This window comes from Mytilus galloprovincialis, chromosome 4, assembly GCF_965363235.1.
Source record: "Mytilus galloprovincialis chromosome 4, xbMytGall1.hap1.1, whole genome shotgun sequence".
Lineage (NCBI taxonomy): Eukaryota > Metazoa > Mollusca > Bivalvia > Mytilida > Mytilidae > Mytilus > Mytilus galloprovincialis.
In genome coordinates, this window is record NC_134841.1 from 75,115,660 (window position 1) to 75,187,748 (window position 72,089).

The 72,089-nt window shown below is 32.8% G+C and overlaps 1 protein-coding gene and 1 long non-coding RNA gene across 6 annotated transcripts; one reads left to right on the plus strand and one right to left on the minus strand.

Moving 5' to 3' along the window:
- Window positions 1-4,948: 4,948 nt before the first annotated feature.
- Window positions 4,949-57,382, plus strand: LOC143072958 (fibronectin type III domain-containing protein 3B-like). 5 transcript variants are annotated; one of them, XM_076248140.1, is made up of 6 exons: window positions 4,949-5,074; window positions 13,623-17,219; window positions 32,760-32,792; window positions 36,404-36,433; window positions 40,683-40,879; window positions 54,851-57,382. In XM_076248140.1, exons 2-6 carry the CDS (start codon window positions 13,766-13,768, stop codon window positions 56,162-56,164), a joined length of 5,028 nt encoding a protein of 1,675 aa, XP_076104255.1. In that variant the 5' UTR covers window positions 4,949-5,074; window positions 13,623-13,765; the 3' UTR covers window positions 56,165-57,382. The 5 variants fall into 5 exon arrangements, 2 of the variants coding, with proteins under 2 accessions (XP_076104255.1, XP_076104254.1); XM_076248139.1 differs by having other exon boundaries at window positions 4,952-5,074; window positions 13,128-17,219; XR_012977358.1 differs by lacking the exons at window positions 13,623-17,219; window positions 32,760-32,792; window positions 36,404-36,433; window positions 40,683-40,879; window positions 54,851-57,382 and adding exons at window positions 19,662-19,722; window positions 21,271-21,416; window positions 23,735-25,883 and having other exon boundaries at window positions 4,950-5,074.
- Window positions 10,395-13,033, minus strand: LOC143072960 (uncharacterized). Its single transcript, XR_012977361.1, has 3 exons — window positions 12,509-13,033; window positions 11,698-11,766; window positions 10,395-10,935 (listed from the first exon to the last, which is right to left on the minus strand). It is a non-coding gene; the product is annotated as an uncharacterized LOC143072960 (long non-coding RNA).
- Window positions 57,383-72,089: the final 14,707 nt, after the last annotated feature.

Below are 72,089 nucleotides of genomic sequence, written 5' to 3' on the forward strand. Positions count from 1 at the left end.
AGTCGCACGATATTTTAAGCATCATGGCGTTGTCGTGGGTCGTGGGACGAAAATTGAACATGCACCTTTTTTGCTCTACGATTTTTTGTCGTCACTTTCTTGTGGCTGTCGTGAGAGTGTCTTACCACAGTTGTGCGATAAACACATTGTCGTGGGAACCAACATAAACCATTTTAATAAAACAATCGTACGACTGTTGCACGACTGTTGTACGACAATCTCACGACTGTCGGAAAACACTCGTGATACAGTCGCACGATTGTCTCACGAAAACCAAATTTTGTACGATGCTCGCGCAACATTGATTGTCCGTCGAACAACAGTGGTACGTTCGTCGTGCAACATATTTTCGTTTTATTTAGAAGAATACACTTCGGCGGGAATGAATGTTTGGATACATACCGTCTGCCGTTTAAAGAGAAGGGCTATTCCACCAGAACGATTACGCCCTGCTGAAAAGGCGCCTTACCGGATTCTAACAAGAGCAAAATATGGTCCTGTTAGTGTTGATTCGAGCCGTCGAACAGTATAGGAATCAGCGAAACGCCCGACGTTGGTGGGTTAGGCCATGGATCGAACGGCGCCTGATATTTGTGCATTATAGTACACTGATTCTTTTTGGGGGTATCCTAGTTTAAATTCGCTGAACAATTATAATATAAACTAATACGAAAAACGTCGTTTACTTGGACCGAACGTATAATGGCACTGAACAATATTGAAAGCAAATGGCAAATGGCACGCAATAAATCGGGCCTTCTTTATATACTAGTAGTTCGGAGTCAAACGCGCGAGTGACCCACGACTGTTTTGCGACAGTCGTACGAGAGTCGTACGATAGTGGCACGACGGTAACGCGACATAAACACGCGCATCCCATGACATGATATCTTGAAAAATAGCCCCAAACGACTCACGATTGTCGTACGATTGTCGTACGACTGTCGCACGACTGTCGCACGACCGACTGGCGACAAACCCACGACAGTACTATTACAATTCTTTTTTTTCTGTCGTGTACCCATCGTGGAACTATCGTGGACATGTCGTAGCTGATGTGACCACTCGAAATATTTTTTTGGCATTTTGCACGACAATGCCCCGACAATTATTTTATAGATCTTCCACGACAAATAATTGTACGATCTGTTGTGACCGGGGCTTACCAACAAAAGATCACGAACAGTGTTATGAATTGATCTTACCAGCGAAAGATGAACAGTGTTATGAAGTAATGTGGAATATAATTTGCGATCTCTGCTGTCAAAAAAAAAGTTTGCTTTGTGGCCGACGTTATGCATATTGTCTTTGAACAAGCAATGCACAACGCAATTATGGATGCTTTTCAACATTGTAGAACAGATTGTTGTCGTTTCCATCTGGCTAAGAACTGGTGGAGGAAAATCCATCTGTTGGGTTTAGCACAGAGTGTACAGACAAATTAAGTGGCATTGGTAAATAGCTATCCCAATTGATTGGCAATTCATAACATTTGTACTGGTTAACGGAAGAGGTCTATGATGATAAATGAAAAATAACATTTACCTGTAAAATAATCGGCCCAAATGAAAAACAAATCGGCGTCTTACTTCAACAAGAAAACTATTCGCGCTTTAAAAATCCCGTGTTATTTACATATCAAAAGTCCATTTTTACATCGCGATGACCGTGAGGGCATTCCGATGTATTGCTATCGACTAGATTTCCATTACGTAACTTTCGTTATGGGTTTGTAACCGATTCATAAACATGGTAAATACGCGCACATTAACGAGTGCAAAATAACATTCCTTATGGTTTGTTATATAAAATACATCTCTTCAATTGATACTGATAAAAATATTTTTGTTTAGAGCATAAATTAATAATATGAAAATATTTTGTCATTAGATATACATGTACAAGTAAAAAATCATTGATATTATCTATGCACACGTACCGAAGATTTGTGTTAACGCATGCGGATCGAAGAATATCTCAAGAACATTTTTCGGGTTTCGCAGGAAAATATGAATGCCTACTCATATCCAATTTTTTAGAAAAATCAAATTTTTATAGAAGAGTTTCCACCATGCACCTGCACTGCACTTTTATTAGAATAGTAGAATAGAATGATATACACATTGATGAAATTTTTTTATACATGTAACTCTTACATTAGTATAATATATAACAACAAACCAGTGTATACTGATTTGTATCACTACACTATAATAGTTATAACGGTGAGGTTTAATTTCCTGTCATTTATTCATCATCAACGCACAAACTTGTCTCAGAAAAAAATATATCTCGGTACATTAACCTCAGTTTCAGGTATAGAGATGTGATTTTTTTCTGAGACAAGTGCTTTTGACTATTCATAAGAACTTGCGGTCATCCGATGCTCAGTACTTCAGTACTTTGATATTATTCACAGGCACAAAGTCCTTGAAATATATACAGATAAAAATTTATTACGTCTGGATTCTCCTGACTCAGACGGTAGTGAGGAATTAAGACTAGGAGGAATAAGGGAATCTGTAGAAATGCCTTTGCAATTATTTACGGTGCATCGACATGAAATCCCCTGACAAGTGTTATAACAATACGGAAAGAAAATCCATCTTACAATAAATTAAATGACTTTTTTTTCTGACAAATGAAACTCCATGTTTGTGTCTTGATGCAATTTTACGAACTAACTTAGATTAATTACTAAAGCGATCATTATTCGGTAAAATAAGTAAACAGATGAGAATTATATCAAGGAGGCTCGAGGGTACAAAAATTAATACACTATTAGTTCTTACTTTATGATATGTTACAAAAATCAACGACAAAAAAAGATTTGTTTTGGCCCCAGATGACATTTAAAATGTTTATATCATTGAAAAAAAAACCTCCAAACTATTCCCCTTTGTGATAAAAATGCCATTTTTTTTTTGTCATTAAAATTGAAATATCTTTTTTAACGCATCGGTGACCTATATTTTTTATCATTTTTTTTTCGAATCAGCTGTAGTTAATTAACTAAACAATTGTAAAATTTAAGAGATTTCTGTAGTCTAGTTCTTTTTTTTCTCGATATTACCGTGGCTCTATTTCTCCTGTTAGTTCAACAGAATAAAGGTACCTTAACAAAAAAGTATGTTCTTTCTAAGGCAGATTGTGAGCTTAAATGAACGGTGACCCCATTTTTTTAATTTTCTTTTTTTATTAAATATATGATGAAGTTCATTTATAGAAAGAACAAAAATAGCAAAATCATACATTTAGGAGAAAAAATGATGTATACGCTAGAGCCCCCCTTAACTCTGAAAATATTCGAAATTCAGTTTTATTTATGTTTTAAGCTATTGCTAGATTTATCATGATCACTTTCTATCTATAAGAAGTCAATAGGAAAAATATGTAGTTTAAATTGACAAATATGTTTTAAAAAAACATAATAACCATATAATTCATATTGATTATGAATCATCTCTTTTTTTAACCTGTTTTATCTTAAAAATAAATGCGTGCAAATGTAATCAAAAGCTGCGCGTAACGTAAAAACTATCAAAGGCGCGCAAATGTAATGCGCCGCTGTAGTACATTTTTTTTATACTTGTTGCTAACTCTGCTATCAAATTGGAACACCCATTTCATTTTGTTTTGCAAATAATGGATGACGCTGTTATGAAGATGATTCATATTTGCCTTGACAAATCACTATTCAGACTTCATCGTTTAAAGTCATATGTCACGAGTGATTGGTGAAACATTATGTTTATCCAATTCTTGAACCAATGCATGTATATATCATGAACTTAGTATTCTGTGCACAATTTTGTCCTTTTCTCCGCAAACATATCGTATAATCGTCAATTTTGTTTTCTCTGTCTGTTATAAGTTGAAAATATGGCAGCTCATTAATTATCGTGTTTTGAAGCCGTAGTTTACCGATTGTCACCTTATACTAAACAATCAACACAGACGCATGTATATTGAGCACGTGTATAACATGTACAATCAGATAATGGTTTATTTCAGTGACAGATCCATGTGTATTGCGATCACCGGAGTTTTACGAGAAGGGTTACGCTAAGGTCACTTAATTGCATACGGAAAATATGTCGGCGAATTGCTTCCCGGAAGCAAGCAATTAAAAAAAGTCAACTTCTGCTAAATGTTGACAAATTAAGGAATTTTCTCCAAAAAAAAAATATATATACATAAGTTTAATAATGAAAAGTATCCATTTTGTTATAAAATGACATTCGCATATTTTTTTTTTTTTAATTTGAGGTTTCATATGACTTTAAGAAATATACTCTTCACATGAATAAGATGTTTGTTTTGACCATCTGTATGTCAATTCGACTTTTTCGAGGTTTAAAAATAGCAATCTTTATGTTCGAACAATCGAGGAGAAGGGGCATGTGTCGCGAATGATGAGTATAGATATAGATTAGTCCGCATTTGTGTAATTCGATTTACATCTCCCAACTAAACATTTGTTCTCGCCTTTGCTTACTAGTTCAGCAACTTTTCTTTTATCATTTAATAAGTAATAATATACAAGTGTATCGTCCTTCCCTACGCCTATATCACCCTACTCTATAGCTCCGTAATTCTCGTATCCAGGCTTCAAAACGAGACCAGGCACTATCAGCGACGTCACAATGTGAAAGGAGAAGTTATCAGCGACGTCACAATGCGAGAGGAGACGTTATCAAGCTTGCTTTCGTCATGCGTAAAACTGTCTTAGGGAGGGGGGAAAGACCAGTAATAGAACGATAAACAGATAAGCCACTCGACAGAAGTGAAACCTTTTAGCTCGTTCGCTGCGCTCACTCGCCATAAAGGTTCACATTGTTGCTCGCGGCTGATATTTTACGATATCAATCTGTAGAAAACCCGATAATCTATATCCTTATTACAGTTTTAATTCATTTCTTTAACACTTTCTTCTTATATTATTTTGTAGATAGTGTAGAAGTATAATTACACGTGACTTACTTTGGGGATAACTCACACGATCAGATCACGACTTTTAATTTTGTTTCATCAAGAATAAAGACAGCTGTATTCTAGTATGAGAAAAGCGAAGGTAAATTTCCTATTCAACTTCAATACGTTACGTTAAATATTGATAATTGTGATGCGTCAAAATCACCCCGCCCGATACAAATGAATCTGGACGTTGACGCGTTCGAATCGAACTTATCGCCTACCTTTCTCCAGACAGTGAAGAATTTATAATTTGAAGAAAGTCCAATATTTATTCTTTGGATATTTTGCTCCAATATATTGTTTGCTGTACTACTCATTACTTACTGCAAGGTGCCTCATATTTTTTAAAACATACATTTTTAAAAATATCTTGTTTAAAATGAACAAACTAATTAAGATCGTAGGTTTATGTGTTATCTAGAAACAAAGAAATGCATGTATAAATGTGTCTTTGTTTTCATATTGTGTACGGTTCGTTATCATTACACTTTTATACATCGTACGATTCGTTGTGACAATATTGTATTTGCCAAATGAGTTTTGTATGTATTAAAGGATGCTTTCATATATATTTTAACCTATATACATGCATAAAGTAACATATACTATCATTTGTGTTGTTGAAATACTCTTGGAGGTACTTTGTACAAGTAAGAAGTTTCATTATCTATATGAAAGTGCGATTTGGTGGGAAAATACAAATCACTCGACAGATATACGCGTCCGACTGCCAATTTGATAGCATTTATTTTTTACATGTTTACCAAATCACATTCAACAATGACCAAATCCCCCATCGTATTGGACCGTTTAGGATAAAAAAAAAGTGATCTAATAAAAAAGAAAAAGAAAAAACCAAGAAATCTAATCTACACTACAGCAAGAAATAAAAAAAAATCATGGTAGAGAGCAATCATGACAAACAATGGATTATAGTCTCTTCGTCTGAATCTCACAGGCAGATTCATTTGGTGTCATGCAGTGCTACTTCTGTGATATCAACTTCCAATTCATTTTTTATTCGTTCTGATTATTATAAGCATCTAAAAATATTTACCCACCCATAGGAATTTCATTTAAAGTTTTGATTTTTTAAGATTTTACACTCTCATCTTCATGAAAAACCTTTAAAAAAAACTTCAATCTGAAAAACCAATGACTCTTAATAGCCTAACATGATAAAGGGCTTTGTTCCCTAGAAGATGAAAATCAAGAACTCCGACAATCTCATTGTTTCTTTGTTTAAACATATTTTATTGTCTAAATATACAATAGGATTGGATACAAGTTATAACAACTTAAGATCATCCTCTTCATATAAGTACAATATACAAAATTTCAAAATGACAGCAATTTTATATTTCAATACAATATGAAAAAGTATATACAACAATATATTAAGTTTAACAGTAACAGTTGGATACGAGTAAACTTTAAGATACAGTAGTATTAATCAAAGAATCTTTTTGTATGGCGTTTTTTAATATGTATATTTCTGAAAAGGATTTTGTTTTGTTCAACAATAATTTCGTCTGTTCCAAATAAAATATTGTTCTATGGAGATAGCAGCTAAGTTTTGAATGTTTTTAAAGACCTGATTTCTAAAATTTATGTAGAGTGGACATTCTAAGAAAAAAATAATCGAATCTTCTAATGGACACCCACATTCACAACTTATGTCATTTACTAAATTACTCTAATAACTCTACATAAATTAGCTTTTAAAGACCTACATCTATGTCGTATTTTTGTTTGTAGTATATTTTCCATCTTGTTTCCAATGAAATAATATTTAGGAAACAGGATGGAAAATATACTACACACATTGTTTCTTGATTTTTGGTAGCCGAACTCGTTTAGTCCGAGTGAACTATCATTTGAAGATAAAGAGTGGTTGTATTTGTGATGAAATACAAATTCAATGTTACCAAATTTAGCAACTATAAGCACTTCGAAACACAAAAAGAAAAAAAAACATTTGTAATTTTTACAGCAAATGACCGTAAGGGCATTCCGGTGTTATGTTGCCACAGACATTTCTATCCACGTGACTTGCGTTTTTGACTGATAACCGAACGTATTTCGTTAACAATTACGCAGATATTATCGAATGCCTTAAAACTATTCCTTATCGCATGTTATATATTAATTTCATCAATAAATATTCATGAAAATAGATTTTAAGAACATATAAATTAGATAAATCGGTAAACAATATTCAACAAGATTATCTTGCTCCTTTCTTTTAGGGGAACTTTGACAAAAAAATATGCATTTGAAAGTGCCTCAAATTGTGAAAAATTAGAGTTATTGAAGTTTTATTGGCTGTTACACATTTTTTGAAACTTTATTTCATTTGGAATGACATTGAAATTCCTAGTCTTCATTAGAAAAATTGCCGTAAATGTGCACTTGTTACAACATTTCAATGTTGGCTTTGAAAGACAGATATTTTATGGTCTACTATTTCGGCAAAGTTTACGGATAAAAAATTATAATAAAATACAGAAAAAGGGTCGCTGTTGCCATCTCAAATACATTTAAAAAAAAAAGACTTGTGACGGTTTTAGTCATCGAATTGTACACAGCTACTTTTGCATAGGTACTATTTCTGTACTAAAAATCTTTAGTACTGGAAAACTACTTTTAATATTCAGTACTATTTTGTTACATTAAAATAATTGTAATATTTAGGTACCTGTATTTTACAGTACTTAATTTGTACTTGAAATTTAGGTACTACATATTTTTGGTTACTACCGTTACATTTTCAGCATTTTGAATTTTTTTTATTTCAAATCTCTTAAAATTATGATTTTCAAACATGGAATATTGTATTATTTCTGTACCAAAATATTTAGTACAAATCAAGTACTGTAAAATATAAGTTCCTAAATATTACAATAATTTCAAAGTAAAGAAATAGTACTAAATATTAAAAGTAAATTTCCAGTACTACATATTTGTAGTACAGATATAGTACCTATGCAAAAGTAGCTGTGTATACAGTGGTTATTTGTAAAAGAAAAAAGTAAAATCACAAAAATACTGAACTTAGAGGAAGATCAATTTGGAAAGTCCATAATCACATGGCAAAATCAAATAACAAAACGCATCAAAAACGAATGGACAAAAACTGTCATATTCCTGACTTGGTACAGGCATTTTCAAATGTAGAAAATGGTGGATTAAACCTGGTTCTATAGCGCTAACCCTCTCACTTTAATGACAGTCTCATCAATTTCCGATATTTTTACATTGATGCGTTAAATAAACAGACACAATAAATATAATAGTCAAAATATGGGTACATCAGTCATCATCGTTTAACAATTTTAAAAGGAACAATTTAACAGAACACAAAAACATCTACTATCTACGAACACATTTATTGATTTGAGTGTCTGATGTCAGAAAATTTTATACGTCACATAAATTTGTCGTTCAATGTACGTACAAACAATTTTAAAATTTTCATGGGAATGTTAGCATACAGGGTTAAAAAATCAAAAGTATGTAAGAACAAATTTAAGAAATAGACCGAGATTTAAACTAGTCCAAAAGTTATATATAGAATTTATAAGAATCCAAAAATAGTTTATTCCACTACGCGATTGAATGATTTTGACGTTTGTGGTTCAACGTATATTGTAATTCATAATAGAAATATATCATAATGACATATAATAGAACAATATCATACTGACGGGATCTTTTAAAGTACAGAGTCACGTTATAAGAACAAAAGAAATACAAAAAGTCGCAAATACAAAACAAACCACAAAAAAATGAAAGCCAATACAAACATAGACGAGATGTATAAGTACCGAGCCACGTGAAACGGATATCACATGAAACCATTCAACAGTAAAAGTAATATTAATAATAGAACAAAGACAAATTAAAGAACTATAAAACACGTTGTTAAGATGATAAACAACATCAGTATGAAGAATCTATACATCAAGACCATCGTGTATTATTTGAGAAGTTGATACGGAATATTTATCAACAAGGTCTTGGTTCCTTCCGATGAACTTTTTTAGAACAACGAACATGATACATCTGGTGAAACGAAGGATACAGTAAGCGAAAACTTGTTTAGTCTGATATCGTGTTTATTCTGAGTTTTAGGGAACATTTGAAGGCACGTAGTAATTCAACGTGAAGTAATCTACTGTTGCTTTAAGTATTGCAAAAATGTATGTAAAAACAAAAATTCAACATTGTTTACCTCATAAAACGTAGAAAATGGCACCATGTCTGTGCGTTTTGCATCTAGCAGTTTTATCAAACGTTTTGTACCAACTCTGAAAATTCCAACAACTGTATAATTGATTAGATAAATTATTGTTATAATGTACATATACACATTGTTATATTCTCACATAAGTTCTAGAAAGGCATTCGAAATTGTTGTCATCCAAAATGTTGTCCTGGTTCTCGCTTCGAACGCGATAACGTCCGGATTCGTTTGTATCGGGGTTATACGGGGGTGAATAAACTCATCATAGATACCAGGACTAAATTTAGTATATACGTCAGACGCGCGTTTCGTCTACAAAAGACTAATCAGTGACGCTCGAATCCAAAAAAGTTAAAAAGGCCAAATATACTAATAGTTTAATTAAAATTAATATAATTCAAACGTTATTATTAAACAAATGATTATGAAGAGGTAATAGACTATTGTGCATGCCCTGAAGCTGCAATTTGGAAAAGTTAATCCCATAGTTGAGATGAAAAACCAGAAAGAAGTCTGTGTAAACTTTAAAAACTTGCGATAGGAATTATATAAGGAAAATACGTGTTTTTACAATAACCTTCATTAAGTAAGCTCTATATCATACGTATGGAATCCAAATATATATATATATACAGTTTGACAGCATCAACCCTAAAAGGGTCAAAACAGAACAGCCGAAAAATTGCAAGAGGGAGTTGCATTTTAGTTTAAGCATAGTAACATAATGGTACGAGCTGAAAATTTGCGGACCAATTGTAACATTCAAACTAAGAAAATTCTGCATTAAGCCATCCTTAAGAGTTAACATATAAGCTTCAGTTATGAAATAATCTTAAAAAAAGAACAAGTTTCCAGGACAATGTGGTTTAGCAGCGGGAATAAGTATGATTGGTTAATTGGTTAAACACATCCTTCGTCTACTATTAGTGTAAGGTTGATCACTATTTTTGTCAGTCAAGTACAACTCTCTCTTTCTCAGTTGGTACAATAAATTACTTACAAAGTGTCTTGCATTTTTCTAAAACACCTCGGAGTGTCAGGATTGCCCAAAGAAAGACCTCCCTACGGCCGGTCTTTTATTTTATCAATCCCGACACCCTCGGTTGTGTACGATAATAGGTTTGATTCGGAAGTACATGTACGTTAGACAAACTAGTTAAACTTGTTTGTTTTATCTGGGTATACATTTACAATTAATTCTCCATAGGCGGTAATGGTAACGTTTTCCTCCGTTGCTCAGTCCATATCGTTTACTTGAACATGTATGATGGCTCATATCGAAGCTGATACATTTATACATGTCTGGTTAAATTTTCGGGGTGGCAAGTGAGATTACTTTTTTCGCAAATTGATGGACCCCGGAAGATGGTGAAAAATGTCACTCTCCTCATGAAATAATCCCAAAATTCTGATCATAAAATTCAATAAAAAAATTGTCCTTTCTAATAATTTATTTCAGGTCAAATCTACATCTTTCTTTTCTCATCACACCAGCTCTATAAAACAGTTGTTATTGTTCATTTATGTCCATTTTTAAAATCACAGCATCCACAATTGTATGGCGGACTAATATTATTTTTAATTACGTCATCTCAAGGTCTATTAGGGATCCTGACCCATATTGAAATTCATACTTCTGATTTTTCCAAATATTTTTATGTGATCTTCATCGGTATAACATTCTGAATAAATCTGTGTATTTTTGTCCATTTCTGAAAAAAAATAAAGTTGTTTTAGCACTATAAGGCAATGACAGTTTCGTCGCTATATTCATTTATTTTGAATACAATGTGTTTGTATAATTATTTTCTTCCAGAATACCTTCACTAGTCAAAACAAGGACAAAACTTCTGATTATAACCTTTAATTACAATACACAGACCCTGTTAAAGCATTCTATAAAATTTTCTTGTGCCTTAAAGTGCATTTTGACAGAGAAATTATGCAAAAATGAAGATTTTATAAAAAAACCAACACCAAAATAATTATTCTTACTAGTGGAAATCTGGTATTTAAAACTGTGGAAAGCACTCTTAACTACTGGGAAAGTCATCCTTATCATATAATTAGAGTGCAATATAGTGCAAATTTTCAAAACTCGTCCTTTCACATAATTCTATTTGAGAAAAAATGTTTTTAACATGTATTTCAGTGAAAACCTTTTATTAGTGAGAAATCCACATGAGGTTTTAAAGGAAACATTGTGAAATCACATGTATTATGGCGTCATTAAATAACGACAGATCAAAATAGAGCTAAATATAGTTTGCAGTGTTACGTGAGAAACAGTTGCCGCAAGATTTAACTCGAAATATTGAGTCGAAACGATCTGTAACTAAGCCTTTTCATTTAATACCAAGACCATAGCAACAGTTTTCATATTTGCATATTTTTAACATACCGACTGTAATTTCAATTGCATAAATACCATAAATAAACAATTTAGAGCTTGCCTAATAAAGCAAAATGCTTACCAGTTATTCAGGACTTTTTAAAACCTCTAGTTTGCCATCTCAGGTTAAAAAGTAATGATATGTCTGGAACTGAAATAAGACAAAAAAATTACTCAGGCTGTGTTATCATTTGATTTAAATACATAAGTACTATTGAGAGAGAAAAATCTAATTCTTGAAAGTTTAATTACAAAGAAAGACAAATGCTTCTCCCTTGTGGCTTAGTCACCTTCATTTAAACCTTTTATTTTAGAAGCAATGGGTAGTAGCTAACTAGCTTAATAGTTGAATAGGTGCAGCAATATTGTTTTCAAAAAGGTTTGACCCTCCCCCCTTTTCACTGAGAAATGACAATATCTATTGTTTTGCTCAAGTGCATTAAAAATATTAGTTCATGATTTTCTTAAAACATCTACATGTTTTTTCTGTCTTTTTGCATGATATCTACTGACCAGGGGTCAAATCATTGGATAAAAGCACATGCGATGATGTATCTCACTTTACTCGTATGAAGTGTGTTATCTCCCTTGATTATCAGGTATTCCTGTAGACCGAAGTGATAATTACATAACAAAGACTATATTGTGTCATGTTTTTCTTACAATTTAATAATATTTAAAAGTTGTTTCTTGCCTTTTTCAATATAGAAACAAATTCCTTTCGGATCTCTCGGAAGTAAACAAAGTTAAGATTGTGCCTAAAAAAAGTGTTCAGCCCCGTGCCAGTAATGCATTTTAAAAGCAAAGTTTCATTGAGTTTTTGCTGATCTTTATCAATAATATTTATCTTAAACCATTTATGATAACTAGGTATAAATAAAAAAACTACTAACCATCATTTTCGGTGGTGTACAAGGTGAAATCATCCATAAATCAGCCTGAAAACTTCTGGAATTAAGCTTCTAAATTGGGTATACATTTACAATTAATTCTCCATAGGCGGTAATGGTAACGTTTTCCTCCGTTGCTCAGTCCATATCGTTTACTTGAACATGTATGATGGCTCATATCGAAGCTGATACATTTATACATGTCTGGTTAAATTTTCGGGGTGGCAAGTGAGATTACTTTTTTCGCAAATTGATGGACCCCGGAAGATGGTGAAAAATGTCACTCTCCTCATGAAATAATCCCAAAAATCTGATCATAAAATTCAATAAAAAAATTGTCCTTTCTAATAATTTATTTCAGGTCAAATCTACATCTTTCTTTTCTCATCACACCAGCTCTATAAAACAGTTGTTATTGTTCATTTATGTCCATTTTTAAAATCACAGCATCCACAATTGTATGGCGGACTAATATTTTTTTAATTACGTCATCTGAGTTCCTCATCTCAAGGTCTATTAGGGATCCCGACCCATCTACATTTGCACAGTATCAGAATATGCTAATGTAAAGAATATAAATAATGATGCGACACTTACATTTATATCTTTTTTTGTTATGTAGATATGTACCATAAACATGACTCTGTTGAATTAAAAGAAAATGCGGACACAACGTCATATTCGCCCGGAAAACCGTCTCCTATAAATATTTCGTCCAACTCTATGATAATTTTATGGCAGCCCCCTATATCTAAGCCAAATGGTTTGCAAAGCTATGAAGTGAAGTATAAGAAAATTAAGGGAAAATGGGAGTCAGTGTTTTCTGATAAAACTAGTTGTCAAGTTACATTAAACAACTTACAATCCGACACGGTATATCAATGTAAAGTCCGTGCAGTATGTGACACTCAGGAAAGTCCGTTTGGAGATATGAGTGATCATATTTCCACACTTGGACTATCAAATAAAACAGTGATCATTTTTCAACCAGGGAAACCCTCAGAGCTAAGTGTAACCCAAAATTCAATCGAACTCAAATGGGAAATACCTTCAATGCTTGACATAGATGTTGACTATTACGAGATACAATATAAAGATGGCAATAATTCTTTTACAGCATGGAATGAAATAAATGTTTATCAAAGTGATACCATTTATACCATAGAAGAACTAGCACCAAATACAAGCTATGAGTTGAAAGTTCGGGCAATTGTAAACAGAGAATACGGCCCTTTTAGTGAAGTGAGTAAAATTTCCACAATGGAAATAGCTTTTGGGAAAACAGAAAGTGTACAACAAACGGAAAAAGACCCCGAATTACAAACTATTGGACTAAATATTCATGAAATTGCAGCAAACCATTCATCAGTTTATATACAATGGGAAAAGCAAATGCACGATATTGATGATCTCGTTAATTATGAGGTAAGATACAAAAAAAGTGATAAGGATAAAAAATGGGGTTCTGTGTCAACAGAAGGGACTGAGAACAATATCAAAATACTTGATCTCGAAGAAAATACTAAATATGATTTTAAAGTTCGAGCCATCTTTGAAAACGACGATGGACCCTTTAGTCATCCGCCAGTTACAATATTCACTCGGTCCAAACTAACCGAAAGTAAAGGTCAAGGCTTTTCTGTGTCGGACAAGGCAAGCGCACCTACGAAACTTATCAAACTTAAATCAACAGAAAACTCTATATGTGTTCAGTGGACATCTCCAGAACAAACTGCTGGTAGTGTAGACCGTTATGAACTAAGATATAAGGACAGTGATCCATCCATTAAGAGATGGAACTCAAAATGGACCGATAATGATGAAACTATACTAACAATCACTGAGTTAAAAGAAAATAAAAGCTATGATTGCAAGGTTCGAGCAATTTGTAACGATCAAGATGGTCCTTTTAGTGAAACTATTGAAGTACTTACAGACAAAGTTATCCTTGGCAAACCAAGTCAACCGGCGATAAAAGAATCAACTGATTGCATGATCATGCTACATTGGACTAAACCAAAGAGTAGTCGGCAAGATATAAGCCATTATGAGGTAAGGTATAGGGAAACTGGAACTACTCAACAATGGAAGTCTTCATTGACAGAAGGTCCAGAAAACAATATTGCAATTCACAATCTCCATCCAAATTCAGTTTTTGAATGCAAAGTACGTGCAGTATATGGCGATAACGACGGGCCTTTTAGTGATACGACAACAAATGTATCAACTAAACCGTGTCCCGACAAATCAGTTGACTGTTCAACCCCAATTCCTACATCAATAACCACTAACACCATTTCCTTAAGATGGGATCCATTTTGTGATTCAACTTTTCAGATAGATTGTTATGAAATACAGTACAAACAATTAGATCAAAACCAATATTTTTCCGTAAGAACTGTTGGCAAAGAAAACTACATAACAATTAAAAATCTCAATTGCAACACCAAATACGAGTTCAAAATTCGTACAATTATCAACAGCAAGCCATCTAGTTTTACCACACCAGTAATTTTTCAAACACTCGAAGAAGATCGCTCAGCAATGTGTCTTTCAAGTCCCCCGTATGAATGTGGAGCTACGGCAGAAAGTGTGTCTTTGAAATGGGAAGCACCAATCAAATCGAAAGATCTTATTAATTACTATGAAATTCTTTACCGAGAAAAAAGAGAGAATGCAGCTCGTGTGAAATGGGAAAGAATGCATACTAAGACAAATGAAACCATTATAACTATTTCTGAATTGAAACCATCCACAAATTACGAATTTAAAATACGACCGGTATTTGATGATACGGTTGGCAAATTCAGTGCAGAAGCAATAACTATTAGGACGCAACCTGTATCAAATGATCCAGGATTACCAAAATTAAAGGAATCTAGAAACAATCAGTTAACAGTGCAATGGAATCCACCCAAGGATACAACAGACTTAATTCATTATGATTTACGGTACCGTGAGCCTAATGCAAAGAAATGGTTATCTGTTCAGGTCAGTAATACAGAGAAAACTATTGAAGATCTAATCCCTGACAGATTGTACGAATTCAAAGTGAGAGCTGTATTTGACGAACATGAAGGTCAATTCAGCAAAACAGTAACATTTTCAACAACCAGACTTGACATCTGTAAAGAATCAGAATTAAAACCTGGAATGGCAGAATCAAAAAGTGTAACTGAGAACAGTTTGGTTATAACTTGGTCGCCACCAAAAAAAACGAAAGACTTAGATGAGTTTGAACTTAGATATAGAGAAAACCACACAAAGAAATGGAGTTTAGAAAATGCAGATCGTAATGAAATAACATTAACGAATTTGAAAGAATGTACAAAGTATGAGTTCAAAGTGAAAGCAGTATACAAAAATGAAGAGGGACCTTATAGTGATACTAGTATCCTGTCAACTTTACAGCGTCAACGAGGAAAGCGTGACAGGCCAAAATATCAAACAAGGAAGCCAGAGATCAAATTTGTTTCATTTGATTTCATAACAATCAAATGGCAACCACCATCGGACATTACTGACTTAAACTATTATGATGTTTGCCATAAAGAAGCTGCCGCAGAAAAATGGTTCATAAGTCCAGTTACCGACAAGACAGAAATTTCTTTTGTCAAACTCAGGTCGTCCGTAAAATATGAGTTTAAAGTTCGAGCGGTATTTGAGGACGGACAGGGGCCTTTCAGTGAAGTGATTGTTATCAAAACAAAAGACAAAGATCGATTTCGTCAAATGCAACCCGGTAAACCGAAAGCTGTACAGAAAACGTCATCCAATATATGTGTTGAGTGGATTGTGGAGAACATAGATACATCATTGGTGAACCATTATGAATTAAACTATCGAGAATGTAATGGTGACTCCCAAGAATGGAAAATTATGAAAAGTAACAGGACTAATGAAACAGTGTATAAGTTAAAGGCTTCAACGCTTTACGAATTCAAGGTCCGTGCGATATTCAATAGCTGCGAAAGTTCTTTTAGTGAAACCGAAAAAGTTAAAACTAAATCGTGTACTGCTGCCCAAGTCAGGCAAACAAGCGTTACTCATGATAGTATGGGTATAAGCTGGGAACTTCCAGAATGTGATAGCGAAATTCAGGGCTATAAAGTTGCGTACAAAGAACGTAATTCTGACTGGGAATATATAGAAACAACAGGAAAGGAGAATCGAGTTATGCTTTATGGATTGAAAGATTCTGGAGAATATGAGATACGAATTCAGAGTATTTTTTCGACTAATGATGGACCCTTTAGTGAAACATTTTCAGATTTTCGAACACAAAGACGGCCTCCAACTAGAATCCCCGGTCAACCGAAAATGATAGAATGCACTTCAAGAACCATTACACTTGACTGGAGTCCCTGTGAATTAGAAAATTTCGACTGTTACGAAATAAGGTATAGGGAGTGTGGTGTTTCAAAATCTACAAAATGGACTGCAGTTGTCACAGAAGTAAAGCGACACTCATTCAAAGTTCCAGATTTGAAAAGTGGAACTGATTACGAATTCAAAGTTGCTGCTGTTGTTGATGGAGAAGCTACACAATTTGGAGATATTTCTACTAAGTTAAATACAAAATTATCTTTGGCAACGTGCCTCCGACAAGATGTAGACACCTTGATATCAGACGGTCCACCTTCTCGATACAAGCTTCCTGTAAAATTTACAACAGAGGATGTTTCTTGGAGGACTAGAAAATGCCAATTGAAATGTAAGTAGAGCTGCTTTTTATAATATATATAATGCATGCATAGTGTAAAATAATAATATGATAAAGCATACCATATATAAACTATAATGTCGTACATGACTGTGCCTGATTGAGATAATCTTGAGGTTTAATTATTATAATGGGAAAGGCTTATTTCTTAGGAATGTCACTCGAAGGTGGCCTGACAATATTTGGATATTTTTTATAAACATTTAAAACCATCCGCTACATAATGTTAGCTACATTGTGTGCTAGTGACCTAATACGTTATATATAGGGTCAGTAAATTCCATATTGGGTGAGAGTGTAGCTCGAATCCACATATTGATTTTTCTGACGCCATAAATATATCGTATTAGGTCACTAGCACACTTTGTAAAGTATTTATCTTACCGACTATCTTAACATGTTGTCTTTAGACTAAGGGCCTATCAACATGATCAAGCCTTCAGTACCGTTAGTATTGTACCAAAAAGAATGCTAACAATAACCATTTGTCAGCTGTAAATGTGTTTAATGAATTTCTTTCAATCGTTAATCATCAATTTCTTGATGTGTTGTTTTTATGAAGGGACATAACACCACTATTAACCTTGCATTGAATAAGGCCCGCCTACTAACTTAATTGGAATTTACACGGTCATCACGCGGTTGCTTTTAACCATACATATTCCTAGAAATGTTTAGGAGGAAAGATAACGTAAAATGCTTAAGACACAAATGCTCTCTTAGTTGGTTGTATTCAAAATTCGTTTCAATGACCGTGCAATGTTTATAACTATGTCTTTGACTTTTCCGTGAAAAGACCTATTGTTTTTTTTCTGATTATTTTTGTCTTGTTTTTCCTACATATTGAAAAGATTGTTTGTCAATTAAGTCGTACAGTGATGGGGATTTTCCCATTTACCCTGTGTAACTGAACACTTATTCTTATAGTAGTTATCTATATTTATTTCTGTGAAATATTTAAAAATATCAGTACACGTTTTTTCTGCAAATTGTCTACTCTTTAGGACTTTTTAGTTCAGTTTAACCGAAGTTATTCAAGTACATCTTATCGGTGAAGTATCCCTTTGAAAATTAAACATAGGTGAAGTGTTGAAAAAATTCAAACACCATAAGTCAGAGAGGCCTAAAGTCTTTTTGATATGAAGTCCGTGGTCCATTTGGAGGAAATTGAGGTCATGTTTCAAATTTTTTAACTTTGCTTGTTATCTTTATTCCAAAGAAACCAAAACAATAAATCATACGATGCGTTTGCAAAATAATTGTTGACGGTAAAGCGCAACTCCAACGCATTTAGTCGAAATGTTACTTTTAATGAACCCTTTATAGGAGTTTCTCCCCTTATGTATTTGAAATAAGATGAACTCCTCATATAATTATACAAGTGCATGACCTGGGATCTTTCGATTTGAGATCATTTACCTATGACATTGAAATTTAGATCAAGGTCAAAGGTCATTTGAACCTAGAAATACTATTTTTTTAATCAGTTTGAAGTAACAAATTAAATGAAGTGACATCTTCTAACAAAGTTTTTAAAACTTCATTCTCAATTACCGCATACTGTAAACCAACTTATTTTCGCGTACACTTTCTTTCGCGTTTTTAGCTCACCTGGCCCAAAGGACCAAGTGAGCTTTTCACATCACTTGGCGTCCGGCGTCCGTCGTCTTCCGTCGTCCGTCGTCGTCGTCGTCGTCCGTCGTCGTTAACTTTTACAAAAATCTTCTCCTCTGAAACTACTAGGCCAAATTGAACCAAACTTGGCCACAATCATCATTGGGGTATCTAGTTTAATAAATGTGTGGCGTGATCCGGTCAACTAACCAAGATGGCCGCCACGGCTAAAAATAGAACATAGGGGTAAAATGCAGTTTTAACCTTATAACTCAAAAACCAAAGCATTTAGAGGAAATCTGACATGGGGGTAAAGATGTTTATCAGGTCAAGATCAATCTGGGACAAGACCCCTAAAGGACCTTGAGATGAGGAACACAGATTTTTGACTCTCATTAAAAAATTAGTCCGCCATGCATATGTGGGAGCTGTGATTTTAAAAATTGACATAAATGAACTAGGACTGGTGTTTTATAGAGCTGATGTGATGTGAAAAAAAGTATACAAAAATAAACCTGATCAAAAAATTACAAAGGACATATTTTTTAATGATTTTTATGGTCAGAATTTTGGGATTATTTCCTGTGGAGAGTGACATTTTTCACTATCTTTCGGGGTTGGGCACTTGACTGGAAAACGAAGCACACTTGCCACCCCGAAAATCGCACCACATGTGTCCAAGTGTCTCAGCTTCAAAACGAGCTATCATACATATCCAAGTTTACGATATGGCCTGAGCAACAGAAGAAACGTTAACATTATGGCCTATGGAGAATCTAATGCGCATATTGACCCATCTTGTGACCTTTAATTTCAAAGGTGATGGAGTGTTTCATGGCTCAGTGACTACAATATTAGGATGAAAGCTGCTGAAATCAAGGTCAGTTACACTCTTTTAGTGCTAATTAATCAAAACAATACAAAATGGCTTCTCAAACTTTTGATTTTTATCAAAAATATACCAATATTCTGTTGTTAAATTGCATTGATGCAGAAAATGGGTCGTGTAAAATCTGGACAGGGGCCATTCAGAGGAAAAGAAATTATATGTTAGGGATGCTAAATGTGGCTTATCCAAATGGAAAAAGGACAAAAATGAATGTTGCACGCTTGTCAAAAATGTTGCAGCTAAAAACAATTGATATTGATAGAAATTTAGATGCCTCCCATCTCTGTCATAATGCCTTGTGTGTTAATGCTGACCATATAATTTTTGAGCCCCATGATTTAAATAACCACCGTAAGGTCTGTGTAGCTTCACAAAAATGCACCACTCATGAACTGCATGGCACAACATATCCTAACTGCATGCTGCATCTTAAACTGTGGTTTGTTATATTTTTATTTCTAAAATTTAATTCTCCCCGAGGTGACAACTGCACATTTCATTATGCACGAATCATTTACTCAAATACAAGTTTCTTACACTGCTCAAAAAAATGAAAATGGGATAAAAGCCCTCCCTCTTACCCTCCAAGACACTGAAACAAACATGCATGTTTATTAACCTGAGGTAAAACATTTACGGCTGGTTTCACGAGTGTTTACATTTTACTTTACATAGAAGGGGGAGTAACTCTTGTTGTTTACAAATGTATTTTTACCTGTGTCAGGAAATTGGGACAATCAAACCACATGAACCAACTGAAGTAAGCACGAGTGAAAAGAAATCCTCAATATAAAAACCAAACAAATCAAACAAAAACTACAAAATTATAAAATTAGGATATCAAAAAGTAAAAGAAAAAGCCTACAGAACTAAAATAGTTGCAAAACAGAATGGAAGTAAATATGGACATGATTTTATTTTATTTTATTTTATTTTATTTCCTTGTATGTTCAGTTTCAACTAATGTGTGCAGTATAGGAAACACAAATTTTTATGCAATATATACATGTGTCTAAATTTGCATGTATGATGCTGTGTGTGGTATGTTTCAATGTCTTGGACCTTTATCCCATTTTCAAAACAGTTAAAATGAAACAAACTCTTTATTATAGAAATAGAAATAACTCAAAACAAAACAACATGCACATGCATATTACTGAAAAAGATTTTGATTTATCATCACAATAATTTATATAACATTTATTAGTCCCTGTAATCATAAAAAATAAATAAATAGCTAAATAAATTAATACATTTGTACATGTACTATTTCCTGAAATAGCTGAAAGAGAAATGGGAATTGTGACCTTGTTAATCTGGCCAAAAACTGCAACCAGGCTGCGGAACAAACTCATTGCAGTTAGTTAACTGACTAAGCTTTGGTTCCAACTGATGTTTTTTGTACCCGTCATTTCGGTAACTTTTGTGAAGCAGAAAATTAATCGCCTGCCTTTTACGAGCCTGTAACCTTCGATATTTTACTTTTGAACTTTTTTGATATGCACAATCATACATTTCAAGTTTACGTATTTTTTTCAGAGCTACTGCAGCACGAGACTTTTTACCCATTGTGCTGCAAACAGCTTTTAGAGTTTTAACCAAGGCAACATCTCTATTATTATTTACTTTCAAGACTGCTGCAGAAGCACGACCTTTGGCATTGCGGGAGAAATTCTTATTTTTTGGTAGGTATGTGGAAATAGTCCTATTTACAGACTCACACTTGTTAGTGTTACTGAAAAATTTCATTTGATCTAACGCACTCTGCGAGAGTTTCATCTCTAGCAATGATTCTATTAATAATTTGTCTCTGTCAGTTGGTATCAGAGACCCATTTTGTAAGCCATGGCTATTTAGGTTTATTGATTTATACCACCAGCTTGTTTTTTTACCACCATTACAAAGTGTTATGCTCCATCTACACGTATCACCGCAATTACCACTGTAGCAATTTACCACAGACCGAACAATACCAGGCAAGCATTTTGAAATTTGTTGTCGGTCACCATTGTACTTCATAAATAATGATTTCATTATACCATGCGACCTTAGTTTTATATCATTTGCAAAAGCTGTTTTTATATCATTTTTCTGAGCTTTTGTTACACCAGGGAACATACCAACACTAAAATTTGCTCGAATTCCTTCACGGAACTGACTTTGACCCCTATGAATTGTATCGGCAAGTCTGTTAACCGACCATAAGGAACCAAATACCTCTTGCATGGCCTCTTGTAAACCTTTTACACTTTTTGCATCACCATCAGTAGTGCAATAATCTACAAGTAACTCATTTGTGGCAATTTTTTTACCTATTTCATACCCTAGATCCTTTTCACTCAAAGGATCATACCTATTGGTATTTGCTGTACAATGCTCATGGTTAGGACATTCAACATCATAACCTTTACCCCGTAACCATGCACCGACCCAGCATAGTTTGTTTATTAAGTGAAGTCCTATAACATCATGACTGTCAGTTTCATTCTCACAGGCAATGCCAATTGCTTGTGAGGCATTTTGACCCATTTTATGTCTACTTTTAATATAAACACTCTGGTAAGTACCATCCATTTGTAATTTTATTGGACTATTTTTATTTAACCCTAAGGTTTCATTTCTCCTTTTAAAATTCTCAACCACCTTTTTAGTTTCCTCATTAGCAAGTTTAACAACCTTGTCACATACATTATTGGTTATTCTTTGCATTGTTGTTCTTGCCATAGGAGGAATACACGAACTGGTCAAAAGTACTCGCGCGCTATCATTACCTATGTTAGAGTTTATTACACCAGTTTGAAACCCATAGTTTATGCTGGCACTCTTGCGGCCAGGACGCCCAGTCTCAATTTCTCTAAACAGTTTATATTTTTCTGATATAAACTTACACTTTGTACATTTTAATTCCCAAATCCAACCGAGACCCCACTGAGTCTCTTGCACAAGTTCAAAATGTGGAACATTACAATGTGGACTTTCATTTATATGACAAATTATTAGATTATTCATCATTAAAATATTTAAATCTCTATCCACTGTTCTATTTTCTGTATTTGTATCCCCTAAATATTCATCCAAATAGTCATCAGACACTTTATGTGGACGAAGGAGTTTCACGGTAGTAGCACACTTTTCAGTCTGAGGTGCTACATATGACTTCTTATCATAACTTTCTTTAGAATACAATTTAAAATCCTTTTCAGTAAGGCGGGGTAACCAGAGGGATTCAGTGGGTTTTTTTGGCAATACATTTGTAGTTGAATTAGTAAATTCACTTTTAGATGATGCAGATGATACTTGCATAGATGAATTTTTTAAAACCTGTGTAGATGGAGCTGTAGATGGAGCAACACCATTGCAATCTTGATTTGTTGCTAGGGAATCATAACGTGATAAAAATGCTTGGTTACCAACCTTAAATTTGTTTCGTTTCTTTTTGCCTTTCATTTTTCAAAATTACTACACTCTGTAAGTTGTGTACAACTCTAAATTATGATGTCATAATGCAATGACGTCACAAAAACCATGACGTCACAATGTACTCTTCACCAAAAAAATAACCCATTTTTCCCACTTTCATGACACATACAAAGAAAACCTCTAAAATTCTTATTACTTGATGGATTTTAAAAACAAGACTAGTTTTGGAAAGGTCTATGACTAATCTTTACAGTAATGCAAATATATAAGAGCTTTTTATTCAATAAAAAAAAATATAATAGAAAACAAGACTCTCAGGGTGGAAAAATTTCTTAAATCTGATAGTTTTTAAGTGAAAAACACTATATTTTCATGATTTATCAACAAAAAAGATGATTTGTAGAAAGTCTGTAAGGTAAAAGAGGCTTATGAATTGCAGTTATACCAAAAAAAGTTAAAACAAATGTTTAAAATGAAAATTTATAGCATATGCTTATTGTGTTTTTTTCTTTCTTAAAAATCATATTAAACAGTTATAAACATTGCTACCTAAAAGTATTAAAATGACCTTATTTTATTTCAGATATGGCTAAAACTTCACAGAATTGTTCAGAAATGTGTACTGAAGGGATACAAACTGCAAAATAAGTGGAATCTGACATTAGCTGATCTAATATGGGACAAGACCCCTAAAGGACCTTGAGATGAGGAACACAGATTTTTGACTCTCATTAAAAAATTAGTCCGCCATGCATATGTGGGAGCTGTGATTTTAAAAATTGACATAAATGAACTAGGACTGGTGTTTTATAGAGCTGATGTGATGTGAAAAAAAGTATACAAAAATAAACCTGATCAAGAAATTACAAAGGACATATTTTTTAATGATTTTTATGGTCAGAATTTTGGGATTATTTCCTGTGGAGAGTGACATTTTTCACTATCTTTCGGGGTTGGGCACTTGACGGGAAAACGAATCACACTTGCCACCCCGAAAATCGCACCACATGTGTCCAAGTGTCTCAGCTTCAAAACGAGCTATCATACATATCCAAGTTTACGATATGGCCTGAGCAACAGAAGAAAACGTTAACATTATGGCCTATGGAGAATCTAATGCGCATATTGACCCATCTGCCCTGAAATTTTCAGATGAATCGGTCAACCCGTTGTTGGGTTGCTGCCCCTGAATTGGTAATTTTGAGGAAATTTTGCTGTTTTTGGTTATTATCTTGAATATTATTATAGATAGAGATAAACTGTAAACAGCAATAATGTTCGGCAAAGTTAGAATTACAAATAAGTCAACATGACCGAAATGGTCAGTTGACCCCTTTAGGAGTTATTGCCCTTCATAGTCAATTTTTAACCATTTCTCATAAATCTAAGTAATCTTTTACAAAAATCTTCTCCTCTGAAACTACTGGGCCAAATTAATCCAAACTTGGCCACAATCATCTTTGGGGTATCTAGTTTAATAAATGTGTGGCGTGACCCGGTCAACCAACCACGATGGCCGCCACGGCTAAAAATAGAACATAGGGGTAAAATGCAGTTTTTGGCTTATAACTCAAAAACCAAAGCATTTAGAGGAAATCTGACATGGGGGTAAAAATGTTTATCAGGTCAAGATCTATCTGCCCTGAAATTTTCAGATGAATCGGTCAACCCGTTGTTGGGTTGCTGCCCCTGAATTGGTAATTTTGAGGAAATTTTGCTGTTTTTGGTTATTATCTTGAATATTATTATAGATAGAGATAAACTGTAAACAGCAATAATGTTCATCAAAGTAAGATTTACAAATAAGTCAAAATGACCGAAATGGTCAGTTTATCCCTTTAGGAGTTATTGCCCTTTATAGTCAATTTTTAACCATTTTTCGTAAATCTTAGTTATCTTTTACAAAAATCTTCTCCTCTGAAACTACTGGGCCAAATTAATTCAAACTTTGCCACAATCATCTTTGAGGTACCTTGTTTGAAAAATGTGTCCGATGACCTGGCCATCCAACCAAGATGGCCACCACAGCTAAAAATAGAACAGGGGTAAAATGTAGTTTTTTGCGTATAACTCTGAAACCAAATCATTTAGAGGAAATCTGACAAAGGAGTTAAATTGTTAATCAAGTCAATATATATCTGCCCTGAAATGTTCGAATAAATTGGACAACCGGTTGTTGGGTTGCTGCCCTACAATTGGTAATTTTTAAAGAAATTTTGCTGTTTTTGGTTATTATCTTGAATACTATTATAGATAGCGATAAACTGTAAACAGCGATAATGTTCATCAAAGTAAGATCTACAAATAAGTCAACATGACCTAAATGGTCAATTGACCCGTTAAGGAGTTATTGCCCTTTATAGTCAATTTTTAACAATTTTCATTAATTTGGTAAATTTATGTAAATTTTTAACAAATATTTTTCTCTGTTACTAATGGGCAAAGTTCATTATAGATATAATTGTAAGAAGCAAGAACGTTCAGTAAAGTAAGAACTTCAAACACATCACCATCACCAAAATACAATTTTGTCATGAATCCATTTGTGTCCTTTGTTTAATATGCACATAGACCAAGGTGAGCGACACAGGCTATTAACCATTTTTCGGCGATTCCAAAGAAACGGTAAAGCGCAACTCCAACGCATTTAGTCGAAATGTTACTTTATATGAAGTTCTAGATTTTGACCTTCGATCTTAACCGGGAGTGACTTTATTTCAACTAGGAGTTTTCCGAGACCACAATTGTCCCTAGTGTTGACAGTGGGTTACTTGCAATTAATATTTATACCCCTTCCAAATTTATTTCTCCATGTTTAATAACTCAAATTGCAAGTAGGGGGGGGGGGGGGGGGGCGGCTGGTCGAAATTACACTGTAGAAAAATTTGGGTTCAGAATTTTAAAGGAAAGTAGTGATTTGGTCCAGCTGAAAAAGGTTAACAATTAGCACTTCGGAAGCTGTCAAAAGATTTCAAGACGCCCTAAACAAACATAAAATTGTCCATATTTTGAGTTAGAGCCGATGAAGTTTTCTATAATTTTTATATATTTTGTCCCAAAAGTAGTACAACACACTGTAAAAATTTCATTGAGAAAGCGCCGGTGGTTTTTTTTTTTTTAATTTTCATTTATGTTCTAAAAGAAATGCACTACGAAATAATTGTGGTCTCGGACCAGGAGTACATTCTAATTTAAAAAAAAAACATACCTAGAAATACTAATTTTTTGTTTAATCAGTTTGGAGTAACAAATTAAATTAAGTGATCTTCTAACAAAGTTTTTAAAACTTCATTCTCAATTACCGTATACTGTAAACTAACTAATTTTCGCGTATACTTTATTTCGCGTTTGTCCCTTTCTAAACTACTTTTTGGCGATTTCATTTCGCGATTTTCAAATTGACTTGATGTATTTTAATCAAGAAAGATCCAAGTTTTGTATATTCGCGACGATTTATATTCGCGTTATTTCTCTACTCGCGAAAGTCGCGAAAATAAGTAAGTTAACAGTATAGTAATTGAGATTGAAAGACATTTAATTGTTCTCTGCACAATTGATTTTTAATTAGCAGACATACCTATTGTATATGTTCTGATTATTATAAGGTTTTTCCACTTTTTTGTGGAGAGACCTATTGCATTTGTTCTGATAGTTATTAGGTCTTTCCACTTTTCTGTGGAAAGACCTATTGCATTTGTTCTGATAATAAGGTCTTTCCACTTTTTTCGTGGAAAGACCTATTGGTTTTGTTTTGATTTTTTTTACTCTGTATTAATGTTTCAAATGATGTCGCTTAGATTTTTGATATTTTTTATACAGTCTATGTGCTTTTGAAACTGACCCTGTTTAACCGTATACTTTTCTTTGTAAAAGTTATCTTCGGAAACTGTTTTTCTGGTTATTTCTAATACTCCGCAATCGTTTAAAAACCGACAAATTCATTTTTCCAAATTGCATAACACCCTCGGGGTGTTTTGAATAAATTTGACCGAAGAGGTACAGAGATTCTATATGAGAGTTATTTTCCATTATGCTTTTGATATAAGTGATATTGATTTGTAACTAATAAACCATAAGTGATAGAGACCTAATGTCTGTTGATTTGAGGTCATTAGTCTAAACAAAAATAAGTCAAGGTCAAAGGTAAAGGTCATACTCAAAATTTCGATTTTGGCTTATTTTTATCTTTCAAAAACCGTAACATTTTCACAAGTTATGTAAATAAAAAAGGATTTCCCTCCATTTCTATTTTTATTCTGGGAACAACCCCTTTTATACGAAACTGTTTATAGCACCTATACGCAAAACCTTGTATGCAATATGTAAATGATTCTCAGCTTTTCTGAATCTGAAGAATAAACCGAATAGAATGATGTATCACGTTAAGGATTTGGACCATAAATAGTGAAACTACAGCTTTCCGTATATGTCCCATAGTATTGTCATATTGGCCAGTGGCAAATAGTTAAACTATCATATTATTAACATTTCCTTTATCACATTTTCATCAACTTTTCTAAGAAAAAAAATCATAAAATTGTTTTTTTTATAATGAATAAAAAAAAAACTTTGAAATAGGCACACATGAAGTTACTTTAAAAATATTTTGTCCCTAGTATTATATGAACTAAATTGTTACTGAGTTGCGAAAAATATTGAAATAATGTATTTCTTAGGATTGCACGTGTAGCTTTTTGACTATAAAAATTATCAATATATAAATTAATAAATACAACTGTATGTTACACTGATCAGTAGGCCAAAGTAGAAAAAAGCTACATTTCTTATGTGCAACATTTGGTTCTAAATAGATGAGAGAATTAATAGAATCATCATGACGTCGCTCAAAGATGAAAATACTTCTAAATTTGGATAAAACTGGTCTTCTTATATCTGGTTTCTTTCTACAAATTTGTAATATTTGCACTTAGTATAACAAACTGATGCTATGAAATAAACGTATACATGCAATACAATTTTTTGTTTAATAGTTTTACTCAATACACTAATAAATTGTATGAAAGAACCGTACTATCTCATATTGTCGCTTTAGTGTGCAATCAGCATTTATTTTTTCTATGACATTATATTTTTAGGGACCATGCATAAGTGACCCGTATTTGTGGTATCTTTCATAAAGATATTGTATAAAACTAAATATCACTGGAATCAGAATTTTATCTAGTGTATAATGAAATTAAAATAGGTGTAGTTTTAACATAATAAAATAATTTTATCCAGAGAAAATGAAAAAAATGAAAGCCCAATCTCAACATGAAAAACCTGAAATAAGGTCATGTGTATTCCCATGAAGACATGATACAGGCACATTTGTTGTACTTATTTAAGGATAATTGTAATTCAATTCTTTTTAATAATTGTATTACTTACAGTTTAAAAAGCCATATTTGAAAATCCTGTAAAGTCCTTGTAACTTTATCATAAGAAAAAATGTTGCCGATTTATGAAAAGTCTATAGACATATATTTCCCGCCAAATGTCAAATGGCTTGTATCTAAAAAAAAGTACTTTGACCCTTCCTTTTTTTTGCTTGTTTAGTTCTTTTATTTATATACTAGCAATTTATTAGTTTTCTAAAAGCTTGTAATTTTGAAACAGAGTAACGAACATCCCTTACTATATGTTTTGGAAATCAGTGTCAAGTAAACCATCAAATAATATCGAAAGTGACATTTTTCAAACCGGAAGGAACAAATTATCTCCCTTATTTTACACAAAAGTGTATAGAAATCATTTTTTAATCAGCATACAATAAGCTATTATTAAGCACTGAAAATGATAATTCAAATCGAATTTTAATACTTTTCATATCAAAATATATTGTTTTGATTTGAGGTCCTTTGTCCATAAAAAGATAATAAGGCCAATATCAACGGACAAAGCCATGTTAAAAATAAACAAAAAATGGCTTATTATCACTTTTTTTTCAGAAATTATTCAAGATATTGACAAAATATTTTTATAGAATTGTTAACTGAGACATATCGTTACACATAGATTTTCGTTGAAAGGTTATATAGACATTACATTTCCTATATTTCAAAATAGCCATATGGTGGTCTAACTTATTAACCATGCATAGTGCAGACCTAGGGTCTTTTGATTTAGGTCCTTGTTTAATGACCTTGAAATGTGGATCAAGGTCGAAATATAATTTGACGTTATAGATTTTGAACTTTTCTCTTACTTCATATTAGTTCAAGAAAAAGTCACAGGCAATTTTAAATTTGGTTACTGAATTATAACCTTAACGAATGTTAACCGGAAGTGACCTTTTGTCGACCGGATGTAGCAATTGTTAAATTATTTTTATGTGAAATTTACTAGAACTGTTTTGGAATCATTGTGAAGTAAGTTTAAAATGTAACCAGATGTAGCTTTTTGTTAACTAGAAGTACCTTCTTATCTTCCTTTTTTACAAGAGTAGATAAAGAATCAGCATAGATTAAGATATTTTATTTACACCAAAATTGTAGCTTTTGTATTTGACATCAGTCATATAGAAATGTAACCAAGATATCCTAAGGTATTTTGATTTGAGAAAATTGTGTCAAGGTAAAAGGTCAAGGTCATTTTCTTAATACTGCCCTTTGCTTTTGTGTGCATCTCATTTAATACTATAAAAAATACATATAGAATTAAAATGTCAATTGTTCTTGAACAATTGAGAGGTCTTTCCTTTTCGAAATGTAAAGTACATGTTCCAATAGGCGTAGAATGCATTGAAAAGCTCTCAAACACACACAAAACCGTTAAAAAATGACAAAAACAACAAATTCGCTAATTTGCACATGACCTTGACTTTTGACCTTGTAACCTTTGTGAAGGTCATTGGTCCACAATGTCATTGTAAAAGACCCCATGGGTCTAGGACTTTTCGTTCAAGGGTTAAAGCTAATTTTACCTTTTCAGAAACCGTTAACGGGGGTTATGCCCCTTAAGAATATGTCAAATCCTTTTGGTCAAAATGTAAAAAAGTTGTGCCTCAGTCACCTAAACATTTTTCACTGTTTACTATTTCTGTAAGATTAACCGTTTTTGAGATATCGACTAACAAGTTGAAAGGTCAAAGGTCAAGGTCAACCTTAAAAACATTTAAAACACACTAAAAATCATCAAAATAAGGCCAAAAACACATAATTCGCTATCTGGGACATGACCTTGACCTTTGACCTTGTGACCTTTGTCAAGGTCATTAGTCCCCAATGTCATTGCTGAAGACCCCATGGGTCTAGGACCTTTGGTTATGTAGTAAAAGCTGATTTTGTCTTTTCAGAAACCTAAATCAGGGGTTATGCCCCTTACAGAAAGGTCAAATCTCTTTGGTCAAAATGTAACAAAGTTGCGCATTAATGACCCAAACATTTTCCACTATTCAAAACTTCTGTAAGTATAATGGTTTCTGAGATTATCCCATAACAAGGTGTTAGTTCAAAGGTCAAGGTCAACATACAAATTTGACCTTGAGGTATTTTTCAAAGATACATGAATTGATGATGATTGGTGAAGATCCTAGGTGTCTACGACTTACGGTTTCTGAGTTTTGGTGGCCAACCGACACCGGTTAATTTTCATAGGGGCATAACCCTACCAATGAGTCGTTGAATCTTTTCGATTCAAATGTAACAAAGAACCGGGGTCTGGTCCTGAACAAATTTCACCCTTCGGTTTTTTTCTACCTATTACGGTTACGGTGTTGGAACGATAACAAGGTTTTTGGGTTTCGGAGGGATTACTCCGAACCGACAAAATATTTCGACTCACAGGGTGAGTTCCGGATAGATATTCAGGACACTGATACAAAGTGTGAACATGAAAGCTACATGGTTTACGGTTACGGAGGTTTATTTTGTCAAAGTTTGGCGGAACAAGAAGAATAATAATCAGAAGAAATACAGTAAGGTCTTTCCTTATAGAAAAAGGAAAGACCTTAATAATTGATGTTAAAATTGGTAGAGACGAACAAATGGTGCATTTAGTCCGAAGCGATTTGATAAACTTAAGAGGGCTCGAGGGTATGAATCCATTTTATTTTGAATATAGGATTTCGCTATTTTTTTCTATAACTGAACTAAATCATATACTTAATAGAAAAAAAAAATAAAAAATGCGGTCACCGTTCGTTTAAGCTCACAATCTGTCTTCGAAAGAAGCATGTATTGTTGTTATTAAAGGAACTTTTTTTCTGTTGAACTAATTGGAGAAATAGCGGTAATATCGAAATAAAAAAGAACTAAATTACAGAAATCGCTTAAATTTTACAATTGTTTAGCTTAAGTACACCTTATTTGAAAAAAATATAAAAAAATATAGGTCAACAATGAGCTAAAAAAGGTATTTCAATGTTAATGCCAAAAACAAAAGACATTTTTGCATCGCAAGAAGATAATTTTGAGCTTTTTCAATCATACAAACATTTAAAAAGTCATCTGAGGCCAAAACGAATCGATTTGTCTGGTTGATTTTTGTAATAAATAAATTTGTAATGAAACAAAAAAATGTTTAAATTTTTGCTGAAATTTTTGAACCATCGAGCCTCCTTTAGGTGTGATACTACCAAATCATGGTTCGTCACATCCGGTTGCATACGAAAATAGGTCACAAATTTACCTTGGAATTCAATACCTTGGTCATATTTTATACAATTTGAAAAACGTTTTACTTAAATGTTGAACTGAAATTGACTTAATAATGTACACAGTTTGTTTGTGCTATTAGTGCAAAATACACTCAAACTGTACCGTCTCCAAAATTTTAAAGCTTCGATTTGTACTGTACTATCATAGAGTTTTTATGACTTACTGTTTGTTATCTCGGATAACCCCAAGACCTGATGACTGCTAAATAAATCATGCAGATGTGTTTATCTACCTGTTCAAATATGTCAGCCACATTCACGATGATAACATATTCAACATTTAATCATTTGGCTCGGGTCAGAGGAACAACTGAAAAAAAAGAAATGGGATTTGCGACCTCAAAGGAAATATTTATGCAGCAAAATTTCTTAAGAAAATTCTTTTTCATTCCCTAAGGGAAATCTTTTTCCCTTTGGGAAGAAACAATTTCCCTTGAGGAAAACTTTTTTTCCTCTGAGGAAATTGTTGAAAAAAGGGGCATAACTTTTTTCAACCGTGGTGCTAGAGCCAAAAATTTTAAGGACAAATATCAAGGAACCAATACCAACCAAGATATCAACTTCATTTTGATTTAACTCCAAAAACGAAGGTGTCGACTTTTGCACTCAGCAAACTTGTCCCAGATACTGTTGTAATAGTTAATGGTATAGTAATCAGGTATGTAAATCTGACCGATCGATGATGTGACAAACTAGTAACTAGCGATGCTTCTCAATCCTCAAGTTAACATTTCACTGGATTATTTATTATTTTAGCATCATTGCGAGAAACTGCAGACATTTGTATATTTAATGAAAACAATTTTCCTAAATTCAGACAGGAAATATTTTCAGTAAAATTCTTGCCAAACCAAGTGTTTTTGCATAAAATAAGGGCAACGTTGTCGAAGAGATAAACATCTCTGACCACTGTTATGATGAAACTGTGATATACAATTTGATATTTTAGATGAAGATATTTTCAAAACACAAGCACGTCAAAGTAAGTATTGTTATTATTTATATGGGAGTTTATTAATATATGTTTATTGATAAATTTTTATGGGTTATATAACTTTTAACTTGAAAACCTCCTTGTAAATGATTTAGTAAATTTCAATACCTTTGGTTAGTTAACTCTCAACAAGGAATGAACTGTCAAATTGTCAGCAAACCCGGTTTTGTATTTTGAAAGGCAATTTTAGATTTTTTATCCCGCCACATTATTTGCCTATTTTCACTTTCATCGAGAACTTTAACTCATGAATGGTAAAAGTGAAAAGCATCAATTTGAAGTTAACCTCCATTTTGTCCAATTTTAAAATAAGGTAAATTACTCCTTTGGAAAACCCGGTTAAAATATTATTAAGTCATAAGCTATTCCGGTTAGTCGTAACATTTCTTTACGGATTATGTTTGTGCCCAAAAACCTGTATAATCTCTGGTACTGTTATACGTCAGCGAGGAGTTAGTTTAACAAAGGACCCTATGGGAAAAGCGTTTTCTTCTAGAGAACCATTGAATGAAATGAAACGTGGCATGAATGTTTAAAATGAGGTGAAGGCCAATTAGTGTTGTTACTATGAAGCCAATCAATTTTTCAAGATGGTTGCCAGCGTGGATCTTATTTTAACAAAGGATCCTATGTGAAATACATACAAAAGTCTTATTTTGAAGAACCACTGAATGAAATGTAACCAAACATGGCATGAATATTCCTTATGAGGTGCTGACGATGTGTTGTTACTTTGTTTCAAATCCATCAACCAAGATGGCTGCCAATGGGAGTCTAATGGGAAATATAAAAAAAAAATGCCTTCTTTTAAAACACCGCTTAATGGATTGAAATTAAACATGGTATGAATGTTTCTTTTGAGGTGCTGACGAATTGTTGTTACTTTGTAGCTGATTTGTCTTTCAAGATTGATGCCTTCAGGGCGAGTAAATTTAACCTTATGTTAAATACATACAAATGTTTTCATCTAGAGAACCACTGAATGGAGTGAATCCAAACATGTCATAAATGTTCCTAATGAGATGCTGACCAAGTCTTGTTACTTTGTAGCCGAACCATCATTCAAGATGGCCGCCAGCAGGGGACTTAGTTTAAGATAAGACCCTTAGGAAAATACATTTATATGCTTCTGTAAGAGGAGGACTGAATGGAATGAAACCAAACATGGCATACATTTTCCTTATGATGTGCTGATTAAGACCTTAATACATGTATACATATTTATTGATTGAGATGTACTATAAACTGCAAAATAAGAAATTAGAAAATAAGTCAACATGAGCGAAATTGTCAATTGAGATTTTGTTAGAGTTATTGTCCTTCTTATGTAATTTTCGACATTTTCAGTGAATTTATTGCTAATTTCTGAAAACTTTACAATAATCTTCTGTGTTTGATTAAATAACGGGGCCAATATTTAACCAAATTAGCCTCAATCATCACTAGGGTATATGTTATGATCTCATATATTTTGACATGATTTCCAACACAAGTAGAATCAGGTGAACGGCACAGATTATTGAGAGCCTCTAGTTTTTTCTCTCGCACATTTTGTTTATTGAAATGTGGCTTTTTACGCCACATTTCGATATGATATTGTAACGTGTTCGCAAACCGGTGAGCACCTTTCTAGCCAAATAAACCAACCATTAGACCAGACAGACACCAACAACGAACCAAAAGAATTTACGGGAAATATGAAGGCTCAGAATACATGAAATAATTACTAATATTGCTACTGCATACTGCATATCACACAAATATAGTTTCTAGGTCAGCTCAGTCTCTTTTTTATGTGTGTGTGTGTGAGACGGGTTGTATTTTATATGTAATGTAATAATGTATCAGATCCGCCTTTACGTTGATGATCTGAATGCAAACACAAAATCTTTTCAAGTGTATAATAACTTTTATTCACCAGACATAATATTAAAAACAACTTGAACACGGATTAACAGAAATAAATCTCTTAAAACAACAATCAACAAATAACAATATTCCGTATAGATTAGACGAACAGATAATAATACTCTAAAACAGCTACACCAAAAATCAACATTCAAGAAACACAGATTCTATCAGCAACTCTCCATATAAATACATTAAAAATACTACACAAATAAATAAGTCACAATTTTCGTAACGTCGGTGCTTAAATAGTTCATAAGAAGCTATTACTACAATCTTAATTAAACTTCCTTCGACCTAAACTTTACATAAAAACTCTAACCTTTATCCCTATTTTGAAAAACATACAAAAATATAACTACAACATGTTCAGGACAGTCTACAAATTATACGATTTCTAGGGTCACTATATTTATAATAATACTCGTTACTTCCGGTAAAAGCGAAAGTGAAAGTAACGTACAATTAATCAAAAGCTGCCGGTAAGAAAACACACGTTTTCTATCATTCTGGAACATACAATTTTAAAACGATTAAACTATATATAGGTAATAATGAAATAAAATACACACATTTACTGCTTTAATAAAATAATACAAAGTAGGGTTGGAAGAACTATAGCCAAAACTATGTAGACAATATCAATAAAAATTTAGGCACTGTTATCTGTCAAAAACGTCACATTATCAAACAGTTTTTTCGTTTTCTTGAATTATCTCTTTTTAACACTTGATATGTAATATCTCCAACCAACTGAATAATAGGGAGTTGACAATATAAATTACGTCTATGTTTTTTTATCTATCAATAGTGGGGAGTCTGCGGACAGCAGGGTCTAAATTGTTCCAGCATTCAATTTAATAGGAGAAAATTAGTTTAAGTACATGTGTAATCTAGCAACATGTTGTCGATTCTTACTATGAGTTGACCTTTGTGGAAATGTGATAAACAATCAAATAAATAATCTGGACAATTTTGGTTATAAATATTGTAAAAGAGATGTTGTCTCTCCTTTGGCTCTGTAATTACAAAGGCTCACATCCCGTCTTAAAGTATAGGGACTTAAAGCTTGCAAATTTTTAACAGTTTACTATGAGTATCCGTATACTGGAACATCCTATGATTTCCGTGGAAAGACCTTTTCGTTTTGTTCTGATTATTTTTAAATCCTTAGGGGTTCTTTTACTTTAAGAATATGAATAGAAAACTTTAGCAGGCCTTTGTAACTTTTTTGGATTCGAGCTTCACTGCTGAATCTTTTGTAGACGAAACGCGCGTTTGGCGTAAATACAAAATTAAAACAAAAAATATCAATGCTCTTTGACTTCTGTTATTTAGCACGTAGTTTTCAATCCACTATAACAGATTACTGAAAATTTCATAGTCTTTCATTTTTTGGACAAATCACTTATACCAAAACAGGATAAAACAAATTAACAGAGATACAAAAGATACTAATGGGATATTCAAACTTATAAGTCGATAACCAACTGAAAAAGCCACGGCCAAAAACGACAAACAACAGTCTACAAATTTAAACATATTATAATAAAGAAAAAAATCATCTACTGAAAATATAAGGTTTTATGTAGTTCCCATGTCAGTTATAATGAATATATTTAATCTTCTTTATTTATATGTATGAAATGTAATTATTAAATGATATGGGTACTTTATTGGATATTTTTCAGAGACTGGATTATGGAACTGGGTTAAAAACAGTAAGTATGATTAATTACTATAGCAGCCCCTCATAGCAATATGTACATTTTGTATTGTATTTAAGTGTTTGACTTAGATATACATTTGTCTTAACAAGTCACATGAAACTTCGAAGTGTTATGTATATTTATCATATGTTTAGTAGTAAATACAGTAGTTTTGCATATTTGATAAATAGCCTGCTGTTTCATTCATATCGCGCAACTTTGATGCGCACCCTTTATCACACCCTTACCCTTTATCGCATACCCTTATCACACCCCTACCCTTTATCACAGTTAGTTTTTTTGTTTTTTTTTGCTTTAGAAACATGAAATTTTTTCCTTAAAATAGGTCAATTTTGGAATGACGTCATTGTTTGGTATGTGACGTCACGAACGTCAAGTTTTCATATTTTTTTGCACAATTAATGCAACTACAAAAAATACAAAACACACAAAAAAATACAATAACAAACAAAATATTTTTAAAACAACAGCACGCAGGTAAGGTAAGGTAACCCAGGTGCTTCGGATAAGTAATTGAGCAGTTCTTTGAAACAAGAAAAAAGTAGAACTGAAGGTAACCCAGTGCTATGGATCAGAAAACAGTTCATATAATATAATACTCTTCTGTTGAAATATATGATAAAGCGTATAAAACATGGCAAAATCCGTATCACATGCCGTATCACCCTCGACCAATATCATCCCTCGGGCTGATGGATGATACAACATATGATACGGATTTTGCCATGTATTATTCTCTATATATATAAATATAGATTATATAGATATTGGAAGATGGGGTATGAGTGCCAATGAGACAAGTGTTCATCCAAGTCACAATTTGTAAAAACGTTTATGAACCATATCAACAAACGACAACAACAGTTAGAAACGCAACTTGAAAATACCGATGGATTGAGTCCGACAATATGCTAACTGCAAAAAAGAACACGTAGATACTCTTTTCGAATGAATCTTTGATTTACATCCCAGCTCCTTTGTTCTTCCAGGGGTGATCTGAGCCGAATCATCCCTACCAGATCACCCCAGCTAGAGTTTCTTTGTTTTCATGCTTTCCTTTGTTTAGAAACATTTTGGTGGGAATGCCTAATCCACAATAAAACTTAGAAATATTTATTGAGTAAAGACACACTTTCAAAATTCATGTAGAAAAAATCAATTGTCTATGCTGAGATTCGAACTCAAGACCTTTAGCATATCAACCCACGACACATACCCCTACACCAGGACGACTGGATACTAACTCTCAGAAATTTAACATATTTAAAGGAAGCAAGATATTTACATAAGAGGGGCGAGTTGGTATACCTTTATTCAGTGGGATTTTAACCCTTTTCATAATTAAGGCAAGTTGTCAGATTGATTGTTCAATGGGATTTATTGCGGGGTTCACACATTGTCGATTATTGCTCCCGTTTGATATCCGACAGCGAAACGACACGAAAAGTGAAAAAAAGTCGGATTACTGTCCTCAATTATCTGGAATGTCCTATCATTGTCTGAACGCAGTCGTTTAAGTTCGTAACAGATTCCTACGGGTCGGGAAGGGTCCGAATAGTTCGGCGAAGCACCCCGACAGTTATGTGCGTCCCGCAACATTTAGGGAAACTCAGCCGATTTTGTCTAGTCGGATTACAATCGTTCCGATGTCGTGACAGATTCTGCTGTATCGGATCAAAAATCATAGCAATGTTCTGTGTATTCTGGACGGTGTCCTGTGAAACGGGAATGATCTGGAGAAATTTTTCATAGCTTTTTTTCTGCCGATTGAGTCCAGATTGCATCCAGATCTTGTCGATTGCGAAACGTTTTTGCCGAAACCGTTCCGGAACAGTCCCGTTATTAATACGAAATTCGTCAATGATACCCACGTCAGAGTCCCGACAATTACAGAATACAATACGACTAAGACCAGACAAAGCCGTTTGCAATGCGATAGAGCGGACCGTGGTAGGATTACGTTCCGACAGTGCCTGATCATCCCGAGTATGCCGACAGTTTTCGAACGGATAACTTCCGTCAGCGTCGGATCACTGTCTGGTCACTGTCTGATTTCTGACGGATTACATTCGGTAGCATCGGGACGCAGTCGTGACAGGCTCGATCGAATTTTACCAGGCGAAAGATACAAATTGGATCAGAAGCGGATTGAGAACGGGATTATCGGGATAAATTCGCTTGGAAACGGTTGAATATCGACGCTTCCTGAACAATATCTGATTGTTGTCGTGATTCAATTATTTGTTTTACAAATTTTAATTAAAGTTTGAATTTTCATCCACGATTCACAGGATCTTGATCAGACTTTTGACAAATCTTAATCGGGAATTTTTCTGTCAAGGACGGCAGTTAAAATCGTAAATGTGTGACCCCAGGTTTACCCTTTTTCATAAATGGGGCAAGTTGGTAAACAAGAGTGGGCGATTTTTTAGAAAGTGGCGATTTAGTGTGGGCCGATTGGCCAGTGGGGCGAGTTGACATGGTTTCATATTTATACATCGTGTTCGGGGGTCATAAAGAGTATATTCTATATAGTAATATATAACGTATATTGTAATGGTTGTGTGGCGTTCTAAACTAGATTTTATGAATTGTAAATGGGTTTTCGTCTAATCTAAACAGCTGGGATGTAAAATAGTTATCCCATTCGGACTTGGTGTGTCAGTGTTAGATCACCCTCTGGCCTCCGGCCATCGGGATGATCTTACATTGACACACCGCGTCCTCGTGGGATAACTATTACAGAACATATGAAAACAAAAACATCGCCTTGTTTTGATTGTATATTATAAAGGTCATATCGTTCGGTAAACTTCGACAATAAAGTGTTGGCCAAGATTACACTGTATGACATATTTTTTGTCGATTGTGTGATATGGATTCGTAATAATTGTTATAAAAATCGCGCATCAAAATTTCAGGAAACCTCTTTCATATGACTTCAAAATTTTTATTAACACCCACAGAATTGTAAAACATTTTACCGTCATATATGCAATAAAATAGTTATGTAAGAACATATTGCTAAAAGTAAACCAATTAATGAGCGCTGAACATGCTTTATTATGTGCCTAAAAGTGGCTATAGCCATTTTTAGCTCACCTATTCCAAAGGGCCAAGTGAGCTTTTCTCATCACTTGGCGTTCGTCGTCCGTCGTCGTCCGTCGTCGTTAACTTTTACAAAAATATTCTCCTCTGAAACTACTGGACCAAATTTAACCAAACAGGGCCACAATCATCATTGGGTTAGCTTGTTAAAAAAATGTGTCCAATGACTGGGCCAACCAACCAAGATGGCCGCCATGGCTAAAAATTGAACAAAGGGGTAAAATGCTGATTTTGGCTTATATCTCTGAAACCAAAGCATTTAGAACAAATCTGACATCGGGTAAAATTGTTTATCAGGTCAAGATCTATCTGCTATGAAATTTTCAGACAAATTGGACAACCGGGTGGGGTTGCTGTCCGTGATTTTGGTAATTTAAGGAATTTTGACGTTTTGTGTTATCATCTTAAATATTATTATAGATAGAGGTAAACTAAAAACAGGAATAATATTCAAGCAAAGTAAGATATACAAACAAGTCAACATCACCAAAATAATCAATTGACCCCATAAGGAGTTATTGTCCACTAAATTATTTTTTTTAACAATTTTCCGTACATTTTTGTAATCTTTACAAAAGTCTTTACTCTGAAACAAACTAGGCAAATTTAACCATACTTTGCCATAATCATTATTAGGGTATCTAGGCTAAAAAAAAAAAAGGTGTCTGATGACCCTGTCTGCCAACCAACATGTCAGACATGGCTAAAAATGCAGTTTTTGGCTTATATCTCTGAAACTAAAGCAAAAGTATTACGGTGGCATTATTTCATGGACCAATTGTAAATAAACATATCAGGTGAGCTACACCAGTTCCTTTGAGCCTCTAGTTATAATTACGAATAACCGAATACACGTTAGTTGTCTTACTAGACAATAAGTTAAGAAAAAAAAACAGATTTAAGTATGAAACGTAAACAGAGGCTGTGAAATGAGTCTTTTTTTTCATACAATATTTTGAAAAAGTATCATTTATGTAGTATGCGTACATAGAATAAGCAATTTGGTGACCTGAATAAATATGTTGTACATAAATCAATAAGAAATGTACAACATATATGTAGCATACATAAATATGTTGGTAAATATGTTAAATGACGTACATCCATATGTTTTGTCATTTGCTCTAAACAGAAACCGGTATATCCTCAAAATCCTCAGCAATAGACTTCAATGAAAGGACAATAATGCTAGTTGGCTCTACTGGATCTGGAAAAAGCACATTAATAGATGGCATGATTAATTATATAACTGATGTATCATGGGAAGATGATTTTCGGTTTTCGCTGATTGACATGACACAAGATGAAAAGAAACATAGTGGCGATGAGGTATGATCAAACTACAGTTAAGAACATGCATACAGTTGCTAGTAGGCGTATAAGATAAATCACTTCATTTACGCATAGTTTTTTAATATTATCTTTAGAATTATGTTTGCGTCGGCTATCAAAAATTTATTTTGAACAAATGAAGACGATAGGTTTTTCTTTAAGTTTTGATTTGTTGCATCCTATCGAAACATCTTTTTCGATTAGTGATTTGTTTTTGGCTATTGCACTGTATTTTTGTCAACAATCAGTTTCAAAGGAGAAAGGATAAATATATAAGAGAATTTGTTGATATTTCAGTTTGTCGGATTCCGTATTTATTCTCATTCTAAAAAAAAGAAGAGTGACAGGGGAATAAAAATATGTTCACTCCTGACCTTGCAGTCATAAAACTTCCGAGCACGATTTATGTACTCAAACTCAGGAATCAACAAATCAAAATACTGGAGTACTGAGTAGAGTTTTATGACCAGAGCCGATCTTCTTCCGACCGACAGTAAAACCCTTATGGGCTATTGCAAGACTAAGTTTCTGTCCCTATCCTATATACCCTCATTTTCCCCGTGTCAGTTCAACTTTCTCCGACCTAGGCTACAATCAGGAAGGCCTCTTTTACAGGAACTACCTAATATGTAAATATTGTAAACTTGACTGTACTCACCCTGAACATGAATTGAAATATTTGCGACTGAAGTCTAAGCAATCAATTAATCAATCATGCCAAAAATATTGACTATAGTTTCATTGTTTGAGATTTTTTTTCTCGTTCTGCGAAGTTATATATTTCTTTACTATTAAAAGAGAGTAAGTTGGATCCTGCTACTGGCATTAACTTTTTTGGATGTGTGAGATTTATTGTTAGGCTGTTCAACACGTCATCCAGACGTATACATTCCTGTAATGCTACTGATATAGTCGATAAATCGTCTTTAAAGTTACTATAGTGTAGCACTATAGTTTTGATTATCTCATGTGGTAACCTCCCGAAAAAATAATGCTATGCCCCGATTGTTTGCTGCAATTTATCGTAAAATTCACATTCTACAAATTTTATCGAAGATTGCAGGTATATCGTGTAGCACTCTCATCTAGGCATTATCGATTTTAAAGTGGCTGCCCATTGATGTTTCGTAATTAATCAATAACTCACGACTGCCATTCGGTATATCGTGAAAAAGATTGTTAAAGAATACGTAACGATGGCCAAGCATTGCTATCGAATTTAATGTAATTTATTGTAATTCTTCTTCAAAAACTGTGAAAAATCTGCAGTATTTTCAAAACGCAGAACAAATCCGAAAAAAAATTATATTTGTCGAAATGATTCAACTTTCTCAATAACAATGTGCAATAAGATTTAGAAGATATGCAGTACTTTATGTCAAAAGTAAAAGACGCAATACAAGTCTATGGGATTCATTAAAATAAGATAACAAATTGTACCTATAATGATCGCATTCCAATATTTGATGATATATTTGAAACTAAATATTTGGTGTGTCAGATAGAATGGTCAAATAAATGTTATTTTCCCCTTGAAACTGTTCATTTTATTACACATTGGATTTTGTTGATTTTTCATAAAAATGTATCGCGAAAGATCGGACAACGTATTATCTTGATCTTGACGGAAGCAGTAAGACGTTTGCGCTTTTTACTTTATTGACATTTCTGCTTTTAAAAAGTAAAATCACAAAAATACTGAACTCCGAGGAAAATTCAATCGGAAAGTCCCTAATCACATGGCAAAATCAAATGACAAAAAACATCAAACGAATGGACAACAACTGTCATATTCCTGACTTGGTACACCTGACCAGAATTGAGAAGACGCTTTTTACCTTTAATAAAATGAATGGTACCAATTTTCTTGCACCAGATGCGTATTTCGACAATACATGTCTCTTCAGTGATGCTCGTGGCCATAATATTTGAAATCCAAAGCTTATATAAAAGATGAAGAGCTATAATCCAAAAGGTCCAAAGTATAGCCAAATCCGTGAAAGGAATCAGAGCTTTGCATGAGGGAGATACATTCCTTAATTTATAATAATTTCTAACATTTTGTAACAGCAAATTTTAATAACCCAAAAAATGCGTATGTTAATGCCAGTACCGAAGTACTGGCTACTGGGCTGGTGATACCCTCGGGGACTAATAGTCCACCAGCAGAGGCATCGACCCAGTGGTAGTAATAAAATTAACGGTACCAATTTTCTTGCACCAGATGCGCATTTCGACAATACATGTCTCTTCACTGATGCTCGTGGCCAAAATATTTGAAATCCAAAGCTTATATAAAAGATGAAGAGCTATAATCCAAAAGGTCCAAAAAGTATAGCCAAATCCGTGAAAGGAATCAGAGCTTTGCATGAGGGAGATACATTCCTTAATTTATAATAATTTCTAACATTTTGTTACAGCAAATTTTAATAACACAAAAAATCCGTATGTTCATGTCAGTACCGAAGTACTGGCTACTGGGCTGGTGATACCCTCGGGGACTAATAGTCCACCAGCAGAGTAGTTGTATACCCGAGGCCGGTTTCACGAAGCTATTCTTAGACCTGTCATAAGATATGTCTCAGGACATGTCTTATGATCCTCTTTTGACTATCATTGGACATATCTCAGACCTCGTCTCGAAGCTGTCTTAGGATGATCTTAGCAAAGATATCATAAATCTGTCGCAAGTTCTCTAAATTTTCAAATTAATATTGAAAAACATGGATTTACGGAAAAAATCATGTAAATGTTGTATGTCTTTCTCATAAATTTTTAAAGGTATTCTAAACGTATTGATTAAGGTTCCACTAAAGTCAAAGTATAAGACACTTCATAAACATCTAATCTTTACCTATTTTTACCTTAAAACGAATAAAGTCACAAACTATGGGAACATAATTATGTTCATTCGAACATCCTTAACATGTACACAATGTGGAAATTGTAAATACACAAATTACACACAAATTATTATGTTGTGGCCAAACCGGTTTTTGGGGTGAACACTAAATTTTCCAAAAATTCTGGAGGCCTGCGAGACGACTTGATTTGTTTAAAATTGGCATGGACGAATACTGTTACATCTAATGCAGTACAGCTAATGTTGATTAGTCACGTACATATGTTTCTATTAAATATTTGTTCAATTTCTGTATTGTCTTTCGTTATTCGTTCATCTAGATACATGACATTAACTGAAACTCGTTAATCAATACATATTCTGAAAAACATAACAATTTCAAGTTTATTTACAATATTCACAGTGTGTATATGTTGAGTATGTTCAAATGAGCATATGTTCCCATAGTTTAGGACTTTATTCATTATAGGTTGAAAAATACAGGCAAATTTTAGATGTTTATGAAGTCTCCTATATTTTGACATTAGTGGAACCTTAATATAATAAGATAATTTGCAAAATTATTATAAAATATAAGTGTACTTTATATATATGATCTTTAAATAATACACCAATAAACATATGAAACTTTAAATATAAAAATTAAGAAAAAGAATAAAATGTTGAGATTAGTTTTCGTACAAGTGAGCTGAAATCAATGTGTCACTGTATCGGTTAGACTAAAGTTAAAGGATAAAATCGGGCATTCTTGATATCAATGCATCGAACGTTCCTAGTTGACAAATCCTGATAGAAACCAACCTACAAAGATTAAGTTATAAGCAAGAAAAGGAAAACAGATAATTAGAAAATAATAAGAAAATTTACAAAATTAATACACAAAATGTGTGTTATTGATATAAATAAACTTATGACTTCCCTAAAACCATCATAAGACACCTCTCGTGTAGTCCTAACGGTATGACCAACTTAAAAAGATGTTCTTATGACCTCTTTGAGAAACACACTTAAGACTAAGATATGTCGTAAGACCATCCTATGGCATTTCTTAGTCCTAAGACAGCTTTGTGTAACTGGCCCTTGTAATCTAAAGACAAAAATTACCAAAGATATGGAAAGATGATTATATTTTCTCAACACAAACGAAAAAATCAGATAAACAAAATTCGAGTAAACCAAACATATTATATAAAATATAGTATACATTTTTGGGTAAACGATTGAGAAAATTAAAAAGAAATGTATGGTTTGAACATTAAAATTTTGACCGAAATTCTTTAATTAATTTGCTTATCGGTGGATTAAAATTGGAAACTGTATTCCTCTTGAGGTTATTCTGTTGCATGAATAGCCAGAGTATGTTTATGTATGTTCTCCATAACTAGTAATTGAAGATTTATGAGAATTCGTATTCCTTTAAACTATAAATTACACGAAGGCAGCCTACGGCTAAAATACAAGTGTTCAAGTGTATACAATACCATAAAGTATATATTTAATCCTCATCCGTTCTTGTAAATGCAAAAATGAAACGCAATAAAAGTAAAATTGTGTAGACGAGAAAATAGTTATCAAAGGTATCGGGCTTATAATTTGAAACGCCAGACTCGCGTGTCGTCTACAAAAGACTCATCAGTGACGCTCAGATGAAAATAGTTAGAAAGCCAATCAATTATAAAGTTGAAGAGCATTGAGTAACACATATCATTAGAAAATTTGACCAAATGAATGAAATAAACTTTTAAAAAGTTAGGTCACATCTTTCTGGTGGCGAAAACCGCGCATATCGAGTTATGTCGACTAAAAAGAATAAGTACATTATTAATAATTATGATGTCAATTTCATGCAAATATAGGATTATAACTAGAATTAAACAATCTTAAAAGGTTGCATTTCTGTAAATATTGACAATGCAATATCCCATAGGAAATCCTGTTCCACTTTTACTATGAAGTTTTGAAAAAAATCTTATCCTAGAATTGAAAGTTCATATGAACTACAATTTTTTCAAAATATAGGGCTGTGCGGCATATTTTCAACGTTTATATGCCCTGAACTTTTCAGAGTTTAAACTAACACGAATTTTCTTAACTACCCCTACCTCGAATGAAGGGTTAACACAGATTTCAATGTAAACAATATGCACATTTATATTTACTGGTAACATTCCCAAGTTATGTCTCTATGAGATGGAACACAGAGAGCATGACTTGGAACCAGTATGCAAACAAAATTAATTTTCTATGAATATTCAAGATCTCTCCAAAAGAGGCGTGGTTTGAGAAACAGCTGTATTTACAAAGTGCAACCTATACAAACATTTATTCAAATAGAAAACTCTCTAAAATCAGTTTTTCTCACATTAATACTCATTTATCAGAATTAAAGCCTTAAAGAAATCACTGTGTATACTCTTAAGTTTTATTTACTGAACATTTTATACCCCCTCCCCTGTTTCAATTTTTTAGAAGAATTTGAAAACAAGACTTTAATTATTGCCAGCTTACTCTATTTGCATATTTTCTGATATAAAATGCCTAGAACCTGTTTAAAACTGTCTTGATAACATACTGAAAGCATATCAGAATACTATAAATGTAATGTTTAGCAGTCAATCATTACAACATTCAAGATTATATAAAGTATCCAATACTGTCTCTGTCTCCATTCGACATCTTACTGTAAAATTGTCAAACAAAGCCATATTTGCAATAGTTGGATGTATGCAGATGTCAGTCTGAGATATAAATTCACCTAAAATGTTATAGAGATGACTGCCAACATCTGATTTTTGCATAACTTCCAAGCATGTATTATTGTTTTCTATATCAAGAACTTAAAAATCATAAAATCATAGCATTTACAAGTTAAATTTTTTTTTTATGACCCATGGGGTAGGCAATTTTCTATGTTTTTTGCCCCTGGGCCTCAAATTTCCTAAATTATTCTGCTGTTTCTAGCAATTTGTAATACTTAGTACATATTCAGGATGGAACACACTATTTTAAGTTTTGTTGAGATATTTTTGTATTTCTAGCTTGTATTTTTAATGCCATGGTGACAAAAAAGCAGATTTAGGTGTTACGGCTTACTTTTTGGTTATTGACAGCACACACACCCTAAAAATAATATTCAGGAAAGATCGATGAGTTTCAATGACAGCAAAGAGTAAATATAAGCACTTCTTAACAATTTAACTTACAAATATGCAAACATTATGAATTAATTTTGTATTAAGGACTTTAAGTAAACTTTGCATACTGTAAACTGTGCATTTATGCTGAGTCATCATATCTAAGGCCCAAGATTCTATCAATCTTCATGAAATATTTATAAAACTTCATATTTGAGTTAATTTCTTTAAAATCTGTGAGATAAAATAAATTTGGTTAAATTCTGAATGTTCTCTTTTTTCACCCTATATAGGTTGCATTTCTGTAAATATTGACAATGCAATTTCCCATAGGAACTCCTTTTACGACTAAAACTGTGCCACTTTTACTATGAAGTTTTGAGAAAAATCTTATCCTAGAATTGAAAGTTCATATGCACTACAATTTTTTCAAAATATAGGGCTGTGCGGCATATTTTCAACGTGTATATGCCCTGAACTTTTCAGAGTTTAAACTGACACTAACTTTCTTCACTACCCCTACCTCGAATGAAGGGTTAACACAGATTTCAATGTAAACAATATGTACATGTATATTCACTGGTAACATTCCCAAGTTATGTGTCTATGAGATGGAACACAAAGAGCATAACTGGGAATATTCCAATCTAATTAAAAACCGATCTCTCATCGCTCCTGTTTCTGATATGTCGCGTGGGAGATCTAACGAAACCGGCTTTGAGGTCACATGTGAGTGAACTAAAAGTTATGAATTTATAAAGATATGCAAATGAGTTGACGACCTATTGATAAGCCAATCAAAAAAGTTTATGAATTATTTTGACTGACGATTTCGTCGTAAATAAAATGAGTTACATCACTTTGCCTTACGTTAAACTTCCAAGATCGTGGAAGACTCAATTTCATTGGTCGAAAAAGACACACCTACGAGGTCACTCACATGTGACCTCAAAGCGGGTTTCGTTAGATCTCCCACGCGACATATCAGAAACAGTAGCGATGAGAGATCGGTTTTTAATTAGATTGGGAATATTCTAGATCTCCCCAAAAGAGGCGTGGTTTGAGAAACAGCTGTATTTATAAAGTGCAACCTAAACACGATTAGTGATTTCTTATGTATATAGATTAAAACAGATTTTATAATTTTTATACTTAAATTAAATTCTGGAATTCAAAGGCTGATTCTTGACAGTTCAGCGAACAACATAACATGAAATGCACGATGCTATTGATCGAAATTTTAATATGACGTTCTTTTTTCGCTTTGTAAACAAACCCATGCTCTAAATCCAATAAAATGTGTTTGCACATTATCAAATTATCATGCACTTAATATATTTCCTTAAGCCTCGGTCCCACCTTACCGGATAGCTCGAACGGACGCCTAACGGATGAAAATAAAAGTTGTCCGTTGACAAAATTGTTATGCGTTGGGAGTCCGTTGATGTACTGACCGAATAAAACGGACGTGTAACGAATGCATAACGGACACACACCGGATATGCAACGTACGAGAAACGGAAACGTAACGGACAGAACGGATGTCGAACGTACATCCAACGGACGAGTACCGCATAAAACGGACACCTAACGGAAGAGTACCGGCTAAAACGGATAAACAAGATATACGGAAAATTAAAAGAGACAATAATAATACATGTAAATCGCATAAATATTCAAAATGTTTCTGTGTAATTGGTTTTGGTTTATTCTTCAAAATGCCGCCAAAGGGCAGTGTCTGGTCTGAATAAGAGCTGCTTGATTGTGAAGACGTGCCTTTACTCTAAGATCGATTATGAATAATAAGAATTCATGAACCTTAAGAAATCTGACATACCAATAATTGGCATTTCTGACGCGAAATTTTTCAATTGGCATTTATCCGTTTCAGATCCGTTTAGCATCCGTTTTATCCGTTTAACGTCCGGTAGAAGTCTGTTGGTGAATTTATCTTCCATACCCCCAACGGATGTATAACGGACATGTAACGGATACAAAACGGAAACGAAACTGACATTTTATCCGTTGGACGTCCGTTCAAAGTTTTGAACATGCTCAAAATTTTCCACCGGACAGAACGGACGACGACGGACAAAACGTACGCTTAACGGACATGCAATGGATATGGACGAACGTCTAACGGATAATAACAGACGTCTAACGAACATGAACGGATTGAAAAAAGTTATCCGTTAGGTGTCCGTTCGAGCTATCCGGTAAGGTGTGACCGAGGCTTAAACTTTAAAACACTTTCAAACTCTTAAATGGTGCACATGATGTTACTTATTCATTGATTATGACTGTCATGTGTTGCATTCTGAAATTGACATATTTGACCTAGATACGACAACCGTTCATGCTGGCTGTTCAAACTCCTCCCTCTGAAAAATCACAGTGCCGGCCGTTTGCTTCTTTACAAACAAAAAAGGGAGGGTCATGGAAGAGCCTACACAAACGCTTTTACACTTATAATTATCGGACATAGGAAGTACCTTAATTGTCCTATTCAGAATCGAAATAATTGATGCAAGCTATACTTTATGTAGTTTTAACACGGGTAGGCATTATATTCGTGTTCTTTTAGCCCTCACTATCGCTCGGGCAAAAATAATCACGAATATATATAATGCCTACCCATTTTAAACTACAATAAAGTATAGCTTGCATCAATTATTTCTTAAACAAAGGTGAGAGAATCAAATTGTACAATCAGCCGCTGTACGGTAGAGTTTCTATCAATCATTTAACTATAATATCAGACTTTTGAGTGGAAAACAAAAAATCAAGGGAATTTTAGAATTTCCCATAGGAGGGAAATATCTACTAATTTTATCATGGGAAATTGTAGTTCCGATGGGAATTTTTTAATTTTCCATGGGAAATGTACTTTTAATCAGCTGTGGTGACAACAGTGACAACGTTGACATGTAAGGACACATGGGGAAATTTATTTTTTTTAATTATCTTTCACTATGGCAAAACATATTTTTGATATCTTGTAAAATAGCAAAGTCAGATTTGCCGATTCTGGAATGGCAAATTTGTCCCGCTCAGGGTTCAAGGCTGAAACACATTCTGTATATATAATGACTCTTAATATCAGCATGAAATATTAAATCGGCAATATTCTGTTCTTCCCTCACCGGGGTTCGAACTCATGCTATTGGGATATCACCAATACAACACCGCCTTCAATGTGTCCAGTTGTTTTAACCACTCAGCCACCGAGTCTGATCTTAAAATTTAGTTTTCGGTGGCCTAGTATTCCCTTTCCTCGTTAGTATAATCTAGAGTTGTAACACAGTACATGATATATTAGACATGAAGATTGCAGATTAACTAAATTTTTGTCATAAAGGATCGTGGGATATATATAAACACTTCAAAAAGCAAAAAAATAAAAACAGAAGATGATCTACAAATAAGTCTAATATTGTTACTCGTCGATTCACTCCTTATAGGAGTTATCTCCCACACATGACGATTTGTCTGTTTTTCTCTATTATTTTATAACTATAAAATTTAAGATACTTAAGATAACGAAAATGATTAGCTAGACAATCTGCTGTTGCGTGATGTTTAATCACTTATTATTAATATTATTATTAGGTCTTTCCACTTTTCTGAGGAAATACCTATTGTATTTGTTCTGATTATTTATTTTTCAATTTTTCCCCCGTCTAATTTTGTTCTTGCGATAAACATTTGTTTCGCCATATGTCGCTTATTTTTTTCTTAATTTGTATCATACAGTTTATGCGCTTTTAAATTTCACCCTGCTAAGACGAACAATTTTCTTTGTAAGAGTTCACTGTTTAGCCTACGTGTGCATCTCCTTCGTAACAAAAAAATATATATACAAAATTCTTTTCCTAAATTGTTCGTTCCTTCCTCAGAAATTTTTGGCTTATTTGGATCGAAGCGATTTGATGAAATTTTATAGGAGTTATCTACCTTGACCAAATAAATTTGTTGGTATGTTTTTTTAACTTATAAACCGTTAACCTTATAACCATGGAATCTCTTTATTTGAGGCCCCTATGTCCTAACCTAGAAAATTAGGTCAAGGTCAAAAGTCAAAGTCAAGTTCTCAATTTTGATTTTTCCTTGATTTTGCATGTTCTCCAACACTTTTAAAGTTATGTATAAAAGAACAAGTGCAAAATGTTTGCTTTATTGTAATAAGGATATTTTACATTTGGCCTGAAACAATCTAATGGCATCTTATAGGAGTTATAGTGCCCCTGAAATATCTAATTATAAAGTTAATTGATTATTTCTTCAACCTGGTTCATGATAAAGCCATATGACCTTTGACAAATGATTGGGTGACATATGACCTTAAAAAAACAAAACCAGACGGGACCTTAAGAAAACTGCAAGTAGCCATATTTGCACTTTTTCATGGAAAAGTACTCAGAATCCATATATTTTGTTAATTTTAATACACTAACTTTCCACTAAAGACTGGGAGTGACTTTTGATTAACTGGAAGTGGTCAATTATCTCCTGGTTTACAAGCAAAAGTATATAGAAACTATATATTTTTGGAATCAGTGTGAGAGAAGCTATCATATGAGACCGGAAATGACATTTACTTCACCGGAAGTAGCACATTATCTCCCTTATTTCACACAAAAGTATATAGAAACCACTTATATATGCAAGAAAATGATGAGTGGATGCCAATTTCAACTTTCAGTAAACAGGAACTAGCTAATTGATGTGAAAAGACACTTAATTGTGCACTGACCAATGTTTTTTTTTTAATTATTATTATTATCATTACTATTAATTTATCAGCTTATTTAAGGTAGCACAATACAAAGATTTTTTTACTTCCAATCACTAACCTTTGAAATGCTGTAACTTTCTTATGAATGCATAGAAAATAATAAAAGAGGTATATATAGATAGATAAAAGATTAATCTTTTAAATGAATCCAATATTTTTATTATGCAATCATTATGTAATCAATTATTATGTAATTAATGGCAAAATCTGGGTAAGTTCACTTGAATGAATTTAGCTCTATCATCTCTTTAACTATACAGAAAAATTTAACGAAATCTTAATCAACACATCATGGGCTTCACAAGGGTGTCTCAGATGGTCTCTATTGTATTCCATTCTCTCATAAATCTCTAATTAGTGTAAACATCCTAACCACATAAAAGAAGATAATGTTTAATTAGGTGTAAAATTTGTTCTATACATTCTATCTGAAATCTGAGACACTCTTTTGTAGATAATGGCCATAGGAACAACATATAATAAAATCAACCCTCTAGGGATACCTATGCAGAAGCTAATTTCATTTGAAAGTGGAAATTTGGTGAAAAATATTTTAGATACAGTTAACATTATAATTGGTTACATAATTGTTGCATAATGCTAACATTGCATTTATTTGAAAGAGTGATCTGTTAGCTATCCAAAACTACCACTTTTATAAATTTTCAAGCATTATTAAGAAATTTACAACATTTTAAAACTTGGGAGTTGGAGTTATAAAATCTTTGTATTGTGCTACCTTATTAGGAGTAACACGGTGGATATAACTTGAGCAGAATCTTCTTAGGTAGCAATACACAGTTAGCAAATGAAGCTGCAATTTGGTCTCTAAGTTCAAGAACATGTGCATGCATTTTGAAACGGATATAGCCAATGCTACAAGAATACCCAAACATGTATACATATTTAGAATCCTATATCTCAGCAGATTTCACATCTGTAAAAGAACACTTAAAGCAAAATTGCACAAGTTCAGTATCCATGGAAACATTTGGTGTTTATTTTTCTATATTTTACTTCAAAAATTGCTGTTGGACACCCCCGTACTGGCTTAAAATTATTCATTTTATAAAATTTCAATGAATATCAGACATACATGGTTTCAACACTGAATGATAGCCGCCTAAAAAAAACACCAAAAAATGGGGATCTTTCTGTTCCTGTTTTCCGCAAATTACATTTCAAAAAATCGAGGCAAATTTACACCATTGAAAAACAGTCAACAAATGCTGATATAGTTTAAGAGTCATTGGTAGACTGGATATAAATTTAGACCTGAAATTTACAATTCTACTGAGAAAACCAGGGTTCAATCTCTTCTCTAATATCATACCTAGCAATTTAAAACCACTCTCCAAGCATCAAATTTATTTTTTCTTCAATTTCAGGTACTTGTCTTTCCCTTTATTTAAAAAATTCACCGGGGCAAAATGCAAAACAAACACTTCTATATGTGTATTGCTACCTTAAGGATAAAATATAATACACGTTTCCGTTCAATCCCTATATTTCTACAAAGTTTACCAAATTTCAAGCATGTTGGCCTAAATATTTCCAAGATCGGTAGAAATAACTAAAGATACCAAAGATACAGTTGCACAAAGGTATAATGGTATTTAAGAAAATCATTAAAATTTTCTATGAAAAAGTGTCAAATTTTTGTTTAGTGGCGACAAGTATGAAATATGAAATAAAAGTCACTTGATAAAAGAAACACCCGTTTGAGGTGCCTGGTAACCATGCTTTATATATGAACACAATTTTGTAAACATTTTTTTGCTGAAAAATATGTTGCTATGGGCAACAAAACAAAAGAATAAAAAAAATCTCCAAACATTCTTCATGATTTTATTATTAATCAACTAAAAAGTATTCTAAGAATACATTTTCCTTCTTTTTGAGTGTTAATTTTATTTTTTGGTCCATTCTAAATTGAAGATTTACATCATTTTCATCCCATAGTGTACGCTGACTGGAATACATTACACTTTAAAGATTCATGATCAAAGGGCAGATAAGTCTTAAATTTCAAGGATTTTTACAGTTATAAATTTGCATTTGAATTACTGTTAAACTGAAATTCAATATCTTTTAAGGTGTGTTTTGACTTTAGACTATATTTAAATATCTGCACTTTTAATTATGATGACGTCATCAAGGTAATCATGACGTCATTACGTCATAAATACCAGTTAGCAACATCAAAGTATAAAGTAACTAACTATCAACTTAGTGAAATGGTTAATTCAGAAATAATTCATGGCAGCCGTAGATTTGTTTTCATTTAACCATGGGTTGGGCATTTATATTCGATTATTTTACCCTGAGCGTTAGTTGCCATGACTTATTTCGATTCCAATATGACAAATTCTGTAATTTTGTTAAGCGTGAAAGCCCTATATACATACGATACTGTTTTGGCTGTTCCGTTTTACCCAATTTTGATAATACTAGTAATATCATATATTTCAATGATTATTTTTTTTAATCGCATTTTTTCACTTATATATTTTCTTCCAATATAATTTTATTCGTTCTGAGACGTACAAGAAGCTTTAAAACTCCCGGTATTCACATTTTATTTTTTGTTTACGGAACCATACTTGTGACATCACATTGTTTCGTTGCCATGCCAAGACAATAACATCATTTCGCGGAATTTTAGTTTTATGAAAATTTTACCATGAAAAATAAATTGAAATGTACTGATTTGTTTATTTTGCTGTAGAATAGAGATAAATATATTGTATCTGAATCTTAGCCAACGTAAACTGGGGGTTTTGATGTCGAAAATTGAGAATATCTGGCAGTGCAAATAAGTTTGTTGTAACGCGGAACAGTCGTTTTTGTGTATTACTGCGTTCGCGCTAAAGGTAGATATATTGTGATTATACTGGTTGACGATAATAGGCCGTCATATTAGAATACAGTTTACATTATATCTGAAAGAAATTCTGGAATATTATTGTCAATAAATTTAAATACATAGTTCACATACTTTCTTTTCTTTGTTACTAACTGAATGGATTGCATTAAAAATTGTATTGCTTTCACCTTCACACCATGCAGGCTCTAGATTTACGCCCTTAGCATTATTAACAATTGAAATTGAAATCGAATACTATAACTCTTTTCTTTTTTTAATCAAAACTTGACATTACTTTTCTCTTTTGTAGACGGTATCACAAACAGACTGGATTACAACTTATAAGATACCGTGCTTGCCTTGTGGTAATTTAGATTACACGTTAAATATTATCGATACTCCTGGATTTGGGGACACACGAGGAATAGAAAGAGATAAAACAATTATTTCTCAGGTCAATGAGCTTTTACACTTCAAAAATGAAAACGGGATCCAAACTATTGACGGCGTTTGCTTTGTTGCACAGTCTAATATTTATAGATTAACACCTACTCAAAAATATATTTTCGACTCTATCTTATCTATGCTTGGTAAAGACATTGCAAGCAACATTTTTCTGTTGAGTACGTTTGCTGATGGCAAAACTCCTCCTGTACTTGATGCATTAAAGAAAGCAAACGTTCATCTGAATTCTAGTTTTAAATTTAATAATTCTGCGTTATTTGAACCCAACACAGAGCAATCAAAAGACAAATTAGCTAGAATATTCTGGAAAATGGGGGAAGAAAGCTTTAAAAGATTATTTGATCATTTACAAACAGTCGACAAAAAGAGTTTACAACTGTCAGCTGATGTTCTTCGTACACGAAATGTCCTGGAAGTAACAATAGAAGGACTGCAACGGCAGGTGACAGACGGTATGAATCAGCTTAATACCATTAGACAAGAAGGGGAGATATTAAAACGGTATCAGACTGACATTGAAGCGAACAAGAATTTTGATTACGAGGTTGAGGAAGTAGTTATGACAGAGATTTCTCTTGACCAAGGCCAATACGTGACCAATTGCTTAAAATGCAATTTCACTTGCCATTTCCCATGCGATATTGCGGATGACGAAGGAAAGAAAAATTGTATAGCAATGGCAGGAACAGAAAACTGTGAAATTTGTTCCCAAAAATGCCACTGGTCAAAACATAGAAATGCTCAGTTTAAAATAGAAGCAGTGAATAAGAAAGTACAAAAAACTTACAAGAATCTGAAAGAAAAATACGAAGTTGCTCAGAAAGAAGCAAAATGTCAGACAGCTGTTTTACACAAAGCTAAAAGTCAATTCATAGTCTTGAAAAAAGAAGTAGAAGATAAACTAAAGAAAGTAAAAAAGTGCATAAATGATCTCGATAAAACCGCACTCAAACCAAACCCATTGAGTGATATAGAATACATTGACTTACTTATTCACTCAGAAGAATCAGAGTTGAAATATGGTTGGCAGAGTAGAGTTGAGATGTTGCGATTATTCCGGCGTAAAGCGGAGGTTATTTCACAAGCACAATCGGGCAATTTTTCGACGTTTGGAAATTACGATTTGGATGAAAGTTTGAAAGATTTTGCCGTTACATAGACCAAAAACCTACATTCCAGTTACTTTAGTCAAGGACGTATACTGTTAGTTGTAAATTCTTCATTTAATGTTGTATTGTTTTCAAAATCAAATATACACCGTACTTTAAATGATGTTGTACACTTTTGACACATTTACTTCCACAGGTCATAGCGGTGTCATGTTCCCGCAGAACCATCTTGCGCTTTTGACTGATAACCGAACGTATACCCTATACGCTCGCTCATATCTATTATTCTAGTATGAAGGCATAAATGAATACAATATATAGTGTTGTCGATAGCCCTGATTCACGTTTTTGGTCTTTTGGAAAATGTTGTTTTTGCTGTATTTAGACCTCTCTAGCTAGAAATTTGTTTTGCACGCACACGTATAAACGTTGCGGTTTTTATCCAACGCAATCATACGTTTGAACGTTGTTTTCAATTATTACTTGTTTATATTTTTTCGTTTATGATTGTATTATATTTTCGGGTTTATATGATCCGTTCATCCTATTTCGACTCAAAATTCAAGAGACTATCCTAAATTGAGGTCAATTATATGGCCTTCCAAATACCGTTTCGATTCTTAACATCACTGAAGACATTATTTGTCGAAATCTGGATATGGTGTTCTAATTTTTGCACCTTTTGTTTGCGGTATACCTTTTTTTTATCGTTTTCTGTTAGTAATGAAATAAATAATGAAGATCCATTTTGTTACATATTGTAATCCTTTTAATCGTCGATCGCCAATGGCAGTCAACAGGGTTTTAGAAATCCGTTGTTCGATCTGATAGTTAAATGCGTTCTTATAAAATATCATTTTTTTCATTTTTTGGGGGCTGTTTTTGGAAAATATGGTTTCTGCTGTATTTTAACCACTTTACCAAGAAATTTGTCATCATTGCACAGGTATAAAAATTGCGATTTTTATCCAACGCCTTAAAAGTTTTTAAAATAATTTTTAATTTAGATTTTTTTATATTTTTTCGTTTTGGTTTTTATATATTTGCCTTTGGGTTTATATGATCCGTTCATCCTACGGTACTTCGACTCTTCTAAATACAAGAGTCTATCCTAAATTGAGGTAAATTATATGGCCTTCGACATACCGTTTCGATTCCTAACATCACTGAAAAGACATTAATTGTCGAAATCTGGCTATGGTATTCTAATTTTTGCACCTTTTGTTTGCGGTATACCATCTTTTCCGGAAGTTTATCGTTTTCTGTTAATAATAAAATATATAATGAAGATCCATTTTGTTACATTTTGTGATCCTTTTATTTGTCAATCGCCAATGGAAATAAGAAATCCGTTGTTCGATCTGCTAGTCAAATGCGTTTTGTTAAAGTATATTTTTTAATTTTTTCCGGACTTTTCAAAATGTTGTTTTTGCTATATTATGACCCCTTTTACGAACTCCCACTTTGTATATATTTGGCAAATGCATGTACAGTTCCAGAGAAATTCAGAAAAGATGTAAAAAGTAAATGTTATAGATACATCTGGGATATTAAACCAGACAAGGTTAAAGGAAATACCATGATAAATCCATACGAAGAAAGGGGGTACACATGATCGACATAAAATAAAAGTTATTTTATGTCTCTGATAGCACATTGGGTAGGTAAACTCATTAGAAATGATATTTCAAACTGGAGGTTGGTTGCATTCAAATATCTCAGTGTGGTTGGTATTAATTGTTTTATATTTTTTAGATAAACTTTGAAAAGATGAAAATTCGAGAATAAATCAAACACATCCCAGAATTTTATAGAGAAGTATTTCAATTTTGGGTAGTATCAGACGGTGAACAAACGAAAAAAACTACCAACTTCAAAGAAATAAGAAAACAGGTAATTTTGGGGAACAAACTGATTGTCTTTGACATTATTTTTGAAAATTGGATTAAGAGTAACTTGATATTTATCAATGATATTGTAGATGACACTGGTAATATATCTCAACATTTAATTCTGCAAAAATTAGACCGCAAGAATAATTGGATTGCAGAAATAAATATTTAAAAAAAGCCATCCCGAAAGACTGCCTTCAGATGTTAAAGTTTGAAAGTTTTATTAACAGTATTGTGCATATTCCTAGTCAGAAACTGATCTGGAAAGGTAATTACATTGAGGCTTCAATCTATTCAACAAATATATTATAAAAGTCAATTTCTAAAGATAAAACTCAACCATTAATTGGTGTTAGCAAATGAACGAGTATTTTACAAATTAATGAGAACCTTAGTTTTAACCAACTATATGTTTTCATGTTTCATTATTTAGAAGATAATAAGTTAAAAATATATAGATAGAAACTTTTACAATTCCGATTACCAACAAAACACTTATTGTTTAAATGGAAACCGAAGAATGACAGTCTATGAAATGTATGGAAATGACACCAGAAGTCACCTTTAATAAACATGAAGTTGCAAAATATGTCACTTATCTGAGAGAAAAAAGTATATAGAAACATATATTTTAATCTTCGATCACAATCTTTGCAATTTTGCAGCAACATAAAGACTTTTGATTTTTCGACCCTTTACACTACTATTCCCCATGCTCAGTTGAAAGATCGACGCCACAATCTCATTGAACAGTAAATTTTACGGACACCATCACGAATTGGTTGATCCATACGATGTATCTTTGTCCAAACTAACTATGGACATTTTTACCACGTGTTAGATTGTGGTTTGTCATTACGTCGTCTGATCTTTTTATTACCGAACGTGACTTATTCCCGAATGTGACAGTTTTGCTGAGTGTGAATTTTTTTGCTGTAAGACGTGGCACGGTACTTTTCCATCCCAAATTAATTTGTTGTGTTTTGATGTTGTGTTTGTTGTTGTCATCGGATTTTGTCCAAATCTCTTAACGTTTGTAGTTGTAAATCGTATTTTTTTCTGTTGTATTATTGTGTTGTTGTTGGGCATAACTACTATAGATTTAATTTTGGATCAACGAAATTTACACTATATATTTGGTTTGCAGTTTGATCAAAAGAAACACCCACAAAGCTAGATAATACAATTAATTATCTAATTACTACTACAATTAAATATTAATTAGTATTATAATTTTCACTGTAATTAATATAAGTTCGATAAGTCATACAAATCTAATCTTGAATTTCATCCAAATTCTTTCTTAACTTTCGGAACACGTTTTAGAAATTTAAATGTGAAGTCACTTTGGGCGTTGCATTTACTATGGCTAACAGGGCTGTGATTTTGTAATGTATTCGTTTTTATTCTATAGCTAGTCACCACTTCAGTTTAATCATGTATATATATTATATAGTCATTCTTTAAAATTTACTGTTTGCAAAATATGTATTATTCTTGATAATAATGATGTTTTTGTCCCAGGCGAATAACCCTGGCCTCACAACTTTTTGGAACTCTTGGTCCTCGGCGATCTTCAACTTTGTAGTTGTTATGGCTTTCAAACTTTTTACATCTGAGCATAGTTTTGTGTGAACGTAGCGCACGTCTGGCGTATAAAAATATTTTTTAACCTGTTACCTTTTGATGGCTATTATTCGTTTGTTTCTCTGTCCTATATTTTCTTCCATTTATCTGTTTATTTTTTGTAACCCTGTCGTGTAATGTTGTCATTTTAATGTTATGATTAACACTGTCATTAAAGCGGGAGGTTTGGCATGCCACAAAACCAGGTTCAACCCACCATTTTTTCATAAAATTCCCTGTACAAATTCAGGAAAATGAATTCAGGAATATTCAGACAAAACAAACTACTAAACTAATATATCTAAACGAAAACAAAATTAAAAACTTCTTATAAAACCATATTGAATTACACATGCTTTTCAACAATATAAAAATAAGTAAAGTTACAAAAAACCACCTAGATTTCTAACGAAAAGTAATTGTCCTGACTCATTGAAATGTACAACATCACTCAAATCGGATGATGAAATATTTGATTGATCTATATACAAATGTTTACCCTTCTTTCAAAATATTATTCAATTTATTAATTCTCAAATTAATAACTTCATTTTTTGTATACACTCAACCAGAAAAAATAAATGCAAACTGTTTAACCTTCTGCAGCTCGGGTATGAGTTGAAAAATGTTATTTAAATCTCTTACCGCATTTGCAAGTTGGACTGTTTCCGGTTTTGCAGATTTGTTTACATCATTCGTTCCACAATGGAAAATCACTATAAAACTTCTTGAATGTTTTAAAAATTCTACTAAAGAAAAGTAACAATCTAACAATTTTCCTCCACTTATGGAAATAACATTAACATTTTTATATGTATTGCTCAAAAATTTAATCATCGAATCACCTATAATTAAAACCGGAACAAAGTTTTTTGGAGGTACTAAATTATGTTCAATATTTTCATGAACTCTCTCGAATGAAAATCTAGCAGCAAGCAAATTCCATTGAAATCCCTTCTTGTCAGAAAGAAATCCCTTTTTGGAGGGATAAAGCAAAACTCCAGTATCCCCTTTAAAACCAATAGGAACTACTTGATTCGCTTGTGCTAAAACTACAGGAAACCAAGGTTGAACTGGTTTAAAATCTGGAAAAACCAAAGTACAGCTAAGTCTTTCTTGTAGAATAAAATTTACTACAGTGGGAATCAAACAAAAAGGGGGAAATGCGTAATATCTTTCTCCTAATTCGTATTTCTGAACGAACGCATCCACCCCAGATGAAAAAGGTGTAGGAAAAGGTGTAAAATGAGGTAATGATTTACCAACGTAATCTAACATTGTGTTACTATCAATTGAAAACATATCAAGTGTGTGTGGGCCAAATAAATATTGCAAGTACCACCAGGTTCGCTTAGAAATTGATGCATCTGATTTTGACAAATTTCTTGAGGGTTCATCGGCCGGATTTTCAGATGTATGAACATAAGACACAGATAGGTTACTGTTAAAATTAAAGGTCAATTGAAAAATATCTTTCAAAATTTTGTTCAACTCGTCGTTTTTACCATATTGATTATTCCAAGCAAAAACAAGGGCTTTGTTATCTACTCTTGCCTTTATTCTTGAATTTCTTAACTTTTCACCTAAAGATATAATAGCGTTCTTCAAGGCCAGTGCTTCCTTTATCATATTGTTCGAACCCTTTATTTCATCACTCCAGTAATCTGAAAATGTTTGGGACTTGCCATTGCTTAAAAATGATACCCCCCATTTAAAATCAGATGCATCAGAAAAAATAGACAAAACATGATGTCTTTCTGTAATCCAAGGGAGCGGTTCTATCCAATTATCTAAAAACTTCCAATGGCTAACTTCCTCCCTAAGATTTGAATCAATTTTAATTGTCGTTGAGTTTTTTACAGCTTTAGAAATAGCACTATTGCATACCGAAGTGTAAAGTTTTGCCCCTGGGATTGCTAAAGACATCGATATACACATACCAGTAAATTTTTGAATCAATGCAATTGGAAATGAATAACAGCTTAAAATGTTTTCCCTCAACATTGCGAATTTATATTTCCTCTGCTCTGTGATGAAAAAATGACATACAAACAGTATCAATAATCATACCTAAAAATGTTAAAGACTGCTTCGGCAGGAAACTAGATTTATCTATATTAAAAAAAATACACCAAACTTATAAAAAGTCTGACAGCATATCTTAATGCAATATGTGACCTCATTATAGGGTTATCTAGATCATTAGGAAGATAACCATGAAATTCTTCAATTAATCGGTCATCAATGTATAATAAACATGAAATAGACTTGCGTCGAAGGAATGAAATGCCCTGTAAATTTAATGTATGGTATATAAAAGCTGAATTTTTCCATCCAAATGGGAGGGTATTACAGCAGAAAAAGTACCCTCCCCATTCAAAACCTAGTAAATGTCTTGATGATTCAGTAACAAATACATTGTCGTAACCAGATTTATCATCTAACTTTGTCAAAAATGAGCCCTTTCGAACAGTGTTTGGAACATCAACCAAAGTATCCAGATTGAAAGGTGTATCTTTCATAAACGAGTTTAGGTACATCAAGTTAATACACAATCGAGGCTTGGAAGGTTCTATAGTAATTGGTGATACAATATACGGCGGTTGCACATCTCCAACTTTTCCCAATAATGTAAAAGCACCAGATTGTAAGCGAGACGTTATTTCGTCATTAAGAAAATCGATAAGTTCTTGACAATTTGCTGCATTGTTGAACTGTCGGGATCGTGGGTAAGCGTCATCATATTGTACACCCCAAAACATGCCTTTAAATGGTTGCATAAAGTCATGGATATCAACATAATTATGAACCCAATTTAACACTTCACTATTACTTTCCTCAATTATTTCATCCCAAACATGTTTATTATTATGAATACTGCCAGCAATAAAATTACATGGGTCAGGAAAAATAATTGCTTTATCTAGATCGAAGTCTAAAACATGTCCTTCAGGATTAAACACCACATCATCATATTTAACCGTTTCCTTATTCCTATTTACATACTGCATACTACACCGCTTCACAACTTCGTGCGGTTTGAAGGAGTCAGAGAATTCCCATACGCGTGGCTCTACAAGGTATTGTTCATCTGAAACTTACAAAAGTTATAACACTGTTATTTTCTTGGGCAATCTACTCTATAATGAGATACATCTCCACACTTAAAACAACCAGAGAAGTTTTGAGGTATCTTTCTAGTAGCAGCTGGCCTCCTGTAATTAACATTTTTGATTGGCGGAGGACTCTGAGTCGGGATTGCAGGTTGGAAAAAGGATTGTGCTGCTTGCATAATACTAACAAACTGCTGGAGGTCATTCTCTGATTTTTGATTTGATACATTTTTGGGGCTTTCGTCCGAAACTTTTTCTTTGATACACCCGTGAACCTTTAAGAACTTTTGCTCCTTTTCAAATATCTTTGTTTCAGCGGGAGAAGACAGCAAAGAGGTGACCAGAAAACCAATTTTCTCGTGATTCTTATGGCACAAAAATCTTTGTAATACCATGGCATACAATTCTCTATTGCTGTCATTTACCCTTCGAGCTACTTCGTCCAAATGCATGAGCTTAAGTTGCATGGTATCGACGTTAATTTCTGAAGAACGGGCCGCGTACTCTTTGGCCTCCCTTAAGGCTTGGGCGACAACATCAACATTCAAACTTTTTTTCAGGGTCTTTATCTCTAACAACAGCTCTTGGTTCTGTAAGTTGATAAAATTATTTAATCAGTCAACAATTTTCTTAAGATTTTGAATTTGTTCAATTTTCGCAAACACCTTAGCTGGAATAACCTCATTCGTGTTTGATAATGACTTTATTTTAGCACATAAGACATTTGGGGCAATGTAATGTTTTAGCATGTCATCCGATTTCTAGCCTACATGTGACTTGATAATTTCAATACTAATTCCTAACTAAGCTAATGTTAAAGCACACCCACTTCTAGCACTATGGGGACTTTTGCCTTCCCACAAATCAAGATCCTTTAAATACAATTTTAACCTCGCATTAGCGGCTGGTGATGTAAATGGTGCATCTAGAATCTCATTCTGAGACGCTGCTAAAGGACGGAAAAAATATCCACCCGATAATGCAATATCATGTTTTTTACAAAATTTTACATAATTTTCCATTTCATAGTAGGGACATATTTCCACATTACTCGACGGGAATACAAAAACTATTCGCGGTTCTCGAATATCTATAGTTTTCCCGGTTACAAGATGCAAAAGAATCCCTTCATTATTTGGAAGCCATTTAATTTGATCTGTAAGAACTGAACCAAGATCTCCTGCGCGATCGCCAGTGAAGGCAATCACTTTTAGGAAAACTATGTCACGCATTAAAATGTATTGCTGAAAAGTTGTTAATCTCTTATTTGATAACTTATATGAAATGTACCGTGACAAAAGTAAAAGTTTATTAAAAAACAGAGGTATTGCTCTTTTCGGAGATGTCGCACTTAACGATTGTTCTAATCTGACAGCGGACAAATATCTTTTAATCATCGGTGCACCGGCTGGATTGCCAAGTTTTAAAACTTCGTTCCAATCACCCCCTCTACCATAAGCCCTAAAATTTGCACGAAGTTGACCAATTAGACTATCAACCGAACTAGCAGAAAGTCTACACGGACATCCACATGAAAACTTTCCATTTTCCCCCTTATTTTCACATTGTTTTATATGAATTTGCGTTTTACCACTTGCATCTTTTACCACGAGAAACCTACGAATATCCGATGGTAAAGCATCATCTAATGTCCTATTTGGGTCTAGGTTGAACAGAAAACTCACAAGACTTTCACGTAAACTATCTTTTTGCTTTGAATATTTTGTACTTTGTAGAAGAGATTCCAATTCCGAGATCCTATCGTTTATCGTATCCTTATTCTTTAAAAGCGAATCGGCACATGTAGACCGAAAAATTATAAACTATTGTGAACTTAACCTATTTTATCTGTATTATTAAATTTATATCATAAACATTATTTTCTTTATTCTGCAATGAAGCATCACTCGATCATATATAACTTCTAAAAAATGTAGAAATTATTCTGTAATGAAGAATTACGCGATCTTAACTTCTAAACAATTTTATGTTTAAATTAGCCAATATAATAATTATATAGAACTTAGGAATATATACAAATAAAATTCGGAAAATATACAATGTTGAAACAAATTAATTTTCTCATAAATTATTTCATTTAACTCATTTTTGAATTGATAAACATTTATTGTAAGTTTAAATTCAGATTTAATATTTTATTAAAGTCTCGCCGTATATATTTTGTGTCCTTTAAATATCACAATTGATTCTTTCAAAATTATCACACCTAACTTAATAATTTATCCTTTGTAATCAATGCCAAAACTTGCATTTTTCCCAAAACGCTCTGTTAAATAGTGCATTCAGTTACTATTTTAAAATAGAATGTAGTATACACAAACTTTTACTTTGATCAACATCACCATTATTTACAAATAACTTACTAAACATATACCCAAAACGTTGTCACCATACCTAACATTTTTGACCATTTGTTCAACTTGAACAAAAGTGCCTAAACCACATTATTTACCACTGTATAATTCCGTATTATACACTTGAAGCAACGAACACGTCGTCAGCAACTTAAAAATTTTGACCATTTGTCCGTAGAACAAAGATTTCTAAAACACACAGTTTCTACCAACTGTGAACTTTCTTTAAAACAACACACAAATCACTATACATTTCTAACCGAAATGCTACATTAAGTCTATGGAATTGTTTATCTATTTTAGAAATTTTGACCATTTGTTCATAAATGAACAAAAGTACATAAATACCACAGTTCCTGTTCTATAAGCACCCACTGTGGATTTTAAACCAAAAATATTTGAAACTCATTTATTTAATTTAAAAGGCTCTCTGCATTTTTGAATCGAAAGATTCACAGATACACCTGGTCAGGTTCTGTCTACCTGATACCAAAAACAAAATGAAAGCGACTCACGCTTCTGACAACTTTAAGACAAACTGGCGATGGTGACAACGTATTGACGAAACTATATTACAAGCTTACCGAAGGTACATTTGGTTTTTCACTTCTCTTCTTTTTCTTCTTCTTCGGAGGTTCCAACTCATCAACACCTTCCTCATTTGCAATCATTATTCAAATGTGTGTAATTTTCACAAAATCCGGCATGTACAAATCCCTGTTTAACATTTTAACTAAAACATCTATTTGAATCCCGAGACTCTTCTCTAATCTAAGTTTTAAAGTATCTACGTCTAAGGTTCTCAAGTCCTCATCTTCCTTGAAACTATTTAATTGTTCATAATGTTCATTTTCTTTTTTTTTTCAACTTTAAATATTTTATTTCATTCCTGGTTGTGAACAATGTCCCTTAGCGCTACAACAATGACGCTAAGGTTCCTCCCTGTGTTGTTAATTGCTAATAAAACCAGGGGATTTGATTAGCAAAATATACTTTATATTTATATCTTTTGTTAGTTGCATATTACAAAGTATTCATACGAGCACACAATACATACATATTATTCAAACAGTGATCCTATATATAAACAATCATATAAGAAAGAAATTATAATAAAAAAAACCCAAAAAGACGGATTTTTGTCAGTCATTTGTTTTGATTGTATAAAACTAGTTTAACCGAAAGTAGAATGATCAAGAATGATCAAGCATGGTCGACCTCATGGCTAGACGAATAATTTCATGAAGTGGTGAGTAATTTATTGCAGTCATCAAGTGACTTATCAAATGTGTAAATTTCTAAACTTATAATAATCAAATATTTCTGGTAAGTAATAATGAAATATATTGAAGAGATCAAAGAAGGAGCTATTGACCCCTGATCTTGATTGATTTGTAAATTATTGATTGATTGATTCTTTGTTATTTAAATACTGACTGAAGTATTTATATTAGATCTAATTCTCCTAAAAAATAGATATAATCAAAGTTTGGATATTTTCCTCTGAAATTTTTTCAAAAATAGATTTTCTGGATGATATAACATTTGTGTTTCAATCTCATTTTTTAGAACTGACAACATGTTCACAAATTTAGTTCTCTTTTCTGATAAATAAAAACATTTATAAATCACAAAACAAATCATTGTTATGACATGATTAAGTGGATTATATTCAATATCTTCAATTTTATATCCAAGCACAAGATTTTTAAGACAGAAGACATGTTGGTCTATATTGAAATACATAAATATGTCATAAATTATTGACCAATAATTTTTTACCCATTTACATTCAAAGAAAAAATGATTATATATTTCTTTGAATGAAATTTTGTCCAGATTGTAATACAATCCATGGCTATTCATCTTTTTATCATGTTGAAAAATGAATTTTAGTATTTAAAGATGTTTTACTCTTTAATTTTTCTTTCCAAGATTTGGGTATGGCTTTACGTAAAATACATGTTTCTGCTATCCAATTTTGTTTCCTTTTAAGTTTGTCTAAGATTTTTTTTGAAATTTCTCCTTTATCGTCAATTATATCGTTTATAAAAATTATATCTTCTTCTATCCAATGTTTAAAGTACAAACTTTTGCCTTGATTCTTAATATATTGATTTCCCCATATAACTTGTTTCCTGATATCTAAATAGGTTTCAGGTTTATTTGTCTTTCCGCCACCATTTTTAATCCAGCATTTTAAGATTTCTAAGTAAAAAGTAGGCAGGTTTTTTATGTTTTCTAATGATTTATGAGAACCCAGATTCATTTTAAATATAAGGTTTTTACCCCCAAACTCACTGAAATAATAGGTTGGAATAATTTTCCAGTTTGCCCAAGTTTCATCTGTAAGTCTTTTTACCCAATTTATTTTCATTGCCTCAATGTAAGAATCTATATCTGTCATTTTTAACCCCCCTTCTAAATAATTTTTTCTTAGCACTGAGCGTTTAACTTTCTCACTACCACCCTCCCATAAAAAATTATATATCATCTTCTTAAACTTAGATATAGTTTCTTTGCACAGATTTATTAGTGATGCAATATATGTTATATTAGGTATGACAAGTGTTTTGATGATAGTGATTTTACCAATCATGCTAATTTTCCTTTTTTTCCAATCATTAATTATTCTTTCTGATTTTTCCAACTGTTTTTCTGTATTAAGTTTTTGACATTCTTTCTTATCAGAGCCAAAATAAATACCAAGACTTTTTACGTTATGTTTCCAATTGATATTTTCAAATTTGTCTTTGCAGTGTTTAAGTTTACCTAGCCATATACCTTCTGTTTTGTTTCTATTGAGTTTGAGTCCTGAGAGCGATCCAAAGGTTTCAATAATATTAAGTGCATGCTTTATTTCATTTTTAGATTTTAGAAAAAGAGTTGTGTCATCTGCTAATTGTGAAATTTTTAGACTATGAGTTTTTTTATCAATTTTGATTTGTATTCCTTTTATATCATTAGAGTCTCTTATTCTGCAAGCAAGTAATTCAACTGATAAAACAAACAATAAAGCGCTTAAAGGACACCCTTGTCGAATTCCGCGCTCAATATTAAAGGTTTCTGAAATCCATCCGTTATTTAAGATACATCCTTTTATGTCATAATATAGGGTTTTAACCCACTTCTGAAATGATTCATTAAACCCAAATTTCTTTAATGATTCCAGCATAAAATCCCACTCCAGTGAATCAAATGCTTTAGAAAAGTCGATAAATAGTATAGCTCCTTCAATATTAAAATTTTCAGAATAATCTATGATGTCCTGAATTTGACGCACATTGAATCCTATATAGCGATTTTTTATGTATCCATTTTGGTCTCTATGGATTATTAATGGTAAGATTTTCTTAAGTCTTTGTGCTAAAGTATATGTTATTAATTTCACATCTATATTTAATAAAGTTATTGGACGGTAGTTATCCAGGGACAAAGGGTCATTTTTCTATAAATTAATGATATAATCCCAATCTTTTGGGTATTAGATAAAGATTCTTTATCATAACAAGTATTAGAGACTTTCAAAACTATGTTCTTTAGTTTTGACCAAAATTGTCTGTAAAACTCTACAGTTAAACCGTCTTTCCCAGGTGTTTTATTTAGTTTCATTTTAAAAATAGAGGATGTTAACTCTTCTAGTGTTAATTTACCATCTACTTGTTTACTTTCAGAAGATGTCAAAGAATGATTTATCTTTGTTCCTTCAATATATGATTTTAAGATTTCAGTATCAGGGTTAGAGCTTTTGTATAGGACTTTGTAGTACTCTTTACTCATATCAAGAATTTCACTTTGATCTACAGTTACCTCCCCATTTTGGGACAATAACTTATTAATAGATTTTTTTGATTGCCTGTGTTTTTCTAAAGATAAAAAGAATTTTGTATTTTTTTCACCTTCCTCAACCCATTTGATTCTTGACCTAATTTGAGCCCCTTTTGCTTTTAATGAATATATTTGGTCTAGTTCATTTTGTAATTGTTTAATTTCATTTAAAAGATTATTATTTGTGTCTGTGGGTAATGTATCTAACCTATCGTTTAAAGTTTTAATTTCGCTTTCCAAAACATTGATTTTATTTTTTCTTTCTTTGGCTTTCGATTTACAGTATTTAATTGTAGTGTCTCTGATTTCAATTTTGAACAAGTCCCACTGAGTAAGAAGATTTTCATTATTAAATTTATTCTCATACTTATCAATCAATTTATTTATTATTTCTTGATATTGAAAGTCAGCTAATATACTATTATTCATTTTAAAGTAACCCTTTCCTCGATTACTTGAATAAATATCTACTTTTAAAGAAATAGCTTGGTGGTCTGTACTTGAAATGTGAGCTGGTCTGATGTCAGCTGATACTGTCAGCGTGCGTACTTGTGAACTTATTATAAAAAAGTCAATTCTACTTGCCTCATTTGTAGAATTTTTTCTTTTCCATGTATATTGTTTTTTGGTTTTATTTAATAGCCTCCAAATGTCTATCAGTTTATTTGTTTTAATTACCTGTTTAAGATTATTTACTGGTTTTTTAAACTTTTTATGAAGATTTTGATTTTTTGTATCTAAACTAGATAGACGGTCGTTCATATCTCCTCCTACAATTAATGCACCAAGACTGTGCTCTTCAATTAAACCTTGTACTTTTTTAAAGAATGTGTTCCTTGCGTGGACTTCATTTGGTGCATACAAGTTTAATAAAGTAAATATCTTATATTCTATTTCCAAATTAATTAAAATTATTCTCCCTTCATTGTCACAAAATTCATTTATTATTTTAAAATCGAGTGTTTTGCGTATAAAGAAAGAAACACCTCTCGAATTTGTTTTGCCTAAACTGTGATGGTGTTTTCCATGAAATTCATTATTAATTTTCGTTATAATATCTTTTGAAAAATGGGTTTCTTGTGCCATTAAAATGTCACACTTTTGTTGTTTAAACCATGTGTATAGTCTAAAGCGTTTATCTTTCTTTGCTAACCCTTGACAATTTAATGAACAAATATGAAGATTTTTAATGTTCATAGTAGTTAGTTGTATTTGTTGTTATAGAAAACAGTTCTAAAAAAAAACATTTAAATGCCAACAGAAGTTTTGTTTATCGAGCTTGATCATGACCAAGATAAACACCAGGTTATTTATAGATCTATATATAGCATTGTGAAAGGTTAAATCTATTTTTAGTTTCATTACTGACTTTCCGAAAATCTCTCTTAATAGGTAATTGAAATGTACCGGATTTAGATAGTTTTGAAGTGTAATTATTTTGATGTTAAAATTGACACTTACGGTATTTATATATAATATGCTACCTTCTACCTTGTAACAAATTTTCTTATTTTTTTCAGATTCAACATCAAAGATTAATGTGTTGACCTTGTATGAGTTAACGACTACCTGAATTATTTTTACAGTCAACATGTGCATGATATGGAATGTAAACAAATGAATAATTCTAGGAGTATTTATATTTGAAACATCATATACAGGATTTACATTACAATATAGTGTGGATACATCATTATTTTGTGAAATTGATATTCTACATATAACTGATATCGATTTTAACCATTTATGGAAATTTATAAATAGACATACTAGAAGAATGGACCTTGACAGTATATTAATCCCAAACTTAGAACTATAAAATTGAATTAGTTTACTGCCGAACTGAGATCCATATAAGTGAATTATATTGGACATTTCAACAAAATCTTTTAAAGTGATGCTGATGCTTTTACAGTTCATGAATGCCGTACCAGTTTCAAGCGACTTATAAACAGTGTTTGTTTCTGATAGAGTTTTTGTCTCTTTATTCAAAAGATTGCTTTTACATTCTAAACAGTCTTCATATAGACTTTTATCTGTATTTGAAATATCTACCATATTTTTAAATAACTCTTTACATGTACTTGTATTTAATTTTTTCTTCTTTGAATGTATTCTATCTGTTATATAGACATCACACTCACAAATTATGTTTATGTTAACATTATAGACACAGTCTATAGTTACATGAAAAAGTAAACAAAAATATATATACAATTTGAATAAAATTAAAAACATATTTTATAGAAAATGTTTTTTTTTTTTTGTTTTTTTTTTTATATTTTTTTCTAGAGGAAATTAGGATTTAGTTTTTTTCACAGGTTCCTCTCTTGCATGCAGCTCATCGGTAGGGGTGGTTGCATTTTGTTTATTTCGTGTTCTTTTCTCATCATTGGGTTTTTGAGAAGGTGTCCGAAAAGCTTCCTTTAAGAAGTGATTCATTCTTTGCTGATCACCAGAAGAACGGTGTTGTTTGTCTTTTTTGGTTTTTTGTCGTTTAGCTTTTCTAACCTGCCTCTTTTCGTCTGTAGAATATGTATCAGAAGCTTTCGGATTTTCTTTTGATTGATTGTTTTGATTGTTATTGTCTTGTTTCTCTGCTGTTTCACTTGCAACATGTATTTGTTTGTTGAATGTAAATCTGTTTTTAGAATTCGACAGATCTGGTGATTGGTGTTTAGTATAATTTCTGTTTTCCTGATCAGGCTGATGACTAGATTTGTTGTCAGAATCAGAATCGGAGTCTGATTGGCTGTCTTCACTGGAGGAGACAGTTTCAGCATTACAGTATTGGGCTGTATGGCCGGATTTGCCACAAGTTTGACACAACCAGTCATTCGGACAAGTAGTGCAGTAATTTGATTTATGTCCACTGCCTCCACAAGTTCTGCATACCCAGTCATTTGGACACTCAAAAAGCTTATGCCCCTCTTGCAGACATTTGTTGCATTTGACTGCTTTCTGAGTGTCTTCTTGGCCCTTGTGGAGAACTATAGCTCTATATTTGCCAATAAGAAGAGTTTTTGGTAATGGTGTGGGGATAGGATCACAAATAGCAAAGCGATCACCGGTCTGACAGTTTGTTAGACGCCCATCAACTCTTAACCTCTCCCTATTTATTTTGTGTACAATACAGTTCTT

Bases quoted from the DNA above. Each gene is read 5' to 3' on its own strand.
- LOC143072958 (XM_076248139.1), top strand. From the start codon at position 13,130: ATGTACCATAAACATGACTCTGTTGAATTAAAAGAAAATGCGGACACA. The intron at 32,793-36,403 runs GTAAGTATTGTT...GATATTTTTCAG, and splicing joins CAAAACACAAGCACGTCAAA to AGACTGGATTATGGAACTGG. The intron at 36,434-40,682 runs GTAAGTATGATT...TGCTCTAAACAG, and splicing joins ATGGAACTGGGTTAAAAACA to AAACCGGTATATCCTCAAAA.